This window comes from Castanea sativa, chromosome 1 (assembly GCF_040712315.1).
Source record: "Castanea sativa cultivar Marrone di Chiusa Pesio chromosome 1, ASM4071231v1".
NCBI lineage: Eukaryota > Viridiplantae > Streptophyta > Magnoliopsida > Fagales > Fagaceae > Castanea > Castanea sativa.
The window spans coordinates 21298731-21370313 of NC_134013.1; the positions used below are offsets into that span (position 1 = coordinate 21298731).

Genomic DNA, 71583 nt, shown 5'->3' on the forward strand with positions numbered 1-71583 from the left:
TTAAAATGCAAAACACACTCCTAAAATATCTGAGTCATTGAAATTTTACCCCTCAATATTGTAAAAGAAAAAAAAAGTATTTTAGTTATTGGAATTTTTATATTTTAAAATATTTATTAGATTTTTTCAAGTTATTTAATTATATGTAATAATAAAATGGACCATAACGTTGGGGGATAAAAATCAAAATTCTAAAACATTAAGGGTAATCCAAAGACATTGAAATTAAATTTTTGTGCATTGTAGCCTAATTTTTTAATTTTTTTTTAATTGGTACTTTAGCCTAATTAATAAACAAAAAAAAAATCGAAATTCATAAAATGTGCTAAGCACATGTAACTAAAACAACTTTATCTTTATCTTCCCACACAAACCTACTATCAGATACAGTTCATAAAGGATTGACACTCACTAGTCCTTTTACCACCATTGTTATCTCACAAAATCCTTATTACGTCACTAAAAGAAGGAAGAGAAGGAAAATATGAACTATATATTAAAAGAAACAAGAAGGCACTCTATGCAGTACTGAAAATGCAACACTAACTGACATGGGTGACTGGAATTACACCACCCTATTCTTCATGTACCCTTCTCTCTTTCTCATCCTCTTCTTCACCTCTCCTTGTTTTTTCTTTGCACTTTCCCACGAAAACCCCCAAGTCTCAATATCTTCGGTTCCAAGTCACACAAGAGATCATTTCTTCAATGAAAGCAAAAATGGCACTGGTTTAACTACCGTAAGTGATACAACTTTTGCAGTGAAAAAAAAAAAAACATTGGGTTCTAATGGGAAAAACAAAGATCTCCTTTTGTTGTCATTCCCTCTTCAGTACTTAAATTACATCAGTTTTGTTTTTGGAGTGAAAATATTGATGGTCCCATTCTTTTCAGTTATTCTTACCTTTCAAGTTACAAACAAAACAATAAATGAAGAAGATGTTCTTACTACCTTAGACTGGTTTCAATTATTTTGTTTTTTTATCACCGCACACCTTTGGTGCGATGGTAACTTCACAAATATAAGTGCTTGTAAGGCGTGGGAGGCAATGACCGGGTTTAAGTCTCCAAAAGAGAGCTTCACACACATATATACTTAAATTAGGCTAAAGTAAAATTCTATCTTGTATAAAAAAAATAATTTATTTTGTTTTGTTTATAATTTACAGTTGCATGAAATGAGTTATTCTTGGAGAATAGAAAAAGGATTGGCAAGAGCTCGAAGGGCGATAAAGGAGGCAGCTCGATCACGAAGCTATAGATCGAATTCTGAGGATGAGTTTGTTCCAAGAGGATCCATCTACATAAATCCTTATGCCTTTCATCAGTTAAGATTTTCTCCCTATTTTATTCATCTGATGATATCTTTATGTCATTGATTAGTTAGTGTGACATGAAATTCCCTGCCACCTCTTATCACTTGACTTTTGAGTTGTTGCATAATATACCGGAATTATCAAATTTCACCTCTCTTTTTTTCACAATAATTAAAATATAACATTGTGATAAAAGTAATATTACTTTCACATTAAAGCAGTTGAGTTAAATTATGAAAAAATTATAAGCTTAACAATAATTGATTTCCAAACTACAAATCCTCTCTCTCTCTCTCTCTCTCCCTCTCTCTCTCTCTCTCTCTCTCTCTCTCTCTCTCTCTCTCTCTCTCTCTCTCTCTCTCTCTCTGAGGGACTTGAAAGTCAAAAAGATATGCAGTGACTTTCTTGTTATTGTTGTTTTCCAAGATTCCAATTTATTAGACGGTCTCAAATGAATAAGAATAGAATCATCCATTAGTATTTAAAAAAGAAAAAGTAATATTATGATTACAAACTATTTTATAATATTTTTATAAATTATTAATATAACAAATTTTTACTTGTTCTAATCTTAACATACTATTAATATTACTTTTTTTACTTACTAATTATTATATACAGCATTAATAGCTTGTGATTTTATTTTATTTTTTTAACAAAAAAAATCAACATGAGTATTTAAGAACCTTAACTAGGAGTGCAGCATTATTAATCATAGCTAGTGGGGCAGCATGACCCTCAATTAACTTGGGATTGATTTTTTTTCGTACTTACCTAGCTGTGAGCTCTAGGCCTATTTTTCTTAGCCTACAATTTTTTGGCGGTGTATGTACTTGTAACTGGCAGGGATGATTTAATTCATGAATTACATTCTCACTTTGTGGAGAAGTTCTTTATGTACCTAGATGCGTCACAACCGTTAAGATTGTTTTATACGTAGATGTGTTTTAATTGACTTTAAGATCGACGATCTCCTGTCAGATCTTTAATAATGATTAAGCCTTGATGATGGTCAGTTAGCTTGCAGAACATTCAAGCAATCCTGATTTTCGATTATAGAGTTCTACACACTCTTAAATTTTCCTGAAAATGACACAGAAGCAGGGGCGGAGCTACGTTAATATAGCTCCCTCCTTGATTAAGGATGACAATGAGTGGGGCGGGTTTAAGAATAGGGTCTTCGTCTTCGCTTTGCAAGATTTTGTCTTGTTTCATTTCCGCCCCACCCCGTCCCGTATTACGAAGAAAACTTTTTCACCCCATCCCCACTCCTTAGAGCTCTGCGAAACCCCGCCGTATCCTGTAAAACTCTACTTTTTATTAATTTTTCCTACAACTAGTATAATTTATTTAATGAAACTTATTTTATTAATAAAAATATAGTGAAAATTACAACTAAATTTATCCCATCAAATCAAATCAATTTTTAGAAAAAAATTAAATAATATATCCAATTGTATAACAAGACAATCATAAATAAAAAATAAAAAAATCTCATAGTACATAACAAAATAAAGACAGAGAATCACATTGGGTAGAATAAAATAATCTAATATTGATATGTTTGTTTAATATAATAGGGTTTTAGGGTATAAAAAATTGACAATTATAACACTTAGCAATGCGGGGCGGGGCGGGGCGGAGTGGGTCTAAAAAGTCTAAACCCATCCCCGCCCCACCTCGTAGTACGGGGCTAAAATCTTGCCCCATCCCAGCCCCACCACCTTTGCGGGGCGGGGAAAACCTGCGCGGGACGAAGCAGGGAGGGGCGGGGAAAAATTGTCATCCCTATCCCTGATGGTCAGTTAGCTATATTGGCCCCCTCCCCAAAATTTTTTTTTTCTCCAACAACTATACTAGTAATAGGATATAGTGCTCCCAAAAAATTAGAATTGGCCCTTCCAATTATTTCTAAAATTTCTAATTAGTCCAATAGATTTTAAATTAGCCTCCTCAATTGTTGAAAACTTTATTACTTGTCCGCTCCAATTATTCCTAAGATTTATAGTTAATCCAAAAGATAATGACTAATAATTGACCTTTTCCATTGCCAAAAAATTTATAATTAATTCAATAAATAATAACTCACTCTCTAGCATCATTGACAACCCATTTCCCGACATAATTTCAATTTTTTTTTCATCTTTAGGTACCTACGAAGCTTTGTTGTAGTTGCTAATGTCAGCCCATTGCCCTATTTTCTTTCTTCTCAACACAAAAACTCCTATCTCAACCAAAATTATTAATCCATTTTTTTCATGGTGCAACATCATCTTCTTGACTCTTTAAAGAAGTGAATATGCAAGTGCATTTTCTCTTTTATCAATTATCATTGTTATTTTACCATTAGTATTATTTTTGTTTCTTTCTTCTGCCACTATGTGTGTGTTGATATGCATAAAGGTATTTAAGATTGTTTTGTTCACATTTTTGTATTGCTATCTTTATTTCATTAAAGATTGTTGGCATAATTTTGATGTGAACTGCTCTTTTATTGGATTTTTTTTTTTTTTGTATTTGTCTATAATAAACTATATAATTTTTGTATGTTCATTAATATTTAAGAATATAACAATATATCAAAGTTAATAATTTTGTATTCAATATGATCTACAATACTACAATTTGGCCCCCCGAGTAAAATTTTCTGGCTACACCCCTGTACAGAAGTAATTGTTATTGTATGTGTCTTTATAGCTTGTGAAATCGTAAGATTACATCTTAAAGTTCTCGAACAATGGACCACTTAGATATAGAAAATTCCTAAATTTATTTTACAAAATGGAAAATATTAAAAAATTTATCAATTTTATAATAAGAAAGTTACAATTTACAATCTTTGCACAAAAAATAGCTACACTGTACCATTTAATGTTTAGTCCTAAATAATAACATTATAGACATAGCAAATTTTACAATGTTTTTCTGAATATTTAAAGTAGTAGATTATGATTAATGTAATACTTTTTTTACATGGGACTATTATTAATAATAGCTGTATTTTACCTTAATAATTATGAAAGTTGTGTATCTAGAACTATTGATTTATTAAAGTAATATGCATTGCATTGTATCAACGATATTAATAATGGATCTCTAATTACCACTGCGGGGTATAGTTTGATGGTAGGAGTTTTCAAATTATTATAGTTATTAAGTGGTTCAAGAAACAGCTCCAACAAGACCCTGGTAGTATACTTAGTATTACTCATTGCAATTACATGGCATGAGGTCAATGAGTCCACACCAAGGAAGTCAATACCGTACCGGAGGCTATACCGGTTTGGCCAGTGGTACGATATATTTCGGGTACCGGTCAATACCGGTATACCGTTTCGAATTTACCGCTATTTTTTACTATTTTATACAATATACAAAGTTATAATGATTTTTTTTATAAACATTTAGTTATAATGATTATTTTATTAGTATGTTTAATGTTTTATATAATAATATTTTATAGATAATCTAATACTCTTCAAAAAAAAAATTCTAATATAAACCACATTATTATTATTATTATTATTATTATTATTATTATTATTATTATTATTATTATTATTATTATTATTATTATTATTATTATTATTATTATTATTATTATTATTATTATTATTATTATTATTATTAATTGTAGTGTACTGTGTAGAGACTAAAGACCATTAAATCACCGGAACAACACTTCTTTACTATTATATTTTGTACTATTATATGTGAAATGTTTTACAGCTGTACAACACTTCTCTTTTTTGGGTAAACCAAACAGTTGTAAAACACTTAATTACTTAGTCTAGAAGTTCAGTTGTTCAAACAAAATGAACTGCTTCACAGCAGTGTTCAGCAAGAGAGAAAGAGAGAAAGAGGTGTTCGGTCAGAGCAGTGTTCGGTCAAAATAAACGACAGTGGCAAGGGAGAAAGAGGTGTACCGGCGACTGAGGAGTGGCGTTACAGACTCTCAGTACCAGATCGCCATTGAGGAGTGTTTGTTTGTTTGTTTTTTTGAGTTTATATATGTTGTAAATTTGGAATTTATATATGGTCACCGATTACCCTTTGCATTTTTCTTTCATTTTTCTCCTTTCTTTCTGCTGGGTTTTCTTTGGCTTGCTCAGATTTGCATTTTGTGTTTTGGCCCAGTATCCATTCACCGGCCGAAACATCCGGATTTCGCCGGTACATCCGGTATGCGGCCGGTACGGCCGGTATTTTTTCCGGTACGAAATAGGGATGTACTTGTACCGGTGCACTGGCCGGTACGGTATATACCGGTCGTACCGGCCGGTACGGTACGGTATCACCCACACTGGTCCACACTGAAAACTCTCTTTTTTCATTCGCAAAAAAGAAAAATAACAATAGATCTCTAATTGTTTGATGCATATGATCAGGAGCCATGCAGAGATGTTGAAACGGTTCAAAGTATGGCCATACAAGGAAGGAGAGTTGCCCATTTTTCACAGGGGGCCAATGACCAACATATACTCAACTGAAGGGCAATTCATGGATGAATTGGAAAGTGGGGAGAGTCCTTTTTTAGCTAACGACCCGAATGAGGCCACTGCATTTTATATTCCCGTTAGTATTACCAATATCATTGAATTCGTGTACAAGCCTCGCATTATATATACTCGTAAACCTCTACAAAAGGTTGTCAAGGACTACATGGAAGTCATATCAAAGAAACACCCGTATTGGAACAGAAGCGATGGAGCTGACCATTTTATGGTTTCTTGTCATGACTGGGTATGGTATTCATTTTCTGCTTTACATTGGAGGGAGCAATATTAGCCATGCATTCGTTGGATTTTCTTTAAGAAGTTTGAATAGGAGAAACATATCGTTAAAAATTACACAAATCTTAAAGAGTAGAATGCGTCATGTATTGTCTATGTTTTCATGCTTCACAAACTAGTGCAATTACTTTGTTAATTTTTTTTTTTTTCACTCTACCATTTAGAGTTTCTTTAGGAATGCTGCTGCTTAAGACGTGAATTTTAATAATTGGTTTAAGATATAATACTAACCATATTCCTCCCTCTGATATCTCAGGGACCAAAAATTTCATTTGATGACCGCAAGTTTTACAAACACTTCATTAGAGTTCTATGCAATGCCAACACTACTGAAGGCTTCGATCCAGCGAGAGATGCCTCCTTACCTGAAGTTAAAATCGCATCTGGAAACCTGAATCCACCAAGCTTCAGCCAGCCCCTAAACAATCGTTCAATTTTAGCCTTTTTCGCAGGTGGCGAGCACGGGTTTGTAAGGAAAATACTACTTAGGTACTGGAAAGACAATGACCCAGATATCCAAGTGCATGAGTATCTCCCTAAAAACTTAAATTACTTCGAGTTAATGGGTCAAAGCAAGTTTTGCCTGTGCCCTAGTGGGTATGAAGTTGCAAGCCCTAGAGTTGTTGAGTCTATATTTGCAGAATGTGTCCCCGTGCTAATATCCGATGGTTATGTGCCACCATTTAGTGATGTTCTTGATTGGAGCCAATTTTCTATTCAAATTCCAGTTGCAAAGATACCAGAAATCAAGAAAATCTTGCAAGGAATTTCGGAGGATGAGTTTTTAGAGAAGCGAAAGCGGGTTATCCAGGTGCATCGACATTTTGTGATCAATAGGCCTGCTAAACCATATGATTTATTGCACATGGTGATGCATTCAGTGTGGCTCAGGAGGCTAAACATAAGGCTGCCACTGTATAATGCTTCAATTAATTAAGGTTGTATACTTCCATGAAATCATATATCCTCCATTTAAATGGTCTCAAGATTTCTTTTCATCAACTAGAATAAAAATTCTTCCAAAGCATAAGCATCAAATATATTTCATTCCACATCTTATATAATGCCATGTATTTTTAATACACACCATGCCGGATTCTCTTATTCTGATTAAACAGCATGTAAAAGCAAATTTTTATGACACTATATAAAGGCAGGCAATGGAAGCATGCTGCATTATTCAAGGTGTGATGGGATCCATATATAGTCATGTGTTTTAACATAATTAGGGCCTGATTGGCAGGAGAATTTTTGTTTTTGTTTTCAAAACAGTATAAAAACAATTTTCAAAAAATTGAACTTGAAACTAGTTTTCAGATAATAATTTTTATATTTTACGTGTTTGGCTCCCATATTTAAGAACAATTTTCAAAATATTAAAAACAATAATTATTATTTGGGAGACCATTTCTATTTTTGAGATTTTAAAAAAAAAAACTTACAAAAAGTAACGTGTAACATTTGTAGATTTTTTTTTTTGTGGATAATGATAAAGGAATAGAGCTCACCATTTTTTTTAATGATAAGTTTTAAATTTGAAGTGTGAGAATTCTTTTTGTGATAAAAATAAACTCCTAAATTTAAGAGATAAAAGAGTGTGGACAAATATGTGGGGTCCACTATTTTCAATTTATTTACAACTATGTCATTAAAAATATTTTCTGTATCCTAAAAACACTCTCTAAGTTGTTTTCAAAATCCTGTTTTAAATTAGGAAAACAGGATATAGTTTTTTGAAAACTGTATTTAAGAAATATTAGCCAAACAATAAATTCAAGTGTGAAACCCATCATTTTTGGATTGCAAAAAAAAAACTATATTTAAATAATCTTACCAAATAACCCCTTAGCTTTTGCTAATCTACTTTTTAAAGACCATTCTCATCCAACAAAATCCAAATACTTAGAAAGTCTTAATATTACAACATCCTCAGCTGAGCAAGAATAAGAAATTGATGAATGATAAAGCATAGCTTGAAGCTTGAATACTTTAACGGTCCATTTGGTTGGAGGGGTAGAAAAGTGGGAGGATAAAAAATAGTGGAAGAATGGTAAAGTGGGAGGATAGAAAATATTTTAATTTGCCTCCTCTTTGTTTGATTGGGAGTGGAAAATGTGAGTTTGTATAAATTTACGCATATACCCTTATTAAAAAATGATGCTCAATTAAAACCAAAAAAGTGATAAACAACTAAAAAAATCAATCACCTAAATTTATTTAAAAAATAAAAAGCATGTCCAGAAAAAAAAATCACATCTAAACAAAAAAAAAACACACACACACACACACACACAAAAGAAAGCAAAAAAAGAATATGAGCACTAGACAAGCCTGCCCAATTAAAAAAAGAAAGAAGCAGAAGAAAACACAAAAGAAAGCAAAAAAACAAAAAACAAAACAAAAAAAGAAAAGAAAAAAGAAGAATATGAGCACTGGACAAGCCTGTCCAATAAAAAAAAAAAGAAAAAAAAAGAAAGAAGTAGAAGAAGCAACGTGCATGAGGAAGAAAAAAAAAAAAAAGTAGAAGAAGCAATGTCCGGAGGAAGGAAAAAAAAGATTGTGAAGAAGAGGGCATTTTTATCTAAAAATGATCAATTTCTCCCTTCAGTTTTCTCTCTATTTTGGATAGAAAACTTTTTGGTGGACCTGGAAAGAAAACACATGAGTCCCACCATTTATTTTCTTTCCTCCTTACCCAACCAAACACTTTACAAAAAAGTTTTCCTTCTCATTTTCTCTCAAAAATTTTCTATCCACCATATTTCACCTTCTAACAAACACACCCTAAGAGAAAAAGAGAGATGCAGCTATAGTGGCTGTCAAAACATAACTAGTAAAACAACACCAATTTTTTTAATACGAAGGATACGTACAAACAAATTAATCTAAGCCAACTGCTAAAATCAGACTACTATAATCAATAGTTCGAATACTCTGCATTACCCTGATACCCATTCAATTTTTTGGTTTTCCAGTTCAATCTTACATAAGCTATAATAATATTGCATATTGGAAAATAGATTTTGCAGTCATTTTAACACTAAAGTATTGACATAAATCATGTCATTTGTAAACTGAATTCAGCTTTTGATCCTTTTTTTTTATATATACAAGATAAAATTCTACTCTAGCCTAATCTAAATGTATATGTGTGTGAAGCTCCCTTTTGGAGACTTGAACCCCGGCCCTCGCCTTCCACAAGTATAAGTGTTTGTAGAGTGTGGAGGGCAAGGGCTCTTGTAGAGTAACTATCGCACCAAGGGTGTGTGGTGGTTCAGCTTTTGATCCTTAAACACCAAGAGCCTTCAAATATTTCCTACAAAGACGTCCACAATCTCTCTCCTTATTGTAAGTAATAACTATTGAATTTATCAACAACAAAAAAAAACTTTAGATCTTCAAAAAATACTAGCAAAAGACACTTGTATGTCAAACGGTAGCTCTTCCCAACAATTATCAGTATTTTAGGCATAATTTGTTAATAATTGTATATTATTCTTTTTTTTTTTTTTTTTTTTTTATACATGATAGAATTTCTACTCTAGCCTAATCTAAGTGTATATGTGTGTGAAGCTCCCTCCTGAAGATTTGAACCCAGGCCCTTGCCCCCCACACTCTACAAACATTTATACCTATAGAGTGACCATTGCACCAAGGGTATACGGTGGTAATTGTATATTATTCAATTGTGTCACAAGTTTGTGTAAAAAGAATTTTTATAGTCACAACTCACACTCAAAAGTAATTATGAGTAATATGTAAGTAAGATGAACATTAATTGTACAAGTAATGAGCTTGAGCCTACTTATAGGCTATTCTAACTTGCACTTTAACAACCCCCTTGAACTCGATCAAGACGGGTTACAAGAAGCCAACTTGAATTTGGATATAAAATCATTCACAATCTGCTATCTTAACTCTACTAAACAACAAGTTATTATCTACAAGAAGTTAACTCTACTCCTCTAATAAGACTATCCATTTTCGCCATTTGGATCAAAGAGGTGAGCACTTCAAAACAAGGTTGAAACAAAAATGAGGACAATGTATCTCCTTGTTGAAGTCCTGGTGTCGGAATGATATATAGTTCTTCGACACTCCATTGATCAATAAGGAATATGATAAGTTAGACAAAATATAGCTCAATCAATTTAGATATTGATGATACCGAAAAAATCACCAGTAAGCTGCAAGCACTCCTCAAACCAAAGCAACACCTGCAAAAAGAAAATAGGGAACCTAAAAGAGAGCACCGGTGTGGTGCCGGCCAAAAACCCTCCGAAGGTCAAGTTAGAGTCTTTTTTTTACAACCTTAGAGTGTCAGAGTCGAGATAATTATGCGTACCTTGATGTTAGGGTTTTTGGGGTATTTATATTGGTGTAGGGTTATCATTCCTGCCTTGGTCAGGAAACCTTTTCCTTTTAGGATAGTACTTCTTTTTACTCTCCATTTCTTCTTGAACTCTTTTCCATATAGGAGTCTTTTTATTATGGTCAAACGTGTAACTCAAGAACTCCCGGTGTGCACGCTTGTGTGGAGATAAAGCAAAACTACGTCAAACATATCGTGTAACGTATAATTAAGAATTTATGACAACTAATCATACTGGACAGATACCAAATATTGGATCCGTCCGATGTGTATCCTTGCGATATCAATCCGTCGACCACACTCCGTCGTTCTTCTTAAAGAAAGATCTGTCTCATACTTTTATCCTCTTCAGTTGCCCCCTCACTCCTTGAATCCGTCGCTAAATACCAGACGGATTCATGGAGTGGCAATCGTCCTTATGGCAACCTATTGAGACATGACGGTCCAGGCTTATTTATGACGAAGGACACGTGGCCAATATTTATGACGAAGGACACGTGGCCCTTATTGATTTGCTGTTCCCTGAAACAAGGTGTCCCTTCGTATTCTGTGTCCTTCTTTCTATAAAAGCCTGCCTTTTCTTCCATCATTCTCATCCTCCTATAAAAGATTTGCAATCAGAGCGCATCCGTCATTTATATTGTGCATTCGTGCCGTCCTGTTAGACTATCCGTCACTTCATATCTGCTCGATCTCGATCCGGTATATGCTCTGAACCCTTCTTTTTCTTTTTTCTTTTTCTTTTTTTATGTACACTTTCTGTAGATCCGTCAGTGTCTTAGGCTATACCGTCATATATGTAGGTAATGTCTAGTGCGTCGAGTAATCAATCGTTTGTCCGCGACGGGGTGGGCTACGATGAGGGATTCCCGTCAGGTCAAAGAGATCCTGACACTTCAAGTGAAGAAAGGAATCCATCCTCTACCTCTCCTTCCCTAAATGACGAAGGTTTGGAGACTAATAGTTCAGAGTCGTCAAGTGATAACTTAGATGGTGTCGATCCCCCCGTTCAATCTGTGATCGATCCAGACGGTCTTAGAGAGTTCGTCATGCTACAGCTATGGACGGTCAATGATTTTAGGTCCACAATCACAGAATCCCATTTCAAAACACTTAGGGCCAAGTATCAAATTCCTGACAGCATCCGTCTCCGTCTCCCCCACAAGTCTGAGAAATGTTACTACAGGGGGGTCGACGGTGTTGGGGTCTATGAGCAAGCACTGAAGGCAGGGCTCAGATTCCCTTTGAGTTCTCTCCACTATCGACTGCTTCAATATCTTGGCCTATCATTCACTCAAATCTCCCCAAACGCCTGGAGGGTTTTTATAGGCGTGGAGGTCTTGTACGGGGCTATGTCCAACGGTGCACGAAGGTTGACGGTGGAAGAATTCTTCCACTGTTACTGTCCTACGGAGATCACTAAGTCAAAAGGAATGTACAGTTTCGTAGCTAGGAGCCCGTTGTTGAGGCTTGTCTGTGATACACCCGACTCCAATAGGGACTGGAAGAGTAGGTATTTTTTCTTGGAAAGGGACGAATGGATGTGTCGTCCAAGGGATGACACATATATGCCCGTCGACACCACATGGGGCATAATGCCTCCGTCGGGTATGCAATTACTTTTAGCTCCCGTCCATTTAAACATTTGATTTTGTTTGGAAGTTAGTCTAACCGTCTTTTTTGTAGCTCGGGACCGTCCACAAGTTACTTTAGAGGAGTGGAGCTTCCTGGAGAAAATTTTCAACAAGACGAAGCTTGAGGAAAGGACGTGGGCTCAACTAGTCACCCTCGACACACTCCATTGGTATTGTGATGGCCCTGAACCCACTTCTACCGCCCGTCGCTACGACAACAGAGTTCGCAAACGTAAGCCCGTCATAAACTCTTTCCGTCTTTTTTACTTATGCTTTTCTAACACTTCACATCCGTCTTTGATGTGCAGAAATGGACGCTACCAAGAGAAGAGCCTTCATCAAGCAACAAGCAGCGAAGAAGAAGCAAGAGGTCGGTTAAGCTAAGGGGACGGTTCCATCCGTTCCATCAAAACGAGATCAACCGGAGAAGATGGACCGTCTGCCGAAGAAACAGAAGACCACCCCAGAGCTCGTCGTAGCGTTAGAGGCCGAGAAACCACCCGTTAGGCATGGAAAGGGTAAGGGTTTGATGAAGGGTCCAATTCATACCAGTGAGAAACCACCCGTCCTACTTCGAGAAGACTCAGGATATACCCTGGAAAGACTCTCGTCCATCATGACGGCTGACGATTATGAGGACCTTGGCAACCACGCGACGGAGGCGATGGGAGAGACGGGCCTCTTCACTATTGCACAGGTACTTTTTAACTTGTCCTCAAGCTTTTGTAACCTTCCTTTTCATCTGTCGTTTACATAGTGTTGTATTTTGCTTTCAGGCCATGCTAATGATGAAAGGGCTAATGGGTCGTTGTCTCAATCACGAGAAACCTATGGACCGTCTTAGGAAGAAGAATAAGACGATGGAGGACGAGCTCCACGACCTAAAGACCTAGAAGGTCAACATGGACAGGAAGCTTAAATGCTCGGAGCAGGTTAGAGGTGAGCTGGAGAAGGAAAATGAGCAGTTACATCAAATTTTTAAAGACAAGGAAAAGGAGTTGACGGACACCAAGGCTCAACTCCGCGATGCAAAAGAAGTTGCGGTCTAGGAGTATCGTGACTCTGACCTTCTTTTGGTAGAGCTTGGAAGGTCCTTTGTTGACGGATTCGACGACGCCATCTGACAGGTCAAGGTTTCGTATCCCGATTTGGACGTGTCCCATGTCTCCATCGACGCTCAAGGGCAAACACTTGCGCAATCCGTCCGTTCAGAGAGTACAGACGATGTGTTTGCCGTCACTGCTCCAGCTGACGAAGGTCAAACTCTCCCTCCAAATCAACCAGACGACAATCAAAAGATTGAAAATTCTTCCCCAAAGCATCAGTAACAGTTTTTTTTTTTTTATATATCACGGTCAAAACTTTAACCGTTGTAATTTATTTTGTTGAACCGTCGTATTTCAATTGTGAACATTTCATCTTATGAAATCTTAGTAGCTTATTCGCTTGCTTTTTATCCGTCGTGTATTTTTAATTTATTGCTGTATGCAATAGTCTAATCATGTCGCGGGGGTCCGTCCAATTGTGAGTTGAATGCAATGAAGACATATTTCATTTATGATGTCAGTCCGTCTCACAATTTAACTGGTATGTTTCTCCCTTTAGAGGTCGTTCCGTCGATTTTATGGACCGTACACTATGTGAAATAATATGATAACAATCCTTGTAGGTTGATCCGTCCACTGTGTGGACAATTCTTATCCATTTGGGTGATCCGTCCACAATGTGGACTTTAATAGAGATCCGTCCATTATGTGGACGATTTTACTTTTATCCATTTTGGATGACCCGTCCATTATATGGACTTAGTAGGGGTCCGTCCACTATGTGGACTAGATTTTTATCCATTTTGGATGACCCGTCCACTATATGGACTTAGTAGGGGTCTGTCCACTATGTGGACTTAGTAGATTTTTATCCTTTTTGGATGACCCGTCCATTATATGGACTTAGTAGGGGTCCGTCTGCTATGTGGACTTCGTAGATTTTTATCCATTTTGGATGACCCGTCCATTATATGGACTTAGTAGGGGTCCGTCCACTATGTGGACTTAGTAGATTTTTATCCATTTTGGATGACTCGTCTATTATATGGACTTAGTAGATGTCCGTCCATTATGTGGAATTAGTGTGGATTCGTCCACTTCGTGGGTGTAGTAAATTTTTATCCATTTTGGATAATCCGTCCAGTATGTGGACTTTGTAGATTTTGAGCACAGTACATTTCATACGTTTTAAATAAAAATTCTTCTCATTATGACATACCGGTAGACTATATTGTTCATGGAAAATAAAAAACTGTGGCTCTAATAAATAAAAACTATGACTGTTTAAAAATAAACTGGAAATGAGGTAGATGTTGTCTATGCCCCTCGACTACTGGTAGTATTTCTTAAAGTGCTCTACGTTCCATAGATGGCTCAGTTTTCTTCCGTCTAACATCTCCAAGTAGTACGTTCCCTTCCTATGCCATGAAATGATTCTGTACGGTCCTTCCTAGTTAGGAGCCAGTTTTTCTTGGGAGGCATCCTTTGTAGCACCGAGTACTTTTCGTAAGACCAGATCTCCCACTTGGAAATCCCTGTGCCTGACCTTGGAATTGTAATATTTTGCCATCATGTCTTGGTATCGCGCTAGTCTTTGTGTAGCTGCTGCCCTGACTTCGTCTACAAGGTCGAGTTGTAAACGTAAAGCTTCGTCATTCTTGCTCTCATCATAGCTTTCCACACGGTAGCTTGCTAATCCTACCTCTGTCGATATGAGGGCCTCAGTACCATACGCCAACCTAAACGGTGTTTCTCCTGTCGATGTCCTCGCCATTGTCCTGTATGCCCATAAAACACTTGGTAGTTCGTCCGGCTAGATGTCCTTTGCCCCCTCGAGCCGGGTCTTGATAATCTTCAACAAGGACCGGTTCGTGACTTCAACTTGTCCGTTGGCCTGCGGGTGGGCGGGCGATGAGTAGTGATTTTTCATTCCAAGTTGAGAACAAAAGTCTCTGAAGGTGTCGTTGTCGAATTGTTTCCCGTTGTCTGAAACGAGCACCCTCGGAATTCCATATCTACAAATAATACTTCTTCACACAAAGCTACAGATGTTTTTCTCTGTGATAGTAGCCAGAGTTTTTGCTTCCACCCATTTGGTGAAGTAGTCAATACCAACCACCAAGAACTTCAGCTGCCTTACTGCTGTTGGGAATGGACCCATGATGTCTAACCCCCATTGTGCAAACGGCCATGGAGCCATCATTGGGGTAAGTTCTTCCGTTGGCTGCCTAATGAGATTGCCAAATCGTTGACACTTGTCGCAAGCTCTAACGTATGTATGGGCATCCTTTTGCATTGTTGGCCAGTAGTATTTTGCTTAGAGTAGCTTGTGCACTAAAGACCTTGATCCAGAATGGTTTCCACAAACCCCTTCATGGATCTCCCTCATCACGTAATCTGCTTCTCCGTGGCCGAGGCATCTTAAATATGGTCGAGAGAATCCTCGTTTGTATAGGATGTTTTTAATCAAGACGAACCGGGCAACTTTAACCTTCAACTTTCTCGCGTCTTCTTTGTTATCGGGCAGCTTGCCTTCCTTGAGATACGCCATAATTGGAGTCGTCCAACAATCCTCATTGCTTACCTTCTGCATGCTAATGTCATCTAATAATGATGAAAGCTAGACAAAGGACAATACCTGTTCCGGGACGATCATTGGTTCGGCCGAAGCTGCCTTTGCGAGTCGGTTCGCTTCTTGGTTATCCTCTCTTGGGATTTGAATCATCGTGAATTGGAGGTCACTCGTTCGACCCTTCACTTCCCCAAGGTACCTTTTCATCCTCTCATTCTTGCAATCATAGCTCCCATTAACCTGACTGGCCACGATTTGAGAATCGGAATAGACGACCGCCTTCTTAGCTCCTACCGCTATTGCGAGTTCCAGTCCCGCAACTAGGGCCTTATATTCCACTTCGTTGTTAGTAGTGGTGAAGTCCAGACGGATCATGCATTCAATCTTGTCTCCTTCCGGGGTGTGGAGTACGACTCCGGTACCCCCAGCACGCTTATTGGAAGATCCGTCTGTGTAAATTCTCCAGGTGGGCGTCTCTTCTGCCCCCTGCTCCTCTGCGGTAGTGAATTCAGCAACGAAGTCTGCCAATATTTGTCCTTTCACTGTCGTTTGTGGCTGATATTGGATATCGAACTCACTTAGCTCGATTGCCCATAAAACCATCCATCCAGCTGTTTCGGGATTGCTCATTGCTCTCCGTAGGGGTCTATCTATCAGGACATTTATGGTGTGTGCTTGAAAATATAGCTTGAGCTTCCGGGCCGCAATCACAAGAGCAAATGCGAGTTTTTCCATCGGTGGGTATCTTTCTTCTGCTCCTCTTAGTGCCCGGCTTATAAAGTACATGGGCTTTTGTACCTTTCCTTCTTCTCTGATAAGAGCTGCACTGATCGCAGCTGAGGAGACGGAAAGGTACAAGAACAATTCTTCCCCCGGCATAGATGGGCTAAGCAACGGCGGAGCGGAGAGATATGTCTTCAACTCTTCGAATGCCTTTTGACACTCGTCCGTCCACTCGAAAGATCTCTTTAGCGTTCGGAAGAATGGGAGGCATTTGTCCATTGCTCTAGATACGAACCTATTTAAGGCTACTATCTTCCCGGTCAAGCTTTGTACTTCTTTTACCGTCCTTGGAGGAGATAGTTCCATAATCGCCTTTACTTTCTCCGGGTTGACTTCAATGCCCCTCTGAGACACCATAAATCCCAAGAATTTTCCTGCGGTTACTCCGAATGCGCATTTGTTCGGATTCAGCTTCATTCTGTATGTCCGAAGAGTATTAAAAGTCTTTTGGAGGTCCTTCAGATGATCAGACACCTTTACACTTTTTACCAACATATCGTCCACGTAAACCTGCACGTTTCTACCAATTTGGTGCGCGAACATTTTGTTCATCAATCTCTGATACGTGGCTCCCGCATTCTTAAGCCCGAAAGGCATTACCTTTTAGCAAAAAAGTCCCTGACTTGTTACAAATGAGGTTTTTTCCTGATCCATCTTGTCCAATTTGATTTGATTGTAACCGAAGAAGGCATCCATGAAGCTCAAAAGTTCATGTCTTGCGGTGGAGTCTACAAGGTTGTCAATGCGTGGGAGTGGGTAACTGTCCTTAGGGCAAGCTCTATTCAGATCCGTGAAGTTGACGCACATCCTCCACTTCCCATTGGACTTCTTGACCATTACTACATTCGCCAACCAATCAGGGTAGTACACCTCGCATATGAAGTCTGCTTCTTGTAGCTTCTGCACCTCTTCCGCTATGGCTCGATCTCGTTCGTGGGCGAACACTCGCTTTTTCTGTCGGACTGGAGAGAAGGAGGGTGATACGTTCAACCTGTGAACTATGACTGTTGGATCTATTCCCGGCATGACCTCGTGACTCCATGCAAAAACATCTTGATTTTCTTGGAGGAATAATACGAATGCTTGTCAGACTGTTTGGTCGGCGAGGGTGCCGATTCTGATTGTTTGGTCGGGCCTAGAATCATCCAGTTGTACTTCTTCCAACTCTTCCATCGGTTTCGCCATTGTTCTCTGTTCCTCGATGTTCATTGCTTATAGGTGATCATCCATTTCCATCATGGCGACGTAACATTCCCGTGCAGCCACCTGATTTTCCCGCAGTTCTCCAACTTCATATTCGGTAGGAAATTTGATCATTAGATGGTAGGTAGAGGTTACAGCCTTCCATGCATTGAGAGTGGGCCGTCCAAGGATGGCGTTGTACACTGAAGAGCAATCAACCACGAGAAAAGAAACATCCTTGGTTATCTACTGTGGGTAATCTCCCACCGTCACAGACAACATAACGATGCCTAAAGGATAGACCCTTGTTCCTCCGAAGCCAACAAGTGGTGCATTCGTTGGGACCAGTCGTTCTTTAGCAATCCCCATTTGCTGGAATGCGGGATAATAGAAGATATCTGCTGAGCTTCCGTTGTCCACCAAAACTCGATGCATGTTGTAGTCCCCTGCCCGTATGCTGACCACGAGCGCGTCGTCATATGGGTGGTAAAGGCGTCGCGCATCTTCTTCCGAAAACCCGATGCTGGGGCTATCTTGCCGTGTTGCTTTTGGTAAGGTACCTGTCAACTGGACGCTTTGAACCATCTGCAAGTAGGTCTTTCTGGCCTTTTTGGATGACCTTGCAGAAGTATTTCCCCCTACAATCATCCGTATATCTCCTACAGGTGGCCTGGGACGCTCGTTTTCCCGTCGGGGATTCTGCTCCTAGAGTTGATCCATCCTTTCCTTCCTCACGAACCTCTGCAACCTTCCTTGCCTGATGAGGGCCTCAATTTGTTGCTTCAAGTCATAACAGTCCGTCGTATCGTGGCTATGATTGCCATGAAAACGGCAGTATCTATCTCTTGGCCTCTTGTTCGGATCTCCCTTCAGCTTGCCTGGGAATGTCAAGGTTCCTTCATCTTTGATCTGCATTAACACTTGGTCAATTGGGGCTGTGAGGGGGGTGAAGCTCGTAAATCTTCCCGAAGGCGGTTTGGGTTATCGATCTTCTCGTCGTTCTCTGGTTCTTGCCATTTTTCCTCCTTTGTCCGGTTGCGCATCTTCCTGTCTTTCCCTCTTTCTAGGCTTGTCCTCTCGGGCTAGCAAGGCATCCTCTGCGTTCATATACTTCGTCGCCCTGTAAAACACATCGGACATAGTCTTTGGGTCATTCTTGTATAGAGAGAACAAGAACTTACCCTTTCGTAGCCCGTTTGTGAATGCTGCCACAAGTATCTTGTCATCTGCCTTGTCTATCGAGAGGGCTTCCTTGTTAAAGCGGGCTATGTATGATCTTAATGTCTCATCTTCTCGTTGTTTAATATTCAATAAACACACAGTAGACTTCTTATGCCGGTGACTTCTGATAAAGTGTGATACGAACTGTGCGCCTAATCCCTTAAAAGTGCTGATGGAATTAGGCGTTAGCCTACTGTACCAGTCCCTCGCAGGCCCTTTCAAAGTGGTGAGAAAAGCCCTGCACATGATTTCATCCGGTACGCCCTGAAGATGCATTAGGGTTCTGAAAGATTCCAAGTGATCCAATGGGTCCTTGGATCCATCGTAATTCTCCACGTGAGGCATGTGAAACTTTGGAGGAAGGGGGCATGAATTCACGAGCGTTGTGAAAGGCGAATCCGTTCTATAGACTAGGTCATCCAGGTCGCTGGATACTCGTCCTCTAAGGGCATTCATCATCACATCCATACGTTCCCTCATCTCCTCAATCCCAGCTGCTATGTGAGTCGGCAAGGTGTCCGAGATGGATGGTCGGTTGGTCTCTTGCCGCTCTGGTCTAGTCGGAGCGTTGCTACCCTCAGGCCCTTTCGCGTTCCTTCCTTACGGACTAGCACCCTCCTGGTCTTCCTCCGGTGCACTTGGGTGTGCATTCCTTTGTTGCAATTGTTCTTCTAAATCATGATTCTGCTTGGTGAGGCGCTCAACCGCCGCTGCAAGCGTTTGGACTTGCCTCTCTAGAGTTGTGGCGTGCGGTTCGTCGCCTTGATTGTTGTTCGTTGCCATCGATCGAGTGAGTACCATGCAACTTTTTGTCTCAGGAATAGAGCAAAGGCTAAATAATCTCTTCCCACAGACGGCGCCAACTGATGATGCCGAAAAAATCACCAGTAAGCTGCAAGCACTCCTTAAACCAAAGCAACACCTGCAAAAAGAAAATAGAGGACCTAAAAGAGAGCACCGGTGTGGTGCCGGCCAAAAACCCTCCGAAGGTCAAGTTAGAGTCTTTTTTTTACAACCCTAGAGTGCCAGAGTCGAGATAATTATGCGTACCTTGATGCTAGGGTTTCTGGGGTATTTATATTGGTGTAGGGTTATCATTCCTGCCTTGGTTAGGAAACCTTTTCCTTTTAGGATAGTACTTCTTTTTACTCTCCATTCCTTCTTGAGCTCTTTTCCATATAGGAGTCTTTTTATTATGGTCAAACGTGTAACGCAAGAACTCCCGGTGTGCACGCTTGTGTGGAGATAAAGCAAAGCCACGTCAAACATATCGTGTGACGTATAATTAAGAATTTATGACAACTAATCATACTGGACGGATACCAAATGTTGGATCCGTCCGATGTGTATCCTTGCGGTATCAATCTGTCGACCACACTCCGTCGTTCTTCTTAAAGAAAGATCCGTCTCATACTTTTATCCTCTTCAGATATGTTGAAAACCCAACTTCTTTATGATTATTTTAAGGAAAACCTATTTCACCCTATTATACGTCTCACTCATATTCAGTATAATGGCCATAGATCCTTCCCTTCCATCTCACATGTATGCATTGAGTGTAATGACTGCAGCCTGCACAAAAAGCATAATGCTTGGATTCAATTGAGGTGAACTTTTAATTTGAAATCACAACATTTGCATATAGTTAACGTTGATCTTAAACTATTTTCACTTTTAAGAAAAGTATTATCCCAGTAATATTTTGTAACCACCACTAACTTAATTCAACCAATTTCACTTTTAAGGGCTACCATGTAACATTTATTTGAGATGAATTTTTTTTTTTTTTTTTTTTTTTATATATATATATTTTAAAGAGATAGTTTCAACATATGACCGCTTCTAATAATTGCTTTTTATCATTAAACCAAGATACCAATTGATTTTTCTAGTGTAAATGGGAATTGAATATCAAATTTCTTATTCGACAACAAAATATTTTACCAATTGAGGTAACTGAAACCCAAATTTAAAATGAAGACTTGATGTGCCTCAGAAAGTTTACTAAAACTTAGATTAAAAAATGATTAATCATTTTAGGACAAATTCTAGGTTAGTAATTTTAAAAATAAAGGGACAAATGCATAATAAATCTTGGATTTCATTAATGTCCACCTCTTTAAATTTAAAATTATTATAATATAGACCCTCTACGAGTTTCTATGGATTAAAATTAATTAAAATCTACCTGCATAAGTTACATGATTTGTGACCTATTTGAGCAGTAAAAGAAACCTTCACATTAATACTAAGCAGTAGTGTATAAAACTTGGAAATGATTGTATATCATTTATCATGTTTATTTATTATGGCCTGTACACATGATAAGTCTTTTTATAATCATTTTATTTTCTGATACCAAAAGAGCACCTATGGTGGATATGAAGAGATATTTGGTAATTGGCACCTAAATAGATCTTTAGAAGAGCACTACAAAAAAGGGGGTCTATAGCCGCGTTTCAAAAACGCGGCTATAGACCCCGAAAACGCGGCTATAACCTATAGCCATGTTTTCTATGGCCGTGTTTACAACCCAGGCCTAAGCAGCGCAGCAACAGACCCTAGGGGTCTGTAGCCGCGTTTTTAAACCATGGCTATAGCCCTCTGTTAGCTGAGAAGCCTAGAACTATAGCCGCGTATATAAAAAACGCGGCTATAGCGTCCCTTTTTTTTTTTTTTTCCTCTTCCCTGTTTTTTTTATTTCTTTTTTCCCTGTTATCACAACTGAATTGATTTATCCCTGCTATCACAAGTTTCCAACACAACTTATCACAAGTTTCCAAATCATGGACACAACTTATCAAAATAAACAAGTTCATCAATCATAAGTTTCCATCACAAGTTTCCAACTCAACTTATCAAAATAAACAAGTTCCCTGCTGTATATCTCAACACAACACAACACAACACAAGTTCCATGCTATCACAAGTTTCAAACAAAACTTATCACAAGTTTCCAACACAAGTTTCCAAATCATGGGCACAACTTATCAAAATAAACAAGTTCACTCACGATCTTGCATAAAATAAAATTCATATGTTATCATCTATTTAGTTCTTAAAAGATTCATTTATAATATAAAATACCATGTTGTCTACAAAAGTGAACAAAAAAATTCTAAGAAAAGTCTTCTAAACCATGGGTGATCTAAAACATCAACTCATACAAGAACAAGTTTCACTATAAAAAATGAAATCAAGAAAAATAGAGTTCCTTATTTCTATAACCACTAGACCAAATTAGGCAATTCTTATTTTTTAAGAGGACTATTGAGTTAACTCAAATTTTTGGGAGGGCCAATTTTTAGGCAAAACCTTTAAGATGCTTAATCTATAGAAGAAGAAAAAAAGTTGGGGTGGGTGGGGGGACAGAACTACATGTACTCCACCCTTGCATTAAATCTTGTCTATACTCTAGACAAATAAAGCCCCCGCCGGGGGGGGGGGGGGGGGGGGGGGGGCCTTTACCTAGTGATAATAATAATAATTATGAAAATGTTGCCAAGGTCAAATCCTATTATCTATGACAAAAATTCCTCAACTAGTTCTTTTGAAAGAAAATAAAAAATGAAAAGAATTATGATCAAATTATCAATATACAAGTAAAAGAGGAACAAGATTATTTTCATTTTATTTATTTTACGGTTAATATTTTATCTTTTAAATCTAATCGTATAAAGATTGGCATGTCATTTCAAACTTCAAACAACATTATGGTTAACACACTTTTAAATTTTTAAATTTAGTCCAAATTATCAAGTGGAAAGAAGTGAAGTTTGAAGGGAAACTAAACACGTTGAAAAAAAAAAAAGAACTCCATGATAACAAAAATTAAAAATAACAGGTAAGTATAACACGGAAGTAATGGAATATTTGATCTAAAGTCATTTTCGTTGGAAATTGCTTCAATAGGTACCTATGTGAGTTATGATGCTAAGTGCTTGACTTTCTACGATCATTGAATCACTTGTACTAGTAAATAGCTAATAACGCTATATAGAGGCATCATCGAGCCAAATCTCTCTCTCTCTCTCTCTCTCTCTCTCTCTCTCTCTCTCTCTCCTGAATTTTGCTTTTCTTTGATAGACTTATTTTGTTGTCTCTTTTTATAGAACTTGCCCACACACAAAAAAAAAAAAAAAAAGTGGGGAAATAGCAATAGCTATCTGGCGGGAAAAGAAGTTAGGGGAGAGCCCAAACAAACACTTCTAGCCACGCGTTTAGTTGCGAACTTATTAGTTAGCACATGAGGGTCAAATCCGTAATTTCCTACTCAGTAGCTTCTCACTTTTCGTCTTTAAGTAGTGAGCTGTGATCATTGCACTTTTCCAAACCGTTTTATCTCGTTTTCTATCTCTCTCTCTCCCTCCATTTCCTTTTTTTTTTTTTTTCTCGGGAAAACAAAATCAGAGCAACCAAACAGCAACACTACACTTTGAGAAGTGTGAGAAATGAGAATAATAAGTTGCCATGGATATTCACTTTGTTTACTATCGTCGCTGTGCGTGGCTTCAATCTTCGTCGTTATGATTCTCTCAAGCCATTTCTGTGAGCTCATGAGAACGTTCTACGCTAACTCCAAGTCCTCCGAGTACTCAGTTCCATTGCTTGAGTTACAGCAAAAGCTCACCACTCACGATCATGTCACACCTCTCCATTCCGATTCTACCACTGCAACTACTGCTTTCAACCCCAACCGAACCGTACCAGTACGTTACAATCTCTCTCTCTCTCTCTCTCTCTCTCTCATTGATTCTGTGTTTGAATTTGTTAAACCAAAAGGCCAAAACCGTTAAAATCGGTTTTGATCCTGATGTTATGTAAATAAATACAGAGAATAATTAGAAAACAAGCAAAACTGAGCAGAGAGAAAGAGCTTGAACTAGGATTAGCGCGAGCACGAGCTTCGATTCGAAGAGCCACCGCAGCTTCAAAGCGCAACCGCTCTGCAATGTCCCTCAACGCCACCGATTTCGTCCCCTCCGATCGTGTTTATCGCAACCCCACCGCTTTTTACCAGTAAGCCTTTCTTTCTTTCTTTCTTTCTTTTGTTTTATTTAATTTTTCAAACATAGATTTAAAAATTAAAAAAATATATATATCTACCGGTATAATTTATATAGTATATAATGAAAAGGTAGAATTTAAAGCGTCGAAAGTTTTGAAAAACTGCTTTGCTTCTAAGTCACCGTTAATTTCTTTTGATAAGTCGTTGGGTATGGGTTTTTATTATGAGAGCATTTCTTGTGATAAACGCTAGCTAGCTAATTAAGGTGTGTGAAGTGCGCACTCACTCAATTCCTTTCACCGTTTCACATATCACAGTTATTAGTCAGTCCACAAACAATACACATTCTCTCTCAGTCTCTGTCTCTGTCTCTGTCTCTGTGTGTGGTCCTGGCGATCATAGCTATTGGAAAAGCGGGGCTTTGATACTTAATTATTGTAATGTAATGGATACTTCATGTATTTTGTGCCCACTCCTTTTCCTTTACTTTTTTTTTTATTTTTTTTTATCAATGCTCCAAAGTCAAATTAATATCCCACTTCTCTTACGGTTACTCTGTTGGTATTGGACCACGCAAGCACGCCCCCAAACAAATTTAACATAATAAATAAATATAAAACGGTTAATTAATTAATTAATTAATGAAATGAAATCTGAATCATTGGTGTTGGCTTAATTACCAACCCGTATTGGAATTAGGATAAAATATAGGGATATGAGATAATATTTGAATTCAAATAAAATACAACAGTTGTAACCAAATCCTTAATTTGCAAGTTTATCTGAAAGTTGTAGAAGCATTTGAATTGAAATTTTGATTTGCAACTGCATGTAGAGGGAAAAGCTGGCACTGTTTTTAATTGTGTTTAAATCTAATTATGGCATTATTATTTTATTTTAATAGTATCTGATGCTTCCACACTTGTAGGAGTTGATTAATTTGCATAGCTGGGCTGGAACCATCAAAGATATATGTGAAACTGAAATCACCAATTAATCCATCTGTTAATTACCTGGCTAGCTGGTGTGCTACATAAGATGAATTAAGTACAATACAATAGTCAATAGTGTACCTTTTCACTCAATTAATTAGATCTATCTAATTCTCTCTTACTTGAAAATTAAGTGCTCAACCTCACTTTGTTCGGAACCGACAAAGTTATTGTCAATTAATTCCCTATAATAAAATTAAGTTTCAGCCCATAATTTCTCTAGTGTGAGATTAATCAATGCACTCGTGTATGTCACTACTCCACACATGAATCTGCACAGGAGATTCATATTTTATGCAAGAGCAAAATATAATAAGCCTTATGCACGGCATGATTTTTTTATTCTGAAAACGTTGTCTAATTCTCGATTATTAATATTCGAAGAGGTCTACATATTTTGTTTATTAAAAAAAATTCATTTTAAACCATCACAATTCTTCACCGTTTTTTACTTGTTCGTAGCCATTATTATCATTATCATAAAACCATTATTTATTATTATCATGCATGCAATTGATTAACTAGTTTTAGACGCTGAACTATTATTTTTATTTTTTTCTTTGATGGGAATAGAACGGAATAAAACTAAGATTTAATATATAATGACTACTGATTACACTTATTTTTTATTTTTTATGAGAGACTATTGATTACATTGAGGTAACATATAATGATTACCCCTGAAACACAAGCTAGCTAGAAGGTTATTATATGACTTTCGGGGTTTTCACAACCCTTCAACTAGCTACTGGAGTAGTGTGGCAGTACCCAAATGCCAAATCACTCAAAAGCCCATCATGCATGATCATCATGTAGAAAATAGAAAGATAAGTAGATTGACATATTGACCCTTGATGAATTTCAAAAATGACAGGAGCTACATGGAGATGGAGAGAAGATTCAAAGTGTACGTGTACACAGAAGGCGAGCCACCGATGACCCACGATGGACCATGCAAAGACATCTATAGCATGGAAGGGAGGTTCATCCATGAGATGGAGCAAGGTGCCGTGGCTAAGCGGTTCAAGACCAAGGATCCACAAATGGCCCATGTTCACTTCATGCCCTTCAGCGTGACTTGGATGGTCAGATACCTTTACACCCCTCTCTCTCACGACATAGCCCCACTAAGCCGGTTTGTCTCTGATTATGTCAGACTCGTTTCTACCAAGTACCCCTTTTGGAATAGAACCCATGGTGCTGACCACTTCATGCTTGCTTGTCATGATTGGGTAAGTTCCTTTCTACCTTGCCTTTCTCTCCTTTTCGTTTTCTTGGTCCTTCAATTTTGTCCTTAGGAATTAGGATACTGCTGTTTCTGACACCACTAATAGTGTTTGCGGCTTTGTTTGTATGTCACTGTCTATCCCGTATGTCTTCATGATTTTCACAAGTGGAATGCCAAGCTTGGTCAACTTTTGGATATAGTTTGGCTTTTGTTAACGGCGTCTTTTTGGCTTTTTAAGCAACCTTTAAAAGGATGCCATATTAACTATTAGTAAGAAACAGAAGAAAAAGAACTGATAAAATATAGACTTTTAAAAGATTTCATATTGAGTAAGAAATAGAAAGAAAAAAAAATAAAAATATAACTTTTAAGTTGAAAGTTGTTTGACTTCATGCAAAAAAAGTATATAAAAACGCCCACTAATAGGATCCTAAATCTAGTTACTATACATTGTACAATTTCACATTTGAAAATTTGAAACACTACATGGCTTGATTGAATTTAATTATCTTTAAGAAAGATAATTCTATTGTATTGGTTAATACTAGCATGTACAGTATTTGAATTTAAGTAGAAAGCTAAAATACTTCTTGGAAGATTATATCTTCTTGGTTTACAAAGAAATTAAATGAAGCAACTAACCATTTCCAAAAATTGCAGGGTCCCCATGCATCGAAGGGTAACCCTTTCCTCTACAACACATCCATCCGAGTCCTTTGCAATGCCAACACCTCCGAAGGTTTCAACCCCCAAAAAGACGTTAGCCTCCCAGAAATACACCTCTATGGTGGCAATGTATCCCCCAAACTACTCACCCCTCCACCGGACAATGCCTCACGTCCCTATCTTGCTTTCTTTGCCGGCGGAATGCACGGCCCGATCCGACCCATATTACTAAACCATTGGAAAAACCGTGACAATGTTCTGCGTGTCTATGAGTACCTGTCCAAAGACTTAGACTACGACTCCTTTATGCTTCAGTCTAAGTTCTGTCTATGTCCTAGTGGGCATGAAGTGGCCAGCCCAAGAATTGTGGAAGCCATTTATGCCGAATGTGTGCCTGTGATTTTGTCACAGAATTATGTGTTGCCCTTCAGTGATGTATTGAAGTGGGAGGAATTTTCGATTCAGCTTGATGTGTCGGATATCCCAAGACTGAAGAATGTGTTGAGGGCAGTTCCGGAAGAGAAGTATAGGAGGCTTAAGGAGGGGTTAAGGGTTGTGAGGAGGCATTTTATGTTGAACCAGCCACCTAAAAGATTTGATGTTTTTCATATGATTTTACACTCTGTATGGCTTAGGAGATTAAATGTAAAACTTGACTAGATTTTTTTTTTTTGTTCTTTTTTCTCTCCACCTTCTTAAAAAAAATAATGAATGGGAAAGAAAAATGTCATTTTCTGGTGCTCATATGATGAAGTATTGGTTAGATTGTTGTTTAGGGTTTGGTATATACTCTCCATTTAACTGTCCAAAATTAAATTTTATAAATCTGAACATTATTTTAAATTATATTATAAGTAATGTGATATTATATATGTTATTAAGAATGTTTTTTTTTTTTTTTCAATCTTAACCGATCATGTCACTTGAAATCTAAAGAGACTTATGGGGTGTAAAGCAGTAGACGAAATTACCCCACACACATAAAAAAAAATAAGTAGACGGAGCCCAGGCCCGATCGGCTGAATTGGAAATGTGCACAGACATGATCCTATCAATTCTACCATGCCTCTATCTATTCTATCGAATCCACAACATAATGGACTTAAAAAAATAATAATAATTGGGCCTCATCAGCCAGTTAAGCCTAAAAATTGTGAGGCCTCTTTGGTCGTATTTGATTAATGGTTCTGACAAATAGAAGCTTTCTCGTTGTGGCACTGGCCCATTAGTTATTACCATTGTAAATCTGTATATTTCAACCTTATCGGCCATTCATCTGAGTACTTTCCAGTTTCTTTATGTGATCTGTAGTTTCTCCTACTCTCTTGTCTAAAATATTGGATCTCTGTCAAATTCTCTCCTAAATAGAAAAATCCCAACACTATCAAATGGCTACATAACCCCTTTTGGAAAGCGCAATCAGCGGCACTCCACAAAATGACAAAATAGCCTCAGTCTTCCTTTGTTCCAATGTAACTATACAACGCACTGACCCTAATTTAGGATTCTTTTTCTATTTTTCAAAATTGTATGAGAGAGATGTTACGTCCACATTATCTTTACAATAAATTATAAGTAGTTAGTTGTTATTGGTTCAAATTTGGACATAACACTAAAATTACTTTTTTACTTTTTTGTCCCAACAATAATAACTAGTAATAACCTGATTCTTAAAATTTATTGTAAAAATGTTGTGAAAATGTTGTGGACATATCATTTCTTATTTTATAATTGTCTTATAAAAAAGAGAAATAGTCCACAAAAAATCCTGTGGAAAATTGTTATTGATTGGTAGAGAAGTAATTTCATTAGTAAGTTCAAATTAAAACCAATAATAAATAACCACTTAACTAATATAATGCGCAAAAAATTTTGAAAAATAATATTTATACATTAATAAAAATCACCTATCTCATTTTTTGTGTTCTAACATATTTGACTTATAAATATTAATAAATTAAAAAACTTGAATTTTTTTTTATTTTTTTAAACCATACCTAAGGTTTGGGGTAGCTTGAATTTTGAACTATTTATTAAAAAAACAGTATTTTGGTAGTTGAGCCTCGATCTGGGTTTTCTGCTCAAGCTGCAAATTAATTGTCTAGACAGATTTTTTCCAATTCCCCATACTAGGTCTTGGTTGGTTAACTTATTTCACTGCTCTTTACGAGGGTCCTTTGGACAGTCTCCTTTAATGTAGGCCAAGTAGCATTCTTTGGCATGATCACCTCGCACCTTTCCTACTCCTTGCTCAATCGGAATATTCATCAACAACCAGGGGCTATATATAATAATTTTAAAAAAATTATTTGTCTACTCTTCAAAAAAAATTTGGGAACACCCTCAAGTTTTTTTATGTCAATAAAATAAAATTTTGCTCCATAATTTGTTTTACATTTAGTGGATGAATAATTATTTGGTTTTGTACATTGAAAGAGATGAAACTTGTAGCATTAATAATGAAACTATCATACAATGATTTCAAAATATGAAAACTCGTAAAAAGCAATTATAAACTTTATGTATTTGTGTGTTTTTTTATTGTTGTTGTTGTCAATATATGAATTTCTTTTTTTATTAGATTATATAATTTATACTTCTTAAGGAACACTCTGAGAAAAATTCCTAAAACCACCACTGTCAACAACTGGTAGGTGGCTCTAACATGGTTGAGAGTAGGTCATTCAATAATCACTAATGGCTAGTCAATGACCAAGAAGTCCACCAATTTTGTGATCTGCCAAGGTAAGTCTTGATTGTGATCAAGAGAGTCACCCAACTCTAAGGATGAATATTATTTCCTAGTGAAAACTACAAAGGATAAGGTTAAGGTTGCATCTTATCCTTATCGATATGTACCTTCCTAAAAGTTGGCCAACAAAGAATATCAATTAAGCTACCATTGTCTACTAGTCTTGTATTTAGAAATTTGAAGTGACAACTAGGGCATCAATTTTAAGATGCACGTAATACGGGTGCAATTATGATACGATAATACAAGTAATATTTAAAAATTTATAATATAAAACAAAAATACGATACTAATATGACACAGACACGATAAGAGTATGGTATCCTAAATAAAGTATTTATGCATCCGAAGGCATCATCACGTGGATGTTGCAATTCCAACGCATCAACTTCAAGTTCTCATCAAGACGCATCTTCACTGGTTTGTGTTCCGCTCCAGTCTGAATCTTGCTTTGACCGACCTTCTTGCCTTGACCAACGAACTTCTAGATTAACAATCTGCGATGTAATCAGAGCTTCCATATTCTCTTTTAGGTCAAAACAATCTGCGATTTTATGACCATGATCACTGTACAGTGGAAGCAATAATAGTTTTTTTGATCTCTTATCCAGATGTGTTTTGAGTTTTCCCAACCATTTAAGTCTGGGTTTGTCCTTGATTTACATGAGAACTTGAACAAAAAGGTGTGTTGAAAGGAGTATAGTTCAAGAATTAGCTATCAGGGTCCCCAAATTTCTTCCCTTCATGTGAAGGTTTTTCTGATGCTCTGGGGGCTTTTGATTTAGATTGAGATTCAGATCTTTGATCATCTCCTTTTTCCTTCCTCTTTTTTTCCTCCGTTGCTACCAACCTCTCTATAATTTAAAGGATCCTTCCCATCGATATATTTCTGAGCTTTGGTTATTAACTACATCATGCTGGATAATGTTCTGTTTTAGAACAAGAAAAGGAACTTTTTAGCTAGCTTGTAGCCCATAAATGCTACTAGAGTCTAGAACAACCTTCTCATATGCTTCGTCAACTTGTAGGAGTTCTTATTGAAATTGGTCAAATAGCTAGGACTTCAAAGATTTTCCTTCTCTCTGTTTGATGTTCAATAGCTAGGGAGGTAGACGATATATTGTCCATGACTTTGGTCACCTATGAATAATTGACAAACAACTTGTTGACAGGAGCGAAGCCAAAAAAATTTCTTTAGGGCCAATTTGTGTTACTAATTTATTAGTCTATACAAAATTTCATATACATACACAAACACATGTATCTATACATATACACATAAATTAGTATCTTTCATAATGAAATCCTTAAAATTAAATGTTTTATAGAATTAAATTAATCTTTCACTATCTTCTATTGTGGAATCCTTACAATTTTCATTTTCAATATAAGTTACCAAATTGCCTATCATTGTGAGTAAAAAAAAAAAAAATTCAGTTGAATTAATGAAGTATTTAAAGACATGAATGATTCAAAAATTTAAGAGATAGGAGAACACATTTTACCATAAAAAATGAATTTGAGAAACAATACATTCTCTATAACTACTAAACAAATTGGACAATTTTTTTAAGAACATTATTGGACCAACACAAATATTTGGGGGGGGGGCCAAGTCCCATTTTTGGGGGCTAATTATTAAAATATTAAATATTTCTATACTGTAAAAAGAAATTTTCAAAAAATTTGGGTGGCTAAAAGAGCCTACCAATCCTTTCGTAATCTTGTTGAACCAAATTCGGGTCAAACCCATTGAGATGGTAGGAAAAATCCAACACATATGGCTGGTTTAAATTTATATATATTTAAAAGTTGAAGCGTAACATTTCTTATTGTTATGCTCCTTTTAAGCCACTCATCATTCCCGTTATTGCCACATCATTAATTTTTTTCATATTTATTTTTTACCTTTAATTTTTTTGACAATATTAAATATATAAATACATTGATTTTACAAATTCATCTTAGAAGGTTTTAACTTTACATATTCATCTACTTTAATTTTAATATTATAATTAAGTATTGTCTATACATATTCCTCTTAGACGGTTTTAACTTTACATATAACTTTGTCCCTTTATTTTCTTTAATTTTGGCTCTTCTTATTCTCATCCTCTTACTATAAATTTGTCAGTTTCTCCCATTTTATGCATATTTTATTTTCCCACACAAAAAGGTTATCTCTCTCTCTCTCTCTCAATTATTTTTTTTCATTTTTTGTTGGATTTTTTATGAAGTTTGTACTCTCATTGTCTTATTATTGACTGACCTATATGTGTTCCTTGATGCAAGTATTTGTTTTTCATATTATTTACAACACGAAATACTTTTAATGTTGTTGACTAGATTTGGGAAAAAATCATATTATAATATGTCCATATTTTGTATTGTTGTCAAGTTTTAGTTTATTTGGAAAATATCAGGATAATTTGGACAATATGATGAAGAACAATTAGTACAATTGAAGAAAATGGTCTTTGTGCAGTTTCCTTTCACGGTTTGTAGATATTATTAACAAATTAGTACCAAATTGTTATGTCTTTATTATATGATGTATTTAGGTGCTTGAGTAATTGTTTTTAAGCATTTACGAATATTCTGTATTGCTCAACTTCCTAATCTCATTAGTGTATTCTTTGAGATTCTTAAGAAAATAAATTCAATTTTGAGTTTAAAATTATTTATTTATCTATTTATTTTTGGTGTAAATGCACTTTTGGTCCTAACATTTTGTGTCAATTCGCATTTTGGTCCCAAAATTGATTTTGTTCTTATTGTCATCCTAATTTTTTTAAAAATCATTTCTATTTTAATCATTGTTGTCAACCAAGTAACAGAACCTTATTATGTGGCAGACAAAGTGCCCAGTTGCTGACATGGTACTGACATGGTGCTGATATGGCATTAAAATATTATTAAAAAAATTATTTAGCATTTTTCAATACCACGTCATCATTTTAATTTTTTACTTTCATATTATTATTATTATTATTTTATTATTATTACTTTCATTATTTTTTTCCGTAAGAACATAACAACTTATTCTTCATTTTCTTCCCAAATTCAAGAAATAAACCCAGCAACCAATCCAATCTTTGACAAACCCAAATCCAAATCTAACAACCAAATCTAATCTCCATCAAATCCAGAAAAATAAGAAATAAAACCCAGAATCAAGAGCAAACCCAAAACAGTGCAGGTGAACCCAGAACTATTCTTCATGTTCTTCGGAAAAGAAGATGAAAACTTGCCTAAAAAATTAAAATAATCAATATTTTCTTTTCTTTTATTGATTTTCTTAGCAAATAATCAAACCCATGAACCCAGAAAAATCATCAACAACCCGAAACCAGAAAAATCAAACTTCACGTTCTCACAGTCAAACCCACCGATCAGTCAACAAACACATGCCCACAAAGTCACCAAACCCACTACCACCATTTTTTAGCAAACAAGAGAGAGGAAGAGGGATTCAGGTTTAGAGAGAGAAAAAAAGACGGAGATTGAACAAAGAAAGAAGCAAAAGAACGATACAAACACAAACAAGAAAAAGTCGGAGATTGCCATTTAGAAAAGCCGTCTTGACATCCATTTGCCAAATTTCATAATTAAAATGAGCAGCAATGGATAAGAGAATTCTGGTAGATTTAAGCACGGCTGCTGGCGAAAAAGTTTCTTCATAATCAATGCCTTCTTTTTGTGTATACCTTCTCGCCACTAGTCTTGCCTTAAAAGTTTCAACATTTCCATCTACCCCTTTCTTCCTCTTGTAGACCCATTTGCAACCAACAAATTTAATGCCATTAGGTGCCTCTACAAAATCTCAAACTTGATTGGAATACATAAAGTCCAATTCAAATTTCATAGCTTTGACCCAATAATGTGCATCTATATTTTTCATTGCCTCTTCATAAGTGTAAGGATAAAATTCAGGCCCTTCAGAGATAGCTTCAAAAGTTTCTCCCTGAAGTGTAAATCTTACAGGTGGCCTAATACTCCTCCCACTACGACGAGATTCTAGTGTACTAGTCATCTCATGAGTAGTGTCTTGTGGTGAATCTAATACAGCCACATCATCCCTAGTTTCATCCATTGATTGATCAATTACAGGTTCAATATCATGCTTGTATAACATGTGATTGAACCTGGCTCTGATACCAATTGTTAGAAAATTTAGTTTTGCATCTCATACAAAATACACAACGGAAGCAACACAAGTATCTTGTTCATTCATGTAAGATAACATGGAATATCTAGAATTTTAGAAACAAATAATAGAAATGCGTACCTTGATGAAGTGAAATTCAAAACAAAAGAACTTTGAACTTGGGAAGACTTTCACTCTTCACCCCAATTTCATAGATGCCCAAGATGTGTGGTCTCTCAATCAGTTATGTACGCATTTGTTCAAGAGAGAATAATGTTTTTAAGAAAACTGTCTTGTTTCTCCTTTTATCGTATGTACGTTTTTAAACTGTCAAAAGGCAGTTACTTTATTTAATAACTCTTATTAAATAAACAACTAATTATCTAATTGGGCTAGCCTTTTGGGCCAGCCCAATTAGGTTTTAGTGTGTGACTTGGGATGGGACTAAAGGGACAAATAAAGCTCTAACTCCAATGGGTTTCGGGCTTATCTGTCAACTTTTGACAAGCTCAAAGTTACCATTAATTATATTTAATACCACTATATAAATATAATTGCACTCTAGGCTTTATTAATAAAATTAAACCCCAAGACTTTATTATCTAAACAATTAAAAAATATTCATAGTAATACAAAGTCATATTATATAACTATCACTTTGAAAATTACTACTTCTTGATCCTTGAGTACCCAGTTTAATCCTTTAAGTTATTCATATATATTTATGAAATCAAATTTCATAAAACATAAACTTTAGTAACTCTTTATTAAAGTGGTCAGGCCTAACACTCTGAATAACCAAACTCATTAAACTTATCTCAAGGGAATATTTTATATCTCTACAAAGAGATTATGAATTCCATCTTGAAGATATGTGTTTCTTTAGCACTATGTGTGGCTGCCCAACATACTGAGGTTTTGACCGTTGAATTAGATCTCACTCTTGATATATCAAAACAACCTACATTTCATGATCGGGTTCACTATCCTCTCAAGATTAAGAGTTTATGTAAATTAAAGTCGTGAGATTTATTATTCAGTTGACAATCGTTAATAGAATAATTAATCTCACAGCGGTTCAATTTAATATGTCTTATACACTTAAGACATATCAACATATCAACATATCAACTAGAAGTCTCCATTTCTATGATCAAGACAAATCATCTTAGTTGACACATTATAGTCTTCACAGATGAAATGCTCAATTTCATCGCATTTCATCCCCGATTACGAATTAAGATTTTGAGTTTACAAAAAACTTGTGATTTATATCTTCTATGACTAAATCACATACTATGCATCTCAAGGACTATATGATAATGTCCAAATATTCATTTCACCATTATTTTAGATAGTGAAAAAACTTTATTATTTATAACATAATGTCATACATAGCATTGTACAATAGGATTTTAGGGCATTAATCTTAACAAATGAAATAGATACAAACACAAACACAAAAATGCCAACATGGTGTTAATTTAGTGTTTGTTTCTTAAAAAAATTCAAGATTAATTTTTATTAATTGCTCTAAAAAAATTTTCTCAATCTTTAGAACTGTAAAGTTTTTTTTTTTTTTTGAATTTCTTTCAGTTTAAACTGAAATAAATTTTATCAGAAATTTTAATAAATAAATAAAATGCTGACGTGGCATTGAAAAATGCCAAATAATCTTTTTTAATAATATTTTAATGTCATGTCAGTGCCACGTCAATGCCATGTCAACAACCAGGGCACCCCGTCTGCCATGTAATAAGGTTCTGTAACTTGGATGATGGCAGAGACTAAAATAGAAACGATTTTTAAAAAATAAGAACGACAATAGGAACGAATTCAATTTTGGGACTAAAATGCAAATTGGCCCAAAATGTTGGCACCAAAAGTGCACTTATGCCTTCATTTTTCACATGTTAGATTAGATTATGACAATATTAAGACAATACTTCTTCTTTTTTCAAAAATTTCTCTACTCTTTTCCCCTTTTGTACTCTTGGTTTTTTTTTTAATTATGAAAAATGAGTTACAATCATTATGTTTAAAAAAATAACCAACACTTTTTCTTGGAATAGTGACATATTTCTATAGCATTACTTCAAAACCTTATTAAAATTTTTGAATTTGATTATGAATTGGATATTTGGCTTGATTACATTACGTTTGAAATGTTTTACATATTCGGGAATATGAGTTTAACTTTGATATGAGTTTTATTTTTTCCTTTCTTTTTTATTTTAATTGTAGTTTGATTGAATTTTAATAATTTTTTTTTGATACATTTCTTGGTGTTTTTTATCGTACAGTAGAAAATATTAGGTTTGAAAAAGTTTTTTTAAAACTTAAAAAAAAAATTCCAAATTTTATATACTTTTTAATGATACACAAAATTTTATAAATAATTTTTATTAAAAAATTAATATTTTTTTCTACCTTTTGATTTCCAAAGAAAAATTATACTGTTTTCATTTTGGTATGAAAAAAATTATATGTATTACATTTGTAATTGTCCTTATAAAAAATGAAAATATAATTATAAAATACATTATTATTTATTAAATTAGTTTAAACTACAAAAAAATAAATTTAATGAAACCACCCTAACAATATTATCACGCACAACACGCGAAATCTACAACTAGTTTCTTTCATGCATAAATCAGTATCACCTTTAGAATACTTGTGTTTTATGTGTTCTCATTCATTGTTGCCATAAATGGAGGATTTTATATATATATATATAGAGTAGCTGTAATTTTTTTGATCTTCTAGGCTCAAGTTCAACATTATTTGCAAGATTAGCTTTGGTTTAGAGAATATGGGCGTCATTTGAGGAGATCACAAATATGTCGATGCTCGTAACTGTAGTGACATACTGTGGTTTTGGGAGTTATCGCGTATTGGTGATGAGATCTAGCGGCGGCTTTACAAGTAAGCCAAGGTGTTAAAAAATAAAATTTACATATATAGTTATTTTAAAAATTAATATGATTTGTACACCCTAAAAAAAATATATATATATATATATATATTGAAAACTTTAACCTAAAAATCCGAAGAATTTTGGTTCAACAAAATTAATCTTAACCCCCCAAACATAATCTTTAACCCCTTAAACAAATAATAATAATGAAAATAAAAGCTCAAATAACAATATTAAAAATTAGAGAAATTTTATAGACATAACAAAATTTTACAATATTTTCATATCACCATTGTATTTTATTGTAGTGGGCTCTAGTCTATAATTTTATTTTGACCGATGAGGGATTGACAACCCAACTATTGTAACAATTTGTTGCGTTCCTAGCACAATTTTAAAAATTAGGCTAAACAATAACAAATAAACAAAATATTAAATAAATAAACCTATTCAAAAATAAAAATTCATAACCATTCAAATTTGTGACTTGTTCTACACATTCAATAAAAATTATCTCTTATTTCATTTTTTCTAAAGAAAAACAGCACCAAAAGAGATATTGTGAACGCGAGCTATCCTTGATAGCACCAGCAACTCTACTCTCCTTAATGACTCAGCTTATGGTTGCAGTAGGTATCATCTCTCTCTCTCTCTCTCCACTTTTCTATTGTCTATCATCATTTTAGACTCTTTCTCACTATATTATTCTCATCTCAGCATTCTTAACTCTCACTTTATCTCTCATTAGTCTCCTTTTGTTTTTTTTTTTTTTTTGTTAGAAGAAGAAAATTATAAAATTTCATGTATTTCTATAGTTTTTTTTTAATGTCAATATAATCTAGTTCTCTTTTTATTAAATTTGTATAATTTAAGCTTCTTAATGATTGCTTTAGAAAATTTTTCTAAAACTGTCATTATTGTGATCAATTATTTACTAAACAATTCTTCTAGTTGACGTAGATGGATGATCTACTAACCCATCACAATGAAATTTTGACTTTAGAATTGTCCACTTAGCATCCATATATAGATGCATGCATATTCTCGCAATTTGACATATTCAAAATTGAATGGCCAATGATCAACACATTCGAAATTGTATAGCCGTGATCGTAATTCCTTTTATTTACAACTTGAAATAATATTGTCAAGTATTCCTCCATCATTTTACATAATTGTAAATCCCAATAATTATACTCATAATGAAATTTATTATTGATGTGAAATAAGGAAGTATTACGTGGTTATACTCCAAAAATATCTAACAATTTTTGTACAATATATGTTTATTAATACAGTCCATTCCACATAATTCCTAGTCTAACGACTGGCATCTGCACTACTGCATTTTTTTAATTAAATCATAGTTATTTACAACTCTAAAAGCAAATTCCATCTGTAGAATGGCCTTGCTAGGAATTAGCTATATTTACATGAATTACTTGATAGTAATAAAGTTATTAGAGAACCACTCGATCTGATCTTTTAACATGTGTGAGAAAGAGAAACGAGATCTTTCAGGCGAGCTTGGTCTTATTGTGTCATTCTTGACTTGAAGGGCTATTGGACCCACCTCTTTCTTCATCGACTCTATGAACTCCATGTCTACCTTATTCCCTGACATGTCCCTCACATAGAAAGCATTTATGGACTTCTCTCCCTGCGTTTCTACATCTGCTCGGACAACGGTTAGACCATTCTCTCGAAGAACCCGAGTTATATCAGAGAGCAAGCCTACCCTATTGTCTGCACACAATTCTAACCGAACTCCCTGTGCAAATTAACCAAAAAGCTAATTATGATTATGGCAACAAGGATAGAATTTGAGTACTGGTTTAATTTAATGGTTTCAGGCAGTGCTTACCTCACAAACCCGGCGCTCTATGGCGGCCTCTAAGCATTTTATTACTCGTTCTTTCTCGCACTCTGTACTCATGGCACACCCATCTAAGTGTCGGATAAAATACTCCTGCAATCAACAGTATCAGTCTCCATAAACATTGTAGTGCTAATTTAGCCAAAACATGAATTTTATCTAAATTATTTTTTAGTAACATTGCAAGCTAACTCGCAACAAAGAGTCAAAAGACTAATATTCAATAAACATGATATCAATGGTAGGTACGGTGAAAATGATATTGCATTAATTATAATCTATCATCTCAATAACTTGTGAGAAAGTTACGAAATAATTAATTGTGTTTGTAGCATCGTGCAACTAGCAATTGGCTACTTCACATGTAATGTATAATCTTGAATCCAAAATCTAGTATTCCTGGAACCTTTTGCAGTAATAAACATGATAGCTTTTACATGTATGCAATTAGCTTAGCTTAGGTATAATTATAAATACCTGGAAGGCATAACCTCCATCTGAATTTATAGAAGCATGGAAAATCACGTACTGCATGTCGGTAAGCGTGCATACTGTATCAAACATGAGTCTTGGTCGATCCTTGCACTCTATGTTCACAATGGAGTAACCCTTTTCATCACAACTCTCAATCTTCACCGTTGTCTTCATCCCGGCCTCCTCATCACTTTCCGAATCTGTTGGCGTCGTTGGCAAGCTCACCGTCCTAGATGGCGGCCCCTCAAAGTCCCTAACCGAGAGCATGAGCTGATGCAAGCGGCGTTCAACATTTGTCACGGTGCCTTCTCCACCAAGAAAATCTGCAGTCTTAGCTTCTTGTTGGTTGGGCTGGTTCGTAGTAGGGGTTGGGGTTATTGTGGCTCGAAGGACTGTAGTGAGGTGATCTTCAATGCTTGCAAGGCGATTGGGATCTTCAATTGGGGTGTGAGTGGATTGATCTGAAATGTAGGCAACACAAGCCAAGCGACCATTATGACTCCATGCATGAGCTTCCACAATGTTGCAATGGAGGTCTGCTAAGGCAGCTGATAGCTCGGAAAATAAACCGGGCCTATCTGTTCCGCTCATTTCGATGACTGTGTGCTCATTATTGTTACTGGGTTCATGACTGAATACCATATTTGCATAGGTCTTTGCCTTGGCCGAATTATGGGTTTCCCTTGTTGTACCTATGGCCTGCAAAGTTTCCTACATATGTTAGTGCTTTCATGAGTACAAAAACTCCTATCCGAGAAAGTGAATATCATCAACTGCGTGGTAACATTTACCTGTGGTTTTGTATGCTAACAGTTCTTGGAGTGGGGGTATATATGCATTGGGTTGTATTTATTACAAAATGCTTGCAATTTGTTACACAGTTTTACACATATCTTATTTTTTGAACTGAAATTAAAATTTTGAACTTTAAAATCTTGACTGGATCAATTCAAAAATAGGGTGTATGTAACAGTTTGTATGTAACAAATATTACCTATATGTATTTTAGAATTGGGCGGTAGTTGTTACACACTGTTTTTTTGTAATTGAAAATATGATCGAGCCTATTTTAAGCTTTAATTTCCTAGAACCTCCTAAAATTATGTGTAGTCCTCTTAAAAAAATAAAAAATTGTTTTTAAAATCTGTTGTGACCAATTCAAAACTACATGATAACCACGAGTTCTCACTGTTTCCATAATTTTCAGTTTCATTTCTATCCCAAAAAAAAAAAAAAAAATGTAAATGATAATGACAATATCACAAGAAGGAACTAATTAAATTACCTGCTTGATATAGTTAATGAGTTTCTGGTCTGTGAGTTTGTTGCCATGCTCGTCTTTAACATGAAAAACTGCAAATTTACATACATTAATTCGATCAGCAAGAAGTTGAATCACAAATCGTTGTGATGGGTTTTATTGGGAACCATTAAAAGTCTATAAAATTAATTATAAGAACATAATCAGAACTAATAAAAATGGTCATATATACCATCCATGAACCACCCTGCATCAGAAGAAATGTAGCTCTTTGAGATTGTAAGATTGAGGTCTGTCAACACCTGCACCACTTCTAGGAGGAGGCCCTGCTTGTTCACGCTATTAACCTACACCACATCACACAAGCGACCTTGTTAATTAGCTTCGTGCATCGTAGAGAGAGAGACCCCTCTTTTTCTTTTAAACTCACGTACCTTTACTACTGTGCAATCATCCATGCTTTCATTGTCAATGCAAACTCTGCAACTGCAAGGCAAAACATGATAATTGGGTAAATCAATGGCTGGGAATTTCTATCTAGTGATCATTAGGATCTGCAATGGTGGATTTAGGAATTAGGATTAAGGGTTTAAATTGTTACTTACGTGGGGCCATTTATCCTCTCCAGGAGCTTATCAAAGTCAGGATCAAAGTAAGGAAAATAAACTTTATTCATACTGCACAGAGAGAGAGAGAGAGAGAGAGAGAGAGAGAGAGAGGTTGTCAAAAATCAAAAACGTTCTAACCAAAATTAACAGTGTAACTATTCATCAAAAGCTTTAGGACTTGAGGACTATAATTTGAATTCTATTATAGCTCATCACAAAATTAGGAAAACCAACTCATCACATATTAAAAGAGAGTGGTAAAAATTAGAAAACGTTAAGTGGCAATATGTTTATTTGAACGCTGAACCTAAAATGTAGGAGCATGATTAGACTAGCCTACCTTGCGTTATACCAAGAATTCTCTGTTCCACCTTTCTAAATTTATTTTTCTTCACCATGCAACAATAAGATGTATGTTGTGCGCAAAAAGATGGTAATTACGTGTCAGTTTTCACCATGCAACAATATTGTGTGCTTTCTTAAACTTGGAATATGTCAAATACACCTGCAATGTACATACACACATATTGATATGAAGGCCTTGATAAAATTATATGTACATGGTAATATAAAGAAGAAAAACCTAGAGATGTAAATCAAGAGTGGCTTACTCTGAAAAAGAAGAAGTAGGGCAAGCCAAGCTTATTTTTAGAACCAACCCAGCAATGCCCAAAAGAGAGAGAGAAGAATCAAGGTGATCTCAGTTCTCTCTCTTGAAAAAGATAAAATAGGTTAATTACCCTCTGAGGACAGCTTTTCTCTCCAGATAAATATATGTACCAGTTGGGGTTCAGCTTGAATATTAGAGAGGAGCATGAATGGCTTAAATAGAATAGGAGAAATTGTATGGAAGAGATTGAAATGAGAAAAACCAGACAAGGATGTGTGAGAGAGACACGTACAAACTAAAAGTCAAATTGAGATATATCAGGCCACGTCTTGTAGTGAAATCTTAGTCATACAACCTCTCCTTCCCACAATTGTCCCTATGTTCTTGGTCTCCCTTGATGGTTGGAAATTCATATTCCATGCAAAATAAGTGATGACTAAGCTCTCTCTCTCTCTCTCTCCAGCTTCATAGTAATGCCATGTGTAGCAGACATGTCTGAAAATTACGACGAAACAGTGCTACAAATATAACAATTTTCACAAACAAATTTCACACATGTTAAGTTAACCAGTTATTATTAATTTTTACGTGGACTCATCAACACTGACACTACTATATTATTCACCGCTAATAATTTGCCTTCTCACATTGTTGTAAAATTTATTATTAATTTTGGCGTGGCTGTGGACTAATTGATAATGATTGCAGACGGGGATTTTAGTTCTCTTACGTCACCGACCTGCCGCTTTCCATTAGAAAAATCGAGAAGTGCTATTCCTCCTAATTACCATTTTGTGGGCTAAGTTCATGCTATCCCTTGTATATATGCATATCCCTATGCAAAAATGTGTGGTGATTGTATTAATTTTGCCTAATTTTAAAACACTTAGTCAATGTTTTCTCCCAATAATTAATTTTGGACAAGCAAATCTCAATCGGCATTTAGATAAAAATTTGGCTGATGATACTTATCCATATATATATAAAAATTTGGCTGATGATATATATAAATTTCAAAGACCTGTATAATAAAGCTTAGCTAACTAGGTTCAGCTCAGCATGTGACGTGCGTCAGTTTTCGTGCGACAGGATTTGCATGTAAGGAAATATGGGCTATGAAGACTTTTTTGCCATCAGCTTAATAATTTTACTAATATTCCTTAATGTTTGCAACAGAAATGTTCAAGTTCAACTCACCTTTCTCTAATTATTGAATTATAATTAATAAATAAATAAATAACCTAAGAAAGCTTTTTGGCATTTGCTGCGGATTAATTTCATGCAGAACCGCATAACCAATAAGATCATAGTTCATAGGGGTATTTTCCTGATCACATCAGAATTTTCGGCTTATTATATAATGGCAGCATTATGCACTTGCCAACTAATTAAAAACTAGTTTTTTTCTTAAATTATCTACTGTACAAATAACTTTTAACTTTTAACTTTTAAATTAACTTCTAACTTTTTGTCTCACATTATGTAAATAAATTATAAAAAAAAAAAAAAGCAATTCTCAAACAAGACACGAAGACAAGTGTAAGAGTTGCATGTGCATTTGATATTTGCTAAAGGTGTGTATAGATTGTATATTCATTAGTCAACTGCCATCTTACCCTGGAATGGATAGAGCCTCGTGCCCTCCCATGCTTTGAAATTTCGGAAACACTGGATGCTTTACATTACGTGACCCAGTGAGGCATTGAACTTTCTTGATTTTTGTATCTATCTTGGGCCTTGATTCTTTCTTGGATTTAGATGACAAGTTGTGCTAGGCCTACGCTTCTATAAAACAAACAGGAATGATCAACGCAGATTTGCACCTGCTTAGAAATTTCAATGGTCTATTCATCCAAAAATAAGAACCTGCTTAGAAATTGCATTTTAATTGTAATTCTAAGTACCTTTCAGTTACTGTAACTGGTACTACGACTACTCTGGAAAATTATTGCACAATCATTTTCACACATTTTAAGGTTTTTTTGTTTTGTTTTTTAGCTATTAAAACACGTTATTTCATTTTTATAATTAAAACGTGTTAGTTTTGTTGTGTATCTTGTTACGATACGCAAGGAAAGAGTCATAGATAACGTGATTCGATTTGATAAATCCAACTGTTATGTTATCAGATGGTGATCGTTATCTGGTTGAGTCATAAGTCATATAATCCATAAAAGTTTTGATTCCAGGGCATGGGACCGTGACTAATTTTCCAACAATATCAATATCGCGATCGTCTTTATGAAAAATCGTCCGTTATTTATTTATTTATTTGGGTTCATGTATTAATATATTGGTGAACATTAAAAGCCCAATCTATATGAGTGTATTGTGAGAGGATTGGGCTGATTACACTTCCGAATTCAGATATGCTTGGTGGCCCTAGCCATATGCACTACTTTGTAGACAATGACGAGGATACCACCTGAAACACCCAGTTAATGGTACCTATTTGAAACCAAGATTAACCTTCACAACCCACCCCCCCCCCCCCCCCATAAGCAAAGAATGATGTGATCTCGAAAATAGATGTAAATGGAACACAATGAACAAAACTTTGCAGAAGGCCTATGATTAACTTTTAAGAAAGATGCAAATGAGTAGTGGCATTTGCAAACTGTTAGTTCCATTGGACTCACCCCTCACTTTCAAATGTAATACCAATCCTCCTTGATCGGTTATTCCATCTTTTTTCCCCCACGTGTTCCAACAGTTCTACCAGTCAAAATGCCAAAAAATAACTCTGAAAAGAAAAATAAAAATCCCTTCATATTGATGTCACCCAACTCTATTGAGTGAACAAAATGCATAGATTTGGCAAAAAGGACACTTCCTGACCCCCAGAATTTAATTGTGGTTGAACCAGGGACCAACGGCACCATTCACATGCCCATTGCTGTGGATCCCAACCCCATTCGGTATAAGTGAAGGCAATCCGACGGCCATCTGAGGTGGTGTAGCAGGGTATAACCCATGATTGTGTGGAAGGGCGTGGGGGCTCACATGAGGAGTGCTGGCTGGACTCCCTTTCCGCTGTTGAAGGGCATGGATCTGCCTGAGCCCTTCTTCATGTATACGTGACAATGTATCCAATTCATTCATTGAAAGAGCTTCCAAGCCAGCACCATAAAGAGGGGCATGTCGTGACATTTCTTCCTGGAGTGAAGCCTCCAGGGTGTGAATATATTGCTGCAAAAGAAAGGGAGAGTTATTAATCCAATCACAGTCTAATATTTTTCAAGTCATACATAACATGTGAGAGAGAGAGAGAGAGAGATTAGTTCACAAAATTTTGTAGGAATACTATTAAAAATAACTACTATACTAACTATGCTAAAGAGCTTCAAACAGAGACTTAATTAGGAAGTCTCCCACTCATTGATAACGCTCCTGTTCTACTCCACACAATTATTATTACAAGTAGGTTCATCCAAACATATTTTGAATTCATCTACTTAATCTTATTTTGAATTATTTGGGTTTCCCATCGGGTCTTATCAATTCAATATTGAGTTCATCTAGCAGAATTATGGCAGGTTAGCTAGTTGATCAAATTCAAGGTACGCTGCTATTGTTTTCATTTTACAAGGCATCAATGCAGTAGTTAGCTTGATTAAGGACGTAACATTACCAGGCAGCGCAAAATCTAACCAAAGTGATAGAAGAACAAAATGATAATGCCCATGATAAATATGTAAGGGAGGTGTAAAAAGCATAAGCAATTTTAGAGCAAAAACCTGGCACGCCTGCAATTTTGATTCCATCCCATCAATATATGCTTCACACCGAGCAACCTGCTCTTCCTTCTCCCGCTTCTCTCCTTCAGTTTGGCCCACTGTTTGTGTCAATCGCCGAACTTCATCCTCAAGTGACTGGCGGATTTCCTCTCGAGTCACGTTCTCCGTGGCATACCGTTTCAGTTCTTCATCAAATCTTTTCCGTGCAGCTTCAGCACTCTTCAGCCTTTCAGCAAGAGCATTTTTCTCCTTCATAACTTTCTGTCACATTCATTGAAGTCAGCAAAAGGAAATGGCAAAAAAAACCCATATTACAGCATGAAAAACAAATCCCTCCATCCTCATTCACTGTAGCAGGTGGAGGCCTGACCAAAAAGTTCAATATTCCAACTCATCAATTGTGAGATTATGTACCATTACAAACCTTTAGTTAAAAAATAGCAATTTCATTGGAATTAATTCAAACCATTCCATTACAAACTACATATTTCATAAGAATTATTATCCCATCAAACTTGTTATAAACAGAATGCTCCAGAAGGAAAGAAATCCTTTTTTGTGAGATAAAAAACGTAATATCATTCAAAGTTCTCAACAGCCTCGAATTAGGGAGCATACAGACAAAAATAGTTGGAGGAACTAACAAGTCCTCAAATCACACTTAATGGTAGTGTTTCTGATGCTATAGTCATACAGGAAGTGTTGCAAATACTAAGAAAGAGAATATGGCCTTATGAGCTGAAAGCTACTTAACGCTTTCATCTTCAGAAGAATTTAAAAATATATATATATATAATAAAAATAAAAAAGGAAAAAAGAAGGGGGGGGGGGGGGGGGGAACTTTAGTTCATAAGTGTTAGCGAAGTGAGAACAAAGAGAATGCACAACACTTTCAGAGCTGAAAACAGACTGGCTCAAAAATGATTTTCAACAGATAAATTTCATCAAAGACACCATACTGTCTACCATCTAGAGGGGAAAAAAAGTACACAAATAACTCAAAGAATGGATTTACAAGAATGCCAAGGCTTCACCCTATTTAATGACGATTGATCCCTGCTAATATCATGAAAATTAAATTTAAAATAAAATATCAAATCCTGTGAAGAGAACAACTAGCAGAAAGTAAAATTGCAATATAACCACTTCAAGATATAACTCTATAGTTTCATTAGCTTCTATGCAAGATTGTATATGTAGGCATATGGGCTACACTGAACATTGCCCAATCAGTACGTACTAGAGACCAATAATAGACAGGATATGGATATTCCACAGAGTCCCCCACCCCCAAAATAAAAAGGCTGAAAACATTAGAGATGAAAAGGCAAGAGGTGGGATGATTGATATAATGTATATATGCAAGCAATAGTTCACAACATTATATTTTAGCTATAAGACTTTAAGTGGCTAATGTTTTCTACTCAATTTTGATAGTAAAGTAATTAGTTGAAAGCCAGACTGAAAGAATCTGGCAATAACTTAGAACTAAGCATCCACCTATTTCTGATTTCCTCCAAAAAAATGCTGAGATCCTGGAGGATCAGAGAAAATTTTGGGGAAACAGGGGCTGATTATAAAGGCTTACAAAGAAAATCATTAAACCTTCACTGACAAAATACTTTTACAGCTAAAACTGGGAAAATCATTTCCAAGATCCTAATTCCAGTAGGATAAAATTAAGAAGGATTTTGTTAATAGATGCCCTAAGGGCATTCGTTTAGGAAATACTTTAAAAAAAAATTATGGGAAAGGAAAACAACTGTTTCTTTTTTTTTTTACAGTTTTTTATGCTTCCCATAAAAGTGGTATCAAACTTTCCTAAAATGGCTCATTAACAAATGCCCCAAGGGCATCCGTTAACCAGACCCAAGAAAGATCTAGCAAACTAAGAAATAAGATCCTTTGCAGTGCAAATAATAATAATAATAATAATAATAAATGGCATTAATTTGGAAAATCAGGTAACATAAGCAATAACATATATGCCACCAGAATCAAAACACTGAGATCTTTCAAATATTACTTCTTTTTTTGGGGATAAGTAGGATCTTTCAAGTATTACATTCACTACAAGTCTACAACAAATCAATATATGCTGGTCACAGCAGAAATTTACAGATACATGTTAACTAAGAAAAATACTCTCCCAACGCAACCATGTTGGAGGTGTTGACAATGCAGCCAATGGAAAAAGAAGATGCTCATATTAATTTTGCTATATAATAGTTTTAGGAGTATTTATCCAAAAATAACTAATATTTATGATGACACGTACCATAAAGATCACAGGACACAGCCAAATATCTTCTTTTTTTCCCTTTTGCTATAAGTAACTGAAGCAGAATAAAAGGTAGGGAGTTGGGGGACCAAAGGAAACTGATACCTTCAATTCATCACGTTTACGGGACTTCAATTGGGAGAGTTGTGACTCTGCATCATGAAGACGATCCTGAAGAGCTTTCTTCTCTGAAGTGAGCTTTGTAATTTCATCATCCCGCTCTGAGCGAAGCCACTCAAGCTGACTCTCAACTTCTTGTATTTGTTCAGAGAACCCCTTCTTTTCCCGAGCAAACCGATCCATCTCGGCCCTCATTTCAGACTGCCATTTCATGGAAGGAATCAATTCTCATATTCTCTACAAATACTAGCAAGATGTGAAAGCCCTAATCATATCATTTTAATTAAGACATCAAATACCTTGAGACGATTGTTGTTGGCCTCGGCTTCACTCAGTTTTTGAGATATGGTTGCTTTTTCTCTAACCATATTGGAAAGTTCTGCTTTTAGTTCTTCTCGCATACGAATAATTTCATCTTCACTAGCACATAGCTGGTGCCAAAGAGCAGCTCGATCAACATTTGCAAGTTCAGCAACCTCCCGCATCATGCTTAAAATGGGTCTAATAATTTCTTGTTCCTCAAAAACCAAGGTAACCAATATATCCAAATCTAAGTCTAATTCACGACTATTATCTGTGGTGCTGGTGGCTCGGTCAACAAGTCTCTTCAGCATCCTTCCTCTGTAAGACTCATCAGCATACCACTTAAACAATATTGTGTACAGGATTTTCACAAATTCCTTCACACAAGGGTCTCTTGAGAGGGCCAATGTCTCAGCGAGACCAAGAACTGAAGTAAAATCATCCGGTTGGATTCTCAGCTGCTCATTGACCTCTCCCTCTACTGCATCATCTGTGTGCTGAAAATTGTCAGCAACAAAACTGGCAGTAAGATTCAATCTTTGAGCAAGGCGCCTTTCCAAGACCATGGCTACTGATTGAGCTACAATGGCACCTCGAGCTACAGCTCTCTCAAATGTTTGAGCAGCTTCAACAGCAAGGCAAGGTATAGATAACATCTCAATCAGGATAAAAATATCAGAAAAATGACGACCAGCACGGATACCCTGCTCATCCGCCAGATGCAGCCTTTCAGATGTAGGTCCATATTCACCAAATAAGAAAAGCCCACAAGGCAATTGTGAGCAATTTTCACCAAAATCATCATCACAGTCAATATCTCTAAGTATGGTTTCAGCAACATCTCCCCAACTATTTACAGTTTTACTTAAAAAACTCAGGACAGAAGGAGACACCTCAACACCCAAATTTTTTAGCCTAACACGAACAGCTCTGACCTACAATCGAGAAGAAAAAAGGTTACTATGTTTAAAGAAAAGCACGTCAAAAATTAGAAAAACACAAGAAAGGAACCTAATCAAACTTAAATGCATTTAAGCTTACTGCTTCAGGAAGATGTTGGCACTGGGATGCAGCTTTAAATATAAAATCTATGGTTGCAACAAGAGGTTCATCATTTGAGTCTGCCAAAAGGTCAAAAGATTGAAATAGAACACGTTCCCACAATTCACTGCCACACTCCAGTTGACTAAGAGCACCAAAAACCTAGGAAACATAAATATATCATAATTAGGAGAATAATGATATAGCAATAGACTACATTCAGATAATGAGAATATACGCTCCAAAGATGTTTATGTTTTCCCAAAGTATGACCCTGAAAGCACATGACAACAAGCCTAGTAGGTCTTAAGAAAAAGAAATATTGGCCTCAGTGGATATTATCTTACAGGTATTCTCAATGAGGGTTCTGCATCTGGCTTTTGAAGTCGCTCTAGAAGTGCACAAGCAGCTAGTGAATGTTCAGACTGCTCAACCAATTTGGGTACCAGGGAAACTAGGTCTGCTTGCAAATGCTTAGGAGCTTTATCCAATACAAGGGCAATCTTTTGAGCAGACTGAGGCCGTCGCCTTGGCTCAGGACAGCCCTGGGGAACAGCTCCATCTAGGGCTCTCAGTGAGTTTACAATCAATCCTAAGAGCTCCTCAGATTGTTCTGGCCACTTTGTCTGAAAATTCAATGTGTTCTAGTAGTCAATATCAAAATATTAAACAAAGCAGTTTGCCACTTGTGAATAAAATATAGTACCTTCGAGCGAAGGGGCACATGTTCTGAAGTCCCAGCAGATGTTTCAGGTGGACAAATGGGCTGTCCAGGATGAGCTTTTTCTGGTATACCCAGCCCATTCATGTCAGAGCTTTGTACAGCAGATGCACTGCCACCTTCATCAACGCCTGAATCTAATCTCTCATATACAGGAAATTGCACAGATTCTGTTGCTCCATTCTCCCTATCAGATTCCAGTGGAGTTGCAGCTCCACTGCCACCTGGAGAAGGTTTTGAGTTTGCATCAGAAGAATCACCATTAGAACTCGCTTCTGAAGGTTGGCAACACTCAACCATGATATCCAAAAGTAAATCAATGATTGCCTGCTGCAAAACTTTGACTCCCATCAGCAAGTTCATCAAACTGGGAGAAGATTCATCGGACTTCGTGGCCTTCTTTCCATCATTACTACCAGAGAGTTTCGTTGGAAGAAGCAACCGCTTCACTTTAGCAGGGTCATCAAGGTAAACACGGAGTCCAGTCAGAAAACCAGCAATTGCACCAGCATCCATTAGAAGCTTTTCTCGTAATGTGACCTGTGGCTGTGAAGGATTATCTCCATATGTGAGGTGAAAACCAGCTCTAGACAGAAGGTTTCTGAATATATCTTCTTCATCTCCACTAATTCCTTCACTGTCTTCAGAATCAATGAGTTCATCAGGATCAGTGGTCAAAGCATCCTGATCATCATCTGAAGCCAAAACCTATGAAGAGGTAGGCCAAGCATAGACACAGTTACAACCACCAAAAAAAGTATAGAACAAATCATTTGGTCAATAAATTTGTCCAAAGAAATAGTACAGCAAATACACATTCCAATAACAGTGAGCTAAACAATCTTTGGAGAAAATAAATCAATCAAAAGTACTTTAAACCAAGTTATATGAGTCAAATGCTTGTCTGAGACGTAGACAAGATTCAAGTTTTCAATTGTAGCTTACCTACACAAATTTTCATGGAAATTCAAGTAAAGCCATGGACACATAAAGATTGAACATGAAGCAGATGCATGTAACCAAATCACATATCATCTGTAAGAGAATCAGGATAAAGAAGAGTTTTGTTCAACATTTGACCACATTAATAATTCTTCCATAAAAACATCTTGCATTTACAATTTTGAATCCTCTAATAATGATATGTAGATCATTGCATTAGATTTTAAGTCAACAACTAGAAATTCAGAAAGAGAGTTTGATTCAACTGTACAAGTGTTATAGCTAGAAACTAATTTGGTTAATAAGATAACAGGTATGTTGATACTTATCAAAAAAAAAAAAACAGACATGTTGATGCAGACCAAGAGAAGCCCATAAGCAAAAAGTTCAAAAACCAAAAGAATTTAAAAATCTGATTTATTGTGGAGTTTTTGGCACATGATTGTCTTAGAGTCCCATTTTGACTTTTATTTAGTTAAATGCTGCTTTCTGTTTACAAAAGTTAAGAATGTTTCTGATTTTCAAGAGTAGCTGGGCAAAGGCAGTCAGATCGCTCCAGCGTACCTATATGAAGACTTACCAACCTGTCTATTACTCATAGTAGAATGCAAAAATTCCCAGAAATTTTCCTTTAATTTTTGAGTCCCAAATGAAGACATGATCTCAGCCTGTAGGAAACCAAATCTGGAACTTGTGGGACAAAACCTAAAAAACACATTCCTAACTGACTAAAGGCCAAAGCATTCCTGAACCTCTTTCACATTAAACCGAAATCAAATAATCCTAAATTCCTGATATAGTGCAGGCTCCAAAGACCCTCATCGGAGAAGGAATTGAGCAATCAGTCTTGTATCAGGTGTTTAAAGAAAGAACAAAAGCTATCAGATAGTATTCACCAATTGGAGAAATAATGCAATAGGATTCCAAAACAATTAAGGTATCAGGTGGGAGGAGGAAAGGAGTTAAAAACTTATAAGCTATTAAATTAAGGTTTTTAAGGATAGTGAGGAACCAACTGTAATTCCATGTCACTAAAAACTATTTGTTTAAGTTCCATGCAATTAAAAACTATTTTACCTCTTAAAAGGAAAGAAGTAACTAAAAACTACTACAACCATTCTTGGAACTAACACCAACTGTAAATTCCATGTAAAAGCATTAACATTGAGCATGTCAAGCAACCTGGTTGAAACAACTTTTCATCTGCAACCTATTTGTTAAAAATAATAATGATACTCTACGGCTCTACCTCTTAAATGGACTTACTCAGATATGTAACAAAATTAATATACGGTTCAGGTTCATGACACTAACATGCTATAAGTCATATCTATGCTTCATGTGATTAGTTTATAGCCTAAAGATATTGTAATACTTTACCAAGATATTCAAGACTATTAATGCCAATTAATCAAGAGTGATCAACCATTTCCAGCCCAATCTCATACTTCACCCTCTCTCATATATCTTCTGCACTGTCAAGTGAGGTATCCATTCCATAAAAGCATCATCATTAAACCCCTTAAGTTCTTTTTTCAGTATATATACCCAAAGCCAGGTTCGAAATAGAACAGAAACTAAAAGGGTCACATATAACATTCCACAAATATCAGTCTTATGTCTATAGTCAAGATTTCTTTTTTCAGTATTTACGATGGAGACATTGCATAACTATCCAAAAGAGAAACCAATAAACATATAGTAATAGGCTCGAACTCACTTGAAGCACATGAACAGAATTTCTTTGTAAATGACTTGCATATAACATATAGATGGAATAGACCCAAAAATACTAACCTCTAGGTCTGAAAACTCAAACCAGGGGCAGCAATCTAATATCTCACAAACAAAAACAACGGTGTCACGCACAAGAAACCCTGCATCCGCTTCCAACATATCCGAAACCTTCATGAATTGTAAAACAGAATTATTCCATGTCTTTGTACAAATAGAAGACTCCTTCCACACAGTCTTGGCCTGGTTCTTTTGATTTACCACAGCCATCCTGTATCTAACCCAAAAGTTTTTATCCGGATCACTATTAACTGACTGATCACTCTCCAAATATATACAAATGGTTTCAAAGGACTCGTACACACCTGTGTAAGGGGGGGGAACAATCAACTGCCAATCAAATAAAGAAATACAAACAACTGAAACTACCTTGACAATTGGGGGGGGGAAGAAAATAGGAAAGAGACAGATACCTACCAATCCGAAGCTCACATCCCCCAGCTTGAAAAAATTTGCTAAAAATTTTACGAGTCTCCATTATTTCCTTAAAGGAAAGGAAGTTCTCCACCTTCCAGGTAAATGAACTTCTCTTCCCAACTTTGTCCATCTGGGAACCAGCATTGGCATACTCAGTTTCCTGGTCAGTAAAGTCATGCATTAATGATGTCTCTTTTAATATAAGAACCTCTGCTGAGAATACAACTGTGTCCTTATCAAGAAACCCCGAGTCTTGATCAAAGAGACTAGTGAGTGTCACAAATTCACGCCAACCCCAGTCCTTTGCAGCTTTGGAGTAGCGATTCTGAGATTCCTTTGTGACAGATTTGTCTTCCGCCCTCTGGTTCACCACGGACAATCGGTGACTAACAAAACAACTCCAATCACTGGAAGTATTTCGTGAATCTGTAACTTCAAGAAACACTGAAAGATGGCATGGTGGCTGAGACTGCCCTGATAGCATCAAGTACACATGAAATTTTCATCAGTTCACTTCTTAAGCACAATCCAAGCAATCGTCAGTCAAGCTCAAATAATGTCAAGTGCAAGGAGCAGAAAACACATGATAAACCATAATGCATGGTGGCTAAAACTTGCCTGCTATCATTAAATACAAAAACGCAAATAAAATAAAACATCAGAAGTTCACTTCCTACAGACAAACTGAAACAACAAGTTCAAATGAATTCAGGTTTTGAGTATAAATGTGCCACAATGCATGGTGACTTACACTGCATTGAGCTTCAGCCATAAGGGACATTGCTACGAGACCACCATGCTAAGCAGCTATCAGAATAACTCAAATAAGCTCAAAGTAAAGTATTGTAGTAAAAGATAAGGTAACATCCCTACTCAATTAGAAACATAAAAGTACTAGCAGTCCTGATTCCCCCAATTATCCATATAAGAGAGACATATCACATGGTTTTAAAGAGCACCTATAAAGACTAACAATTGAATTCATGGAAACAAACGCTACCCAATAGTTAAAACATAAATTGACATGTAAACCAATTGAGTATTACATAATAGACAAAAATGGGATTCTTCAAAGCAAGAATGTAGCATACCTCGTGGATAAACAATGAGACGGCAATCCCTATTCCCAATCTGAAACCTCCTGCTCTTGATGCAAAGACCCGTAATCTTCCTCTTCTTCAAAAGATCCTTCAACCGCGTGAAATTCTCAATCTTCCAAGTGAATTTCCCCAAATGGCCATCCAACTTCCTCGCCCCACTCCCACTTCTCCCTCCAATCAACCCTCCATTCTTCGAAAAGCTACTGAACTCCTTAATCACATGAAATGAAGTACTGAACACCGCAGTATCATCAACCAAAAACCCCGAATCCTGCCCAATAAAATCCGACATTTTCATATAATCATTCCAACCCAAGCTAGTATTATCCCCACTCTTATTATCCGCCGCAAACCTGCCATAAGAATCCCTATGCATATGATTGGAGCCGGGCTTTTGATTCAACACTGACATTCGGAACAAACACCAACAACTCCTATCGGACAAAATAACAGTCTTCTCAGTGTCCTTACTCTCCAAACACATGGACAAATAATCCACCCCATTGACAGAACTCTGGTAGACACTAATCCTCAAATTACACTCTCCGGCTGGAAAAACCGGGCTCATTATCTTCTGTGTCTTTATCATCTCCTTAAAAAGACTAAAGTTATGCACTTTCCAAGTGAACTTCCCACTCAACACGTCGGACACCGGCGCGACCACCACGGAGGACGACGCCGAGGACGACGAAGCCGCCGATTGTTGCAAGTCATTGGAATTACTACTACTATTGGGATTGCTATTATTGTTATTATTATTACTATTAGCATTACTATTATTATTATTATTATTATTAGTATTATAATCGCGGGTAAAACTAACGGATTCATGGAGGATTAAGATATCGGCGGTGATCAAAACGGAGTCGTTTTGAGACAAGAAACCCAATTTGGAATCGAAAACTGTAGAAGAAGGAGTGAAATCGCACCAACCGTGAGATTTCTTCTTGGTCGAGAATCTGTGCCAGGAATCTCGGTGAATAGTCTTCGAATCGTCGTGGACATTCGCGATTGCGAGGCGATAGCTAGCGAAGCAGTCCCATTTGGAGGAAGAAGTGCCTCTCGGGTCCATGATTTGGAGGTAGATTGAGATGTACCCTGGCAAGGCTTGCGAGTCGCCTTTCGGATACACCAGGAGCCTGCAATCGTAGCCGCCAACCTCGAAGTACTTGCTCCACAGAGCCCTAGCTTTTATTCTCGGGAAATTTTGGACCGTCCATTTGCATATCGCCGAGTACTCCCCTCTTCGGTCTATGACCACCATCTCTTGCGCTCCGCCGCCTCCGCCTCCGCCGCTTCCTCCTCCGCCTCCGTCTCTCATCGCTACTGCTAGGTCCTCCGCCGCCGCGGCCGTTGATGTTGACGACGACGACGACGACGACGATGGTTGTGATGGCTCTGATGATTGGACGGGTGCAGAGGATGACGATGAGACCGCCTCAGGTGAACTCTGCTTCATTTCTCTTGCTCTGGTTTTTTCTTTTTTCTTTTTTCTTTTTTCTTTTTGATCAATTTTTATTTAGGGAGAGAGAGAGAGAGGGGGGTTGTTATGTGGTGAGGCTTGAGAGGGTAAGGAGATGGAGGCATTGGACATTGAAGGGCGTCCGCTCTCAACAAAAATAATAATACTAATAAAAATAATAGTGCACGTTAATTATCATGCACCCCCTCACTTTAAAAAAAAAAAAAAATTTAATTAAAATTACAAATCAGTCTTTAATTTTTTATCAAATTTTAACCAATCTTATAAGTTCTTATTAATCATTTCAATCTTATAGCTTTTAATTTTGTTTAATATAATTTTTTTTGTTTTTTTTAGTAAAATACTATTTTAGTCTCTAAATTTTACTAAACAAACTTTTTTTCCTTGAACTATAAAAGATTCTTTTTTTATCTATAAAATTTATAAAGAATTGTTTTTTTTTTTTTTTGGATAGCTTAGAGACAAAAATAGGGATTTTTTTTTTCAATAGTTTAGACATGAAAAACAAACTTTTAATAGAATTTAAGAATATAAAAGTAAAATACTTTTAATAATTTATAGATGAAAACAATTTTTTTAAATTTAAGGATGTAAAAAAAAAATTTGAAAAAAATTTAGGGACGAAAATAGTAAGCATAAAGATAAATACAACGTATCAATTTAAAAGACTTGTTTAATGCATTTGGGAATCTCTTATGACCACACTACTTCTTAATCTAAATATTGTGCATGCTGTACTAAGGTGTGAGCCATTTAATTTGATTCTAGTGTACTACTATAATTTTTGCATCTTCAATAAATGGTTCAACTAATGAAAGGTTCTCTGATTAGACTTTTTAGTGCCTAGTTAACCAGTAGCGAATCCTCCTCAAAAGTATTCCTAAAAACCAACCTCTAGCTCTAAGGCAAATTGTATCCCATGCCTCATTGCCATAACCTCAATCACTTTTGTATATGTAAATGTAATTCCAACAACCTTTACATAAAAAGTTGTCATGACTTCATCTTGGCTGTTGCCAACAATGATTCTCACACCTGCAATTTTTAATATAGTCCTTTCCTATAATTCTTTCACATTGTGTCATTAGATATTCAAAAAAAAAAAAAACAATGCCATTTTGGAAATTAAAAAAATACCAAAATTAAGTCGTTTTGTGACACTTAACGAAGTCTCTAAAGGAAGTGGGTCGAAGAACTAAATTGAAAGCAAACAGAAGTTATAATATGATTGAAAATTTGAAATAAACAAATCAGAACTTGAAAGGATTAAATTGAATTATTTACAAGATTAGAGAGTATAAATTATTAATTTAGCAAAAAAATTTTATTGGTGCGTTTTGTGAGGATCGGTGGGGATAGGGTACGAGCGGGTGTGGATTTAGTTACGTAAGATAGGTGTGTGTTCGCCGTTGGTTGGTTGATTGGATTTGATGTGATGAAGATGATGTAAAGTTTGATCACGTGGATGAGATGGGCCCCCACTGGTACTGCTACTGGCCATAGCTGGAGGAAGATCTTCTATTTCTTCTTTTGTTCTCGTTTCCCCCACTCCAATAGGGCTACGTCAGCCTTTCAAAATAGAAAATACTTTTTGGTACTCTAATTTGATGGATCGCATGGTCCTAATGATGGTGCCCCTTTGATTATTACCACATTTTTGTGAAAAAAAATAAAAAAGACAATGCCAAGATTTTCCAACGTTTTTGGTACGGTTATGTTATGTTTGTTTGCATTGCATGTATTATTAATTTATTATTACTTCCATCCAAAAAAAATTTTATTATTACTTTTTTTTTTTTCACCTTTTGCATGTATTATTTAGCAGGCAAGTAATTAAGAATGTAGCCAAACTAAATTTGTACTTTCTTGTATTATTATGCCATAATATCTTATAATAAAGAATTATCATTAGGAGCAGACGTCATAGGTTGAACTTCTTTAAAAAAAAATGTTTTATCATCTACTTTTTACTCTTTTGGATTAATTTTTCAAATTGAACCTGCCATGTTTGTTTTGAACCTACTCCTAACCATGTTGGTATCTAATTTCCACCAATAAGTTCCCCAACTAATGGTGCAAGTCCCATATAATAGATGGAGACCAAAATAAGTAAAAATTAAAACAATATTTAGAAAATTAAAACTTATTTTGTAACTATTTTTTCTTTCCTGGTTATAAAACCCGTTTTTCCACCCATAAGGTAGTAGAGTCTCCTTTTTTGTTGCTATTTTTGGTTAGAAAAAGAAAAAACAATGGCTAAAAGCCCATCCCTCCCCCAAAATAAAACTTGGATTTGACACAAAAACAAACAAGAACCAAATTAAGGTCAAAAAGTCAACTGAATGCACCAAGCCACCAACCACAGTCAACTGCCCTGACTTATAGAAAATTGGCTAAACTATATCAAATTTAAAAGTTTTACTGAAAAATATGAGGTTTTGTCAACTTTGATGGTGTTTGATCAAAAGACCAACCATAAGAGTGAATGTTGCACTTGCGCTACTTTTAGACATTTTTTGAAATAAGACCAATGATGGTTCTAGGAATATTTTCTAAGGAGGTCATTCAAATTTGTGTTAAAAAAGTTGACAAATACCTCTTTGTAAATAATATTTTCTTATTATATCTTGATTATTAAGATAATAAGATGAGATCTTTCCATAACCTATGATTTGAAGGAATATTTTTCAAGTCAACACGAGTTCTTTTAGATAATAAATTTTAGGCAGGAAATGAATTTTGCAGTATACGTGATTTCTTTATAAAAAAAGTTTATCCAAAATACAGTAAGAATATAAACTATAAGTTTATTGAGTATATTGTTTCTTAGTATATTGAACATTAGTGTTGCTAAAATTAAATCTTGAAAATCATCTATTGGCTCTTACTATAATAAAGTTATTGATTATTATTGTTAAGTGAACTTTAATTATTATTACTTAGAATATTTTAAATAATTATTTATTAGTCTATACTCTTTTCAATGATTTTATTTAACAATTCAACTCACTTTGACAACTTATTATTAAAAAAAAAATTCATTTGTGTCTTTTGCATTACTCTATCAAGAATTCAACACAATAATACAATCATTTAAAAAAAAATTAGAAATTGTCTTCACTTCCCAGTTTCCGCTGTATCATATCCCACTTCCACTACCTCACACTTAATTGTCTTTTAGTGTTGTTTACACTTTACTACCCACTTAATTTTTTTTCCCTGAGATTTAATATTAGCAAATTATTAATTTTTGTTGTTGGGCTTGCTATTTTTTATCATAGTTTAGATCAGATTGGTTTGTTGTTGGGTTTTTTCTTTTTATTTAAAAAAACCAAGATAAATGTTGGTGTTGAATTGATTTGTTATTGGGTTTCTCTTAGGGGTTCAAATTTTCAATTTAGGGTGGTCAAAACAAAAACTTAAAAAATATTATATGTAATAAAAAAAAATTTCCATAGTCAAGGGGTTCATTTGAACTTGAACACTATGTGGCACCGACACTAAACAAAAAGATAAAAATAGTTCCATTAAAAAAAAACTCTTGTAGGCATTTTTAATTTCCTTAAAAATGAATGGTTGATCACCAAAATCAAATGTTATTTAACAAGACATAACAAAATTATGGAAACTTTTACAAATTATAGCTATTTTTTTGTATATGTGTTAGAAGAGATGAGTTAAAATTACACATAACGTAATTTTAAATAATGTTACATTACCAAATATCCTTTTATTGGATAAATAGTTTGAAAATCTCACCATTGGATTACATTTTCCATATGTTCTTAATATGCAAGGCAAATTTCATGACAATCAAACTTTACTAACCATTTAATCCATAGACCCATCATCAATGCATAACTTTGAACTCTAAATATTTGATTGATGATATAGTTATTAATATTTGATCATCTTAAAATTTTGTAAGCATAGAGAACATATGAAGATAATGTAATCCAATGGTGGATTTGACAAAATTCACCTCTATTTAAAAGATATTGAATGGTATAACATTGCTTAAAATTACACAATGCGTAACTTTGAACCCAACCTATGTTAGAAAGTTTAATTGTAGTAAAAATTTGTTCAATTAATGTGAAAATCTTATGGAGCAAGGTGTGATGAGGTTTTGGCAAACCCAAATTCGATTACATGGATTGAGCTTCCTTAAAGAGCCTTAATAAAACGATGGGTGAGTTGGACTTGGGCCAAAATGGCCAAATACCACTATTGGCCGAAAATATGTAGTGTTTTACCACTATTTGAGAAATATTTAGCAATTTACCTTCTTTTTCAAACTCGAGTATGTGAAATCGAGTTTGACATGGAACTCGAGTTCCATAAAAAATGCCATTGATGTGGATTATTTTAATTAAAAGATGCCATGTGAAATTCAAGTTCCTTGCAATGCGTTAGTCGAGTTTTATAAACTCGAGTACCATGTAAGATTCCTTGAACTTAATAGAAAAAATGAACCTAGAAAAATAGACATGGAAGAATATGAACCCAAAAGAAGAACATGAACACAAAAAACGATGACACTCCTTTGGAAGAGAAGAAGCTTCAATATCATTTCAAACCCACTTGGGGCGCCCTCCAAAAAAGATTGAATCTTGGTTCTTCTAAATCTCATTCCAATTGCCAATATTGAACATCAAAAGGAAGAGGTTTTCAATTCACTGCGCCTGTAGATCTAGAATCGAAATCTTCTCTATTATACGAAGAACTAGAACCAAAGGCTTCTATTGCATACAGGATCATCCCACGAGTCAAAATCATTCCACCAAAGAAACCCAGGGATACGGGAAGCTCTTCCCCCTCTCACTTCCTCTCTCCTTAACTTGGTTTGATCTCTTTGAACTACACCCAAAAACCACTGTCTTAGAGATCGATCGGTTTGCAATTCGATTTCGTGTATAGAGTTCAATCGGCGATTTCAACAATTTTGAAGCGATTTCATTTCTTGATTATTTGCATTCATTTGCTAAATGGGTCTAGTGGATTGTAAGTGAATTCTATCTATAAATTGATTCTTGCCACTGAAGAACTATAGCATCGATTTAACACAAAGCTACCAGAAAGTGTCAAGGAACGACTGACTTATGCAAGGAGTTTGTTAGAATTCTACTCATATCAAGCACTTCATCAATTGAGTACAAGTCCAAAAGGAACTTGAGCTCCACAAGCTTGAGTTCGAGGTGGCATTTTTAATTTTAAAAAGTCCAGCTTAGTCACTACCATGGTGGCTATTTTTAATGGAATTCGAATTCCTGCAACTCAAGTAACATGCCAAACTTGAGTTTGAGAAACTCGAGTTCCAAAAGAGTGGTAAATTGCCAATTAATTCCAAAACAGTGGTAGATCGCTACATATTTTCACCAACAGTGATATTTAGCTATTTTGGCTGATGGACTTGTTTCGTTTGCGGAAAAAGACAATCTATACTACTGAACCAATATGTGCACTGAATAATACGTTAGTTTCTTATTTAGCCATGATAATCATCAATTGTTTACAAAAGAAATAGTGGGTCACAAAGTCTTGGCTAGTTCACTTGGAGGAACCCCATTTTTTAGAGTGATGATCTACCTATGGCGATTTCGGTGATTTTGAAGCGATTTCAATTTTTGAATATTCGTTTTCATTTGCTAAGTGGGTCTAGTGGATTGTATGTGAATTCTACCTATAAATTGATTCTTGCCACTAAAGAACTACAACATCGATTCAACACAGAGCTACTAGAGAGCACCAAGGAACGACTGACTTATGCAAGGAATTTGTTAGAATTCTGCTCATGTCAAGCACTTCATCAGTTGAGTACAAGTCCAAAAGGAACTCGAGCTCCACAAGCTCGAGTTCGAGGTGGATTTTTTAATTTTAAAAAGTCTAGCTCAGTCACTGCCACGATGACAATTTTTAATGGAATTTGAGTTCCTAAAACTCAAGTAACGTGCCAATTGCCAAACTCAAGTTCCAAAAGAGTGGTTGATTGCCAATTAGTTTCAAAACAGTGGTAGATCGCTACATATTTCTGCCAACAGTGGTATTTAGCTATTTTAGCCGATGGACTTGGTTTGTTTGCTGAAAAAGACAATCTGTACTACTGAACCAATATGTGTTGAATAATACATTAGTTTCTTATTCAGTGATGATAATCATCAATTGTTTACAAAGAAACAGTGGGTCACAAAGTCTTGGCTGGTTCACTTTGAGGAACCCCTTTTTTTAGAGTGATGACCTACCTATGGCAGGATATTTTTTCTTTCTTACACTAAAGAGAAAATCTCAACTATTACAAACACTTTGCTAAGTTGAATAATAGGCTTAATGTGCTCTTTTTTTCTGGGTCTTTTCTCCTTATATGCCTTATCTCCCTTTTATACTAGTGGGCGAGGGATGGAAGTTATGTTTTTGCCTTTGTCTTGGTTATGTTACTGGTTCGCTCATTGTGAATGGTAAACGTACACAATGTTATTTCTGATTGTTTGTTAATTAATTGTATGATGGATGGGTAGAACATTTATACTGGCCATTGTACCATACAAATAGAGGTTCTTAGGGTCTGTTTGGCTTCGCTTATTTTGCTGAAACTGAAATTTTTTTGCTGAAAGTATTGTAGATAAAAGTAAAAGTTAGTTGAAATAGTATAGTTAGACCCACGGATAGTACCAAAAAGTGCAGTGGGACTCATGAATAGTAGTAAAAATAAGTTAAATAGTAAAATAAACTAGTTAAATTAAGTTATGCCAAATGCACACTTTTACTGGGTGAGTTTATGCCTAACATCTTCCAAACCCCATAACATTACCTCTGAACTTAGTACAGATGACGCAAATTAGGTATTATTTGTAAATAATCATTTTTGTAATAATCTTCTTAATTGGATTGTATCTGTGATAATAAGTTTTGTATTTCATTTTTTTTAGATTGTATCTAGGAGATAAAGCCATGTCATGTTTTTTATTCCAAATATTTTATAATTTATTTCAAGTATTATTAACATTTTCCCCTCATAATTGTTCCAATATAAATTAAATTAAATTAAGTGGTAACATCATACAAGTGTCTTAGGTTAGGGAAATATATATGTTGTTGAATCTTTGCTATAGAAATTTCGTTTTGTAATTGATATAGACAAAATTTTTTCGAATTGGATGTCAAATCGATACATGAATCCTTTTTTTATCTCACTTAAGGTCTGTTTGGAATTCGCTTATTTTGCTGAAACTGAAAACTTTTTGCTGAAAGTATCATATATAAAGGTAAAAGTTAGTTGAAATAGTATAATAAGACCTATGAATAGTACCAAAAAATGCAGTGGAACCCATGAATAATATCAGAAATAAACTAAATAATAAAATAAGTTGGCAAAATTAATCATGCCAAGCGGACACTTAAAATATGGATCTATATATTTTAGTCACTTCATATTATTTTAGCAATTTTTTTTTTTTACCAAAAATCGTTTTTGCTGATTCAACAGTTCTTTTGCCATGGACCCATGGTTTGACATGGTTAGTAGAGTAGACTAATTCAAAAGAAAAGATATATAATAACTATAGAGAGAAATTATTTCATAACTGTTAATGTGATCTATTATAATTGATGCATAATAAAAATGGTCTATCTTAGCACATTATGAAAAAAAAATTGTACTTGCCTATATAATAGTTGGGAAAAAAAAAGAAGGTAGACATAAAATTCCGTAAATTTCTTACTTTTTGAAGGAAAAATCTTATAAATTTGCAATTAATAGTTGAATAAGATATTTGAAATTCAATTCTTAACTACATAAAAAATCAATTAATGTTTGGTTTCATAATAAAGATATTATCAAGAGTATACGCTTATAGATTGAAACTGTCTTTTAAAAAAAAAGAAAAGTTTTTTATATTAAAACAAAAAAGAAAAAGAAAAAAAAGACCGAAACAAAAGGTAGAAAAAAACAGTGCCCCCATATTTGAACCCACGTGTCAGCTTACCAAGTCGAAAGATCACTCGAACCTCTGTAAGCCCCAGTGTGACTCACAATTTCTCCTTTGGCTAGCCAACTCGGACTGAGGTGCGTAGGACTGACTCACCCCCAAATTCCACCGTCGATTTTGCTTTCCTCCGAGTCCGACTCGGTGAATTCGCTGTAAGATCGTCTCAATTCTCACTCTATTTTCCTAATTTTCGAGCTCAACACTGTAGAATCTAGATAGACCATGGTCTGCTTTGACTTAGGGCTTCAATTTTTTCGTGCTTGTTTGGTTGCTGAGAAAAGCTTGGAAAATACTGACAATTTTAGATTTTGGGGTGGGAAAAGAAAAGAAGGTTGTAGAACTTTTGTAATGAGCTACGAGTTTTCGTTTCAATTTCTCATCAATTTTCGTAGCAACCAAACATAACAGACTGACATGGATTCTTTTTTGTACAAGTTGATATGGTTAAAACTTTTGGAAATGTTTTACAAATTAGCTCACATTAAATTACACACACTGCACACGTTTGTGCATATATCTATATATAGGCATGCATGTCTGTTATGTATATTCTATATAGAGGACAAAACTTAAGTACAATTCCTTACATACAATACCAGATTCCCCAATTAAATTCAAACGGATAATTGGATTGAATTTAATTTTACTTGGAAAAAGTGTTACAAATTGTGGGGTATTGGTCAATGCAACCACGTGTTTGAATATTTTGTGAGTCATGTGCGTGTGCTTGTGTTATTTAATGCCAGTTCTTAAATTTAATTCATTTGGCATTTTCATTAGATGGTTGATGGTTTGGAGCTTTACTCTATTTTTGATTTGATGATGGACCCAGGAAGGTGATTTTCTTCAGCACCTGCAGCATGATCAGCAATAATATAGTGTAATCTGAAGGTACTGTTACTAGTGACATTGGATATAATTTTTTGCAGCTTCTTATACTAGCTTGTGGAAGTTGTAGAATTCCTCAACTTGAATGTATTAGTTGCATGGTTTAAATCTGTGTCTTACGAGTAGCGTTTACGTTTCTCTATTAAGTATAGGTATCAAACACTCAAGATATTTAAGAAATATCCTTTTATATACCCAATAAAAGACGTGAAATCTTTGTGTGTATCTGTTGCCATAATGTTTTTGTACTCTTACTCGCCCATGACTGGCAAATTGCTGTCAATTATTAGAAAGAATGTCTATTAATTGAAGTTTGGTCCTTGCCAAGAGCCTTGTAGCTCAACTGGTTGGCACCTCTTGGTGTCTCCAATGAAGACATCCAAGGTTCAAATCCTCCCTCCCTGTTGTAACTATCAAATTATCAAAAAAAAAAAAAAGGTTACGTCCTCCAACTTAAATCTCAAAAAGCTTTGATATAAAGAATCTACAAATACTTTACTTGAGTGATAAAATAGCAATATTCCGAAATACAACCTGATTTTACTGCAAATCCTTATCAACCAACAACTTTGGAAGATTTGCCGTCGTGCATTGATTGCATTCCAAAATAGGATTTGGAGTTCAAGATTACCTTTTGAATATGAAGAATTGCTAATGGCGGTGTAGTAGTAGCCAATGTACTGATCTTGTATGTAAACACTTTTTTGAAAGAGTACTTATTATCGATTAGCTTGTCAATTGACCTAATATCAGAGATTAAAGAATTTGTCACTTTTTAAGTAGTTTCCACGTCTGCCCTCCTATCTTCCAAAAATTGCTGAAAATTACTGAAATTCGGTTCTTCTTTGAGAACTGTGAAAATGGCTGCCAAGCACTGTTTTGATAATTTCCTGTGGTTCATTATGAAAAGTGATGCTTAAAGTTGTCCATGTCATCTAGGATCTTGTTTCAAAATGATGTACTCAAATTATGTAAAATATAAATAAATGCCTGTGTATAATGCTGCAATTGAACTGTGATGTTCAACTTGCATTTCAGGATGGAAGAAGTTTGTCTTAATAGCGAGCCAGTATTCGATGAAGGTGATGAGTATGATGTTGAAGGAGACTGCACTCTGGTGGAACATGATGATGAAACTGGGGAAACACAATCGAAGAAGGAACCCCCATCACCAACTGTGGGTTTGGAGTTTGATTCTTTTGATGAAGCTTATGATTTTTACAATATGTATGCTAAACAACAGGGTTTTGGCATCAGAGTGAGCAATTCATGGTTTAGATCAAAGAAAAAAGAGCGGTATAGAGCAAAACTTAGCTGCAGTAGTGCTGGTTTTAAGAAAAAGAGTGAAGCCAACAATCCAAGACCGGAAACAAGAACAGGTTGTCCTGCAATGATAGTCATCAGACTGGTGGACTCCAAAAGGTGGAGAATTGTTGAAGTTGAGCTTGAACACAACCATCAAGTGAGTCCTCAAATCAAACGGTTTTATAAGTCGCATAAAAAGATGATTCTCGCTGCCAAAAAGGCACAACCATCTCCAGAGCCTGTTACAGAAGTACATACCATTAAGCTGTACCGAACAGCTGTTTTGGAAGCTGACCATACTGGATACTCAAATTTCAATGAAGGTATTAATCCTGTTGATAACTCAAAACATTTGGAACTTAAAGAAGGTGATGCTCATGCAGTTTATAACTACTTTTGTCGCATGAAGTTGACAAATCCAAACTTCTTTTACTTGTTTGATCTTGATGATGATGGGCGCCTGAGAAATGTGTTTTGGGCTGATGCCAGGTCCAGGGCTGCATATGGTTACTTTTGTGACACAGTTGCAATAGACACGACATGCTTGGCCAACAAATATGAGATCCCTCTGATTTCTTTTGTTGGTGTGAATCAACATGGGCAGTCTGTGTTGTTGGGCTGTGGCTTCCTTGGACACGAGTCAGTAGAGTATTTTGTTTGGATTTTGAGGGCATGGCTTAAATGCATGCTTGGATGCCCTCCACAAGTCATTATTACTGATCAGTGTAAACCCTTGCAAACTGCAGTCTGTGAGGTTTTCCCTAATGCTCGTCATTGTTATTGTATGTGGTATATCATGCAGAGAGTTCCAGAGAAGTTGGGAGGATTGAAGGGATATGAAGCAATCAAAAGACAACTGAACAAAGCAGTGTATGGTTCATTGAAGATAGCTGAGTTTGAAACTTCTTGGGCTGACATGATCAAGCAGCATAGACTAGGGGATAATAAATGGCTTCATACATTGTATGAAGACAGGCAAATGTGGATTCCAGTTTACTTGAAAGACACATTTTTTGCTGGAATGATTCCTATCCGAGAAAATGAGGGTTTGAATGCTTTTTTTGAAGGTTATGTACATAAGCATACATCTTTTAAAGAATTTGTTGATAAGTATGACCTGGCTCTACATAGGAAGCACCTCAAAGAAGCCATGGCAGATCTGGAGTCAAGAAATTCAAGCTTTGAAATGAAAACAAGATGTAATTTTGAGGTGCAAGTCTCTAAGGTGTATACAAAAGAAATTTTTAAGAGATTCCAGTCTGAGGTGGAGGGGATGTACTCCTGCTTCAACACAAGGCAGGTGAATGTTAATGGGCCTATAATAACGTACATAGTCAAAGAACGTGTTGAGGTTGAGGGAAATGAGAAGGAAGTTAAATATTATGAGGTTTTGTATGAGACAACGCAGGTGGATATCCGATGTATTTGCAGTTTGTTCAACTATAAAGGTTATCTATGCCGGCATGCATTGAATGTTCTTAATTATAATGGTGTCGAAGAAATCCCATCTCGCTACATTCTGCAACGTTGGAGTAAAGACTTCAAATGCAGGTATCTTCTAGACAATAAGTCCGGTAATATTGATGTGTATAATCCAATGCATTGGTATAATCATCTGCATAAATGTGCTCTTCCAATTGTTGAAGAAGGGGCACAATCTCAAGAACATTATAAGATAGCGTTGCAAGAATTGGAGGAATTGTTAAACAAGTTTAATAATGTAGCAAATGACTTTGTATGACAGAATGTTAAGGTGCAGGATTTAAGAAATACCAAAGTCTTTATTATAAACCAGGGCCCCTTCATTCTTCTTTTTTTTTTTTTTTCCATTGATATGCTATGTGTGTGTGGCAACTAAAATAATATTTAAAGATGCTGGAGGAATTCTTTTTTTTTTTTACCCCATTTTCCCTAGTTCCTGCATCTTATATGTCAAGCGTTTTGATTTCTAATGTGCATAAAAATAGTGCATGAATAAAAAAAATGACATTCTGGTGCCCCTGAAGGGTCTTTACTCTTTATAGTTCAATTAGCCTTTTTTTGGTACATTAAACGGCTTTTCTTTATAAAAATGATAGATGGGACAGCCATTTTCTGGACATCAGGCAACTCTGGTATGCTTGAATAAGTAGAATTAGGAGAACCAGTCAAGAGGAGAAAATCTTTAATGTTTCTGATCAAACTTCAACCAAAGAAACCTACTGCAGCTTTATGTGAATTTCATCATGATTACATTTGTATTTTAGGATTTGAAGAACAATTGATATAATAAATTGTTTGATATAAATTTAACAATAAATGATGTTGTGAGTTTAGAGATTTTTATCTTATATCCTTGACAATTCAAATCCACATAGTAAAATCACCGCGCAGTGGTCACTCCATAAGTACAAGTATTTGTGGGGTGTATGGGCCGGGATTCAAGTCTTCAAGAGGGAGCTTTACACACATATACACTTAGATTAGACTAGAGTAGAAATTCTATCTTGTATAAAAAAAAAACCCACGCAGTAATAAAACTCCTTCCATAAATTTCATTCATCTGTAACAAAAAAACTAGATGGTTTTCAATACAACTCACCAAGCCTTCTCCCAAAAAGAAAATAGATTAATAAAACCAAGAACAAGAAAATCAAGCCATGGCTTGAAACGACAAAGAACCTGAACCGCTTCAAATCTACTATCAGTACTATGGTCGATGAGTAATACTCAACAGGCACACGTAGTGACATTGAGTATTTCAAACTGCATAAATAAGAATCAGCGACAACTTACAACATTGGAAGCTCAAATAAAAAAAACCCATATACCCAAACCAAGAAGGGGAAAAAAGGTTGAAAACAGGAAATCAAATGCAAATCTGGCTTGATATCACTCTTCACTTCAGGCAGGTGGGTAGCGTAAGACCATGGCAAACAAAAGCCAGCACAACATAAACAATCACTAGCAGCAAGAGTATAAGTGCAGCACTGCAAAATTCAAAGCGATTTCATCAGTGATCAATAGAGTTATTCATGTCCACAGGTAGATAATGTTAAGTGTTAACACACAAGAAACGTTACTTCCCCAGACCATAGGGTTGAATTAATGATAAAATTTTGTGGCTTTATAATTGTTTAAATCTCCAAAACATCAAAATGTAATCAGGAAACTATGAGAAAGTAATCAGAGAGAATCAAAAAATGGGTTGATTCAAAGCAGAAGGTTGATTCCTATTGAAAGAAAGTGTACACTGCTCTTTTAAAATTATTTAATATGGGATATCATAGAATTATCATAGAATTAACTGGAAGTTAAACAAATCCTGAGAATATATTGGATTTCCTTCCTATATTACCAAACTAAATAATGATGAAAGTTCTTCCCATTCAGCCTATTGGAATTGTATGTTCAAATCACAAACTTAGGTTCTCTTATGAAATAATTATCTAAATAAGGTTGTTGAGAAAACTGGCAAACCACTCCAGGAATATAAAATAGTTAATCCTGATGACCACTTTGTAAGATTCAAAGTATACTGAACTCCACACTGATATGTCAACTGACACAACGCTTATAGATGCATAAACCAAAAAAAAAAAAAAGCTCCATCCATCTTCTCTCTAATGCAAGTTTTAGTACAAAGAAGTTTTAGTTCAAGAACATACGTGAGCTTGACGTTTCTCCACCACACTGTGCTTCTGAAGCGGCGAGCTTGCTTTCTGAAGCGGAAGGTATTTCCTTGCATGTTAGCAGTTTTGTCAACCAACAATTCAAGGCGATCACCTCTATCTAAAACTTTGTCAATATTCTCTATCATGACATTCCGCACCTATTCAAACACAATTTCACAAAATTGGGGATTAATAGTCTTAATAAAAAAAAAAAAAAAAATTCAAGATCATATAAATCATCCTCATTTTATGGTCTCACATCATAAATATTACACTTGAGCGAACATTTAGGGTTAAAGGAAACATCTGATTAAGCAATTCAGAACCCACAAATTTAGTTATTAATGAACCAATAATATCACTTTTATACATCGAGCAGCACAAAAACCAATTTGCTAAAGCAGAGAGGCTCAAACACAATGACTTCATGCATTCCAATACTTCATTGGCAGCCATTAAAAGCTAAAAAGGATCAAAAGCATTAAACCAGAATGGGAATGCATTTCAAAACACACCTGACTCATTTCGCCTTTTAACCGATTTATCCTATCAGCATTGGGGTCATTCGAGTAGTATTCCATTTGCTGACTCAAAACCCTCGAAAACTCATCATTCATGGCATAGGCGTGGGCTGAAATAACCGCGCGGCCATAATTCCTAACAAATCTCTGGTGAATGTCTTCAAGAAACGCGAAAGGAATTCTTCCTGCACAACAAGCATTCATCGTACTATAAGATCTAGCTACGTGGTACAGACACAAATCAATATATCAAAATAGCAATTGAATAAAAATAAATACACCAAATTATGATCTCCTAATGCCACAATTGACAAAATTATAAAAGAAATTGAGATCTCATGGACAAAAAAAAAAACCCTAACAAAATTGAAATAGAATCAGAAAATTGATGAGAGAGAGAGAGAGAGAGAGAGAGAGAGAGAGAGAGGAACTAACTTCCGGCGGTTTCGTCGGCCATACAGAGGACGGTGAGGGCATCGGTGCGCTTGACGTGGAAGATGTAACGGTCCTGAGAGTAGGACACGTGTGTGTCGTTGTTTCCCGGTATCTTCTCCAATATCTGCCTCGCGATCGCACTCGCGTTTGTCGACGTGGCGCTGAACTCCGCCAGTAGCACCGATCCCCGAGCCACCAGCGCGTACAGTATCGCCATCCCCAAAATTCGACGGAGCTACAACCCTATAGATCAACTACAGCTATAATAATAATAAGAATTTTTCTCTTTTTCAGAATTGGGGTCCCCAATTCATTCAACACAGCTCAGCCTTTTTTCTTTTCTTTTGAGTTTCAATTTTCAAACACTCTCTCTCTCTCTCCTGATGCGACAGGCAAAAGGTTGATTCCTTTTTTATTTTGTATTGGAATTTTAAACCGGGAGTAGTAAATTAAAAATAAAAAAAAATTCCGAATTTTGATTTTCTCTCTCTTACGTAAAATTGAAATTCACGTTGGATTTGGCGGAAGGGAAAATTGAAGAGTCGAGAGATGGGATTGGGATGTTTCCTCTTTTTAGTACTATTTTTTTTTTTTCTTTGTGCTCGAGAATGTAGGGGAGTGCACGTGGAGGTGTCTTTCTCGTTTTACACTAAACGACAGGTCGTACGTACATAAGCTGGCTCACATGTCGTTTACTTACTGATAAAGTCCAGTGCTACCTACCGTCTGTCGTTCACAATAATAAGCCAAAGGGTTCTGTCGTTCTTCAATAACACTTTTTGTCACACGACTTGTAGGCTGTAGCTGCTGCCGTTGTAGCTATTGTTTATCTGTTACGTTGATCAGAAGTTGTTAGCATCAATTAGAATTCTGTTATGTTTATTCTCACATTGGTTGTGTGTGTCTAGTGTTTAGTGTCTGCTGTTTATAACCTCAGTTTACAACTATTACAAAGGTTAAACCTTTTGTAGTTGTATTCTGATTATGTAATGTATTATAAACTCAGTTTAAAACACTAGTATTACTATTTTTGTGTGAATGACCCTATTTTTAGGCAATGTTTTAGTGGTAGTTAGAGTTGTATTTTTATCGGATTGTCCTTTAGTTTTGTCTCTACTTATATATAAGGGTATAAGGGAAACTTTGAACCCAAAAAATAAGGATCTCAGACAGGAGAAAGCCCTTAAATAATAGTATAAATAATGCCCAATAGTAAAATTAGAGTCAATAATGCAAAAGAACGTACTTGGATAAATACCAGATAAGTATATAGCAGTGAGAAAAGTTGCTGGAACATTAGAACAATACTAGAAAATGTATTATATTTTAATGGTGCATTTGGATGGCATGATTTGAGCATTTGGATTTGGGTGATTAAAATCTAAATATCTTGTTT

The 71583-nt window shown here is 35.7% G+C and overlaps 7 protein-coding genes across 7 annotated transcripts in view; 3 read left to right on the plus strand and 4 right to left on the minus strand.

The window, feature by feature from the left end:
* The first annotated feature begins 1199 nt into the window (after positions 1 to 1199).
* On the plus strand, positions 1200 to 7046 carry LOC142622506 (putative glycosyltransferase At5g11130). The gene is made up of 3 exons (XM_075795991.1): positions 1200 to 1327; positions 5705 to 6059; positions 6366 to 7046. The coding sequence occupies exons 2-3, from the start codon at positions 5718 to 5720 to the stop codon at positions 7044 to 7046; spliced, it is 1023 nt and encodes a 340-aa protein (XP_075652106.1). The 5' UTR covers positions 1200 to 1327; positions 5705 to 5717.
* Positions 7047 to 14611: 7565 nt separating this feature from the next.
* On the minus strand, positions 14612 to 14935 carry LOC142622516 (uncharacterized). Its single transcript, XM_075796003.1, has one exon. It carries the CDS (start codon positions 14933 to 14935, stop codon positions 14612 to 14614), a length of 324 nt encoding a protein of 107 aa, XP_075652118.1.
* An 8319-nt stretch (positions 14936 to 23254) lies between these two features.
* Positions 23255 to 27490, plus strand: LOC142624651 (putative glycosyltransferase At5g25310). Its single transcript, XM_075798315.1, has 4 exons — positions 23255 to 23628; positions 23754 to 23938; positions 25794 to 26151; positions 26808 to 27490. The coding sequence occupies exons 1-4, from the start codon at positions 23371 to 23373 to the stop codon at positions 27471 to 27473; spliced, it is 1467 nt and encodes a 488-aa protein (XP_075654430.1). The 5' UTR covers positions 23255 to 23370; the 3' UTR covers positions 27474 to 27490.
* Positions 27491 to 37823: 10333 nt separating this feature from the next.
* Positions 37824 to 41648, minus strand: LOC142622916 (ACT domain-containing protein ACR2). The gene is made up of 9 exons (XM_075796481.1): positions 41463 to 41648; positions 41192 to 41356; positions 40849 to 40920; positions 40678 to 40729; positions 40476 to 40590; positions 40268 to 40335; positions 38986 to 39681; positions 38497 to 38601; positions 37824 to 38403 (listed from the first exon to the last, which is right to left on the minus strand). The coding sequence occupies exons 3-9, from the start codon at positions 40917 to 40919 to the stop codon at positions 38071 to 38073; spliced, it is 1440 nt and encodes a 479-aa protein (XP_075652596.1). The 5' UTR covers position 40920; positions 41192 to 41356; positions 41463 to 41648; the 3' UTR covers positions 37824 to 38070.
* A 2359-nt stretch (positions 41649 to 44007) lies between these two features.
* On the minus strand, positions 44008 to 55450 carry LOC142622907 (uncharacterized). The gene is made up of 10 exons (XM_075796474.1): positions 53909 to 55450; positions 52818 to 53291; positions 52404 to 52705; positions 49650 to 50372; positions 49291 to 49569; positions 48944 to 49105; positions 47899 to 48837; positions 47585 to 47800; positions 45199 to 45459; positions 44008 to 44650 (listed from the first exon to the last, which is right to left on the minus strand). Exons 1-10 carry the CDS (start codon positions 55374 to 55376, stop codon positions 44309 to 44311), a joined length of 5166 nt encoding a protein of 1721 aa, XP_075652589.1. The 5' UTR covers positions 55377 to 55450; the 3' UTR covers positions 44008 to 44308.
* Positions 55451 to 63362: 7912 nt separating this feature from the next.
* On the plus strand, positions 63363 to 67369 carry LOC142624607 (protein FAR1-RELATED SEQUENCE 6-like). The gene is made up of 3 exons (XM_075798257.1): positions 63363 to 63537; positions 64218 to 64276; positions 65312 to 67369. The coding sequence occupies exon 3, from the start codon at positions 65313 to 65315 to the stop codon at positions 67317 to 67319; it is 2007 nt and encodes a 668-aa protein (XP_075654372.1). The 5' UTR covers positions 63363 to 63537; positions 64218 to 64276; position 65312; the 3' UTR covers positions 67320 to 67369.
* Positions 67370 to 68089: 720 nt separating this feature from the next.
* LOC142621835 (vesicle-associated membrane protein 711) overlaps positions 68090 to 71583 on the minus strand; it is an 8575-nt gene continuing 5081 nt past the window's right edge. Inside the window, exons 2-5 of the mRNA XM_075795203.1 lie at positions 70188 to 71017; positions 69747 to 69937; positions 69226 to 69389; positions 68090 to 68547 (exon numbers count right to left, since the gene is read on the minus strand). Coding sequence (XP_075651318.1) covers positions 68457 to 68547; positions 69226 to 69389; positions 69747 to 69937; positions 70188 to 70404 — 663 coding nt within the window. The 5' untranslated portion in view covers positions 70405 to 71017 and the 3' untranslated portion in view covers positions 68090 to 68456. The remainder of the gene's footprint in view (positions 68548 to 69225; positions 69390 to 69746; positions 69938 to 70187; positions 71018 to 71583) is intronic.

Excerpts from the sequence above, each read along its gene's own strand:
- LOC142622506 (XM_075795991.1), top strand. The coding sequence starts at position 5,718 with ATGTTGAAACGGTTCAAAGTATGGCCATACAAGGAAGGAGAGTTGCCC. Across the intron at positions 6,060-6,365 it reads TGGTTTCTTGTCATGACTGG|GGACCAAAAATTTCATTTGA; the intron begins GTATGGTATTCA and ends CTGATATCTCAG.
- LOC142622516 (XM_075796003.1), bottom strand. The coding sequence starts at position 14,935 with ATGGCGAGGACATCGACAGGAGAAACACCGTTTAGGTTGGCGTATGGT.
- LOC142624651 (XM_075798315.1), top strand. The coding sequence starts at position 23,371 with ATGAGAATAATAAGTTGCCATGGATATTCACTTTGTTTACTATCGTCG. Across the intron at positions 23,629-23,753 it reads ACCCCAACCGAACCGTACCA|AGAATAATTAGAAAACAAGC; the intron begins GTACGTTACAAT and ends AAATAAATACAG. Across the intron at positions 26,152-26,807 it reads TGCTTGCTTGTCATGATTGG|GGTCCCCATGCATCGAAGGG; the intron begins GTAAGTTCCTTT and ends CAAAAATTGCAG.
- LOC142622916 (XM_075796481.1), bottom strand. The coding sequence starts at position 40,919 with ATGAATAAAGTTTATTTTCCTTACTTTGATCCTGACTTTGATAAGCTC. Across the intron at positions 40,730-40,848 it reads GAGAGGATAAATGGCCCCAC|TTGCAGAGTTTGCATTGACA; the intron begins GTAAGTAACAAT and ends TTTGCCTTGCAG. Across the intron at positions 38,404-38,496 it reads TAGAGCGCCGGGTTTGTGAG|GGAGTTCGGTTAGAATTGTG; the intron begins GTAAGCACTGCC and ends TAATTTGCACAG.
- LOC142622907 (XM_075796474.1), bottom strand. The coding sequence starts at position 55,376 with ATGAAGCAGAGTTCACCTGAGGCGGTCTCATCGTCATCCTCTGCACCC. Across the intron at positions 53,292-53,908 it reads TCTCATTGTTTATCCACGAG|GGCAGTCTCAGCCACCATGC; the intron begins GTATGCTACATT and ends TGATGCTATCAG. Across the intron at positions 44,651-45,198 it reads CAAAATTGCAGGCGTGCCAG|CAATATATTCACACCCTGGA; the intron begins GTTTTTGCTCTA and ends TTTCTTTTGCAG.
- LOC142624607 (XM_075798257.1), top strand. The coding sequence starts at position 65,313 with ATGGAAGAAGTTTGTCTTAATAGCGAGCCAGTATTCGATGAAGGTGAT.